Here is a 51384-nt window from a genome sequence, read left to right as displayed (position 1 = left end):
AGGTTCGAAGCCCTTACGTCTTCACTCATATAAGAAGGTTCGAGCCCTTACTCCTTCACTCATATAAGAAGGTTCGAAGCCCTTACGTCTTCACTCATATAAGAAGGTTCGAAGCCCTTACGTCTTCACTCATATAAGAAGGTTCGAAGCCCTTACGTCTTCACTCATATAAAAGGTTCGAGCCCTTACGTCTTCACTCATATAAGAAGGTTCGAAGCCCTTACGTCTTCACTCATATAAGAAGGTTCGAAGCCCTTACGTCTTCACTCATATAAGAAGGTTCGAAGCCCTTACGTCTTCACTCATATAAGAAGGTTCGAAGCCCTTACGTCTTCACTCATATAAGAAGGTTCGAAGCCCTTACGTCTTCACTCATATAAGAAGGTTCGAAGCCCTTACGTCTTCACTCATATAAAAGGTTCGAAGCCCTTACGTCTTCACTCATATAAGAAGGTTCGAAGCCCTTACGTCTTCACTCATATAAGAAGGTTCGAAGCCCTTACGTCTTCACTCATATAAGAAGGTTCGAAGCCCTTACGTCTTCACTCATATAAAAGGTTCGAAGCCCTTACGTCTTCACTCATATAAGAAGGTTCGAAGCCCTTACGTCTTCACTCATATAAGAAGGTTCGAAGCCCTTACGTCTTCACTCATATAAGAAGGTTCGAAGCCCTTACGTCTTCACTCATATAAGAAGGTTCGAAGCCCTTACGTCTTCACTCATATAAGAAGGTTCGAAGCCCTTACGTCTTCACTCATATAAGAAGGTTCGAAGCCCTTACGTCTTCACTCATATAAGAAGGTTCGAAGCCCTTACGTCTTCACTCATATAAGAAGGTTCGAAGCCCTTACGTCTTCACTCATATAAGAAGGTTCGAAGCCCTTACGTCTTCACTCATATAAGAAGGTTCGAAGCCCTTACGTCTTCACTCATATAAGAAGGTTCGAAGCCCTTACGTCTTCACTCATATAAGAAGGTTCGAAGCCCTTACGTCTTCACTCATATAAGAAGGTTCGAAGCCCTTACGTCTTCACTCATATAGAAGGTTCGAAGCCCTTACGTCTTCACTCATATAAGAAGGTTCGAAGCCCTTACGTCTTCACTCATATAAGAAGGTTCGAAGCCCTTACGTCTTCACTCATATAAGAAGGTTCGAAGCCCTTACGTCTTCACTCATATAAGAAGGTTCGAAGCCCTTACGTCTTCACTCATATAAGAAGGTTCGAAGCCCTTACGTCTTCACTCATATAAGAAGTTCGAAGCCCTTACGTCTTCACTCATATAAGAAGGTTCGAAGCCCTTACGTCTTCACTCATATAAGAAGGTTCGAAGCCCTTACGTCTTCACTCATATAAGAAGGTTCGAAGCCCTTACGTCTTCACTCATATAAAAGGTTCGAAGCCCTTACGTCTTCACTCATATAAGAGGTTCGAAGCCCTTACGTCTTCACTCATATAAGAAGGTTCGAAGCCCTTACGTCTTCACTCATATAAGAAGGTTCGAAGCCCTTACGTCTTCACTCATATAAGAAGGTTCGAAGCCCTTACGTCTTCACTCATATAAGAAGGTTCGAAGCCCTTACGTCTTCACTCATATAAGAAGGTTCGAAGCCCTTACGTCTTCACTCATATAAGAAGGTTCGAAGCCCTTACGTCTTCACTCATATAAGAAGGTTCGAAGCCCTTACGTCTTCACTCATATAAGAAGGTTCGAAGCCCTTACGTCTTCACTCATATAAGAAGGTTCGAGCCCTTACGTCTTCACTCATATAAGAAGGTTCGAAGCCCTTACGTCTTCACTCATATAAGAAGGTTCGAAGCCCTTACGTCTTCACTCATATAAGAAGGTTCGAAGCCCTTACGTCTTCACTCATATAAGAAGGTTCGAAGCCCTTACGTCTTCACTCATATAAGAAGGTTCGAAGCCCTTACGTCTTCACTCATATAAGAAGGTTCGAAGCCCTTACGTCTTCACTCATATAAGAAGGTTCGAAGCCCTTACGTCTTCACTCATATAAGAAGGTTCGAAGCCCTTACGTCTTCACTCATATAAGAGGTTCGAAGCCCTTACGTCTTCACTCATATAAGAAGGTTCGAAGCCCTTACGTCTTCACTCATATAAGAAGGTTCGAAGCCCTTACGTCTTCACTCATATAAGAAGGTTCGAAGCCCTTACGTCTTCACTCATATAAGAAGGTTCGAAGCCCTTACGTCTTCACTCATATAAGAAGGTTCGAAGCCCTTACGTCTTCACTCATATAAGAAGGTTCGAAGCCCTTACGTCTTCACTCATATAAGAAGGTTCGAAGCCCTTACGTCTTCACTCATATAAGAAGGTTCGAAGCCCTTACGTCTTCACTCATATAAGAAGGTTCGAAGCCCTTACGTCTTCACTCATATAAGAAGGTTCGAAGCCCTTACGTCTTCACTCATATAAGAAGGTTCGAAGCCCTTACGTCTTCACTCATATAAGAAGGTTCGAAGCCCTTACGTCTTCACTCATATAAGAAGGTTCGAAGCCCTTACGTCTTCACTCATATAAGAAGGTTCGAAGCCCTTACGTCTTCACTCATATAAGAAGGTTCGAAGCCCTTACGTCTTCACTCATATAAGAAGGTTCGAAGCCCTTACGTCTTCACTCATATAAGAAGGTTCGAAGCCCTTACGTCTTCACTCATATAGAAGGTTCGAAGCCCTTACGTCTTCACTCATATAAGAAGGTTCGAAGCCCTTACGTCTTCACTCATATAAGAAGGTTCGAAGCCCTTACGTCTTCACTCATATAAGAAGGTTCGAAGCCCTTACGTCTTCACTCATATAAGAAGGTTCGAAGCCCTTACGTCTTCACTCATATAAGAAGGTTCGAAGCCCTTACGTCTTCACTCATAAAGGTTCGAAGCCCTTACGTCTTCACTCATATAAGGTTCGAAGCCCTTACGTCTTCACTCATATAAGAAGGTTCGAAGCCCTTACGTCTTCACTCATATAAGAAGGTTCGAAGCCCTTACGTCTTCACTCATATAAGAAGGTTCGAAGCCCTTACGTCTTCACTCATATAAGAAGGTTCGAAGCCCTTACGTCTTCACTCATATAAGAAGGTTCGAAGCCCTTACGTCTTCACTCATATAAGAAGGTTCGAAGCCCTTACGTCTTCACTCATATAAGAAGGTTCGAAGCCCTTACGTCTTCACTCATATAAGAAGGTTCGAAGCCCTTACGTCTTCACTCATATAAGAAGGTTCGAAGCCCTTACGTCTTCACTCATATAAGAAGGTTCGAAGCCCTTACGTCTTCACTCATATAAGAAGGTTCGAAGCCCTTACGTCTTCACTCATATAAGAAGGTTCGAGCCCTTACGTCTTCACTCATATAAGAAGGTTCGAAGCCCTTACGTCGTCACTCATATAAGAAGGTTCGAAGGCCCTTACGTCTTCACTCATATAAGAAGGTGCGAAGCCCTTACGTCTTCACTCATATAAGAAGGTTCGAAGCCCTTACGTCTTCACTCATATAAGAAGGTTCGAAGCCCTTACGTCTTCACTCATATAAGAAGGTTCGAAGCCCTTACGTCTTCACTCATATAAGAAGGTTCGAAGCCCTACGTCTTCACTCATATAAGAAGGTTCGAAGCCCTTACGTCTTCACTCATATAAGAAGGTTCGAAGCCCTTACGTCTTCACTCATATAAGAAGGTCGAAGCCCTTACGTCTTCACTCATATAAGAAGGTTCGAAGCCCTTACGTCTTCACTCATATAAGAAGGTCGAAGCCCTTACGTCTTCACTCATATAAGAAGGTTCGAAGCCCTTACGTCTTCACTCATATAAGAAGGTTCGAAGCCCTTACGTCTTCACTCATATAAGAAGGTTCGAAGCCCTTACGTCTTCACTCATATAAGAAGGTTCGAAGCCCTTACGTCTTCACTCATATAAGAAGGTTCGAAGCCCTTACGTCTTCACTCATATAAGAAGGTTCGAAGCCCTTACGTCTTCACTCATATAAGAAGGTTCGAAGCCCTTACGTCTTCACTCATATAAGAAGGTTCGAAGCCCTTACGTCTTCACTCATATAAGAAGGTTCGAAGCCCTTACGTCTTCACTCATATAAGAAGGTTCGAAGCCCTTACGTCTTCACTCATATAAGAAGGTTCGAAGCCCTTACGTCTTCACTCATATAAGAAGGTTCGAAGCCCTTCGTCTTCACTCATATAAGAAGTTCGAAGCCCTTACGTCTTCACTCATATAAGAAGGTTCGAAGCCCTTACGTCTTCACTCATATAAGAAGGTTCGAAGCCCTTACGTCTTCACTCATATAAGAAGGTTCGAAGCCCTTACGTCTTCACTCTATAAGAAGGTTCGAAGCCCTTACGTCTTCACTCATATAAGAAGGTTCGAAGCCCTTACGTCTTCACTCATATAAGAAGGTTCGAAGCCCTTACGTCTTCACTCATATAAGAAGGTTCGAAGCCCTTACGTCTTCACTCATATAAGAAGGTTCGAAGCCCTTACGTCTTCACTCATATAAAGGTAACATAAACAAATCGCACAAAAGAAGCATTTATAGTAGGGCTATCCAGTGCTTGCTGTTATAGATTAAACATTTCGGCCTAAAAATATATACACTCAAGACAACGGATGGAATGAAAACGACCTACGCGCACTGTCCATCTTGCAAACTTACCGTGCCTCTCGGTAATGTTGACCGTCCACCATGCAGTGCGCTCATGCCAGGCAGCAGTCATTTGGAATCACGCTCAGCACTGTGCTAATATCGCTAAGCGACAAAAAACGTCGACAAAATCGATTTCAAGTCAGCTTTTATGTTTCTCAGATCCAAATATTTTTAAAAAAACAATAATTTGATTTAGGCTACACGAACAAAGATAAAATAATGACGTAACAATAGGTCTGTACGTCATTTTGTGTGATGCCTTTGAGTGTAGTGATTGCTGCCGCCACCGAACTCGCCGATTCGCCACTTCTTTACAAAATTTACATCTGGCTGGCACATTTTTTTTCTTCTCGTAAAGGCACTTGACATCTTTGGTAATTGTCAAAGATAGTCAGATCTCACTCAACATAATGAATGTACAAAAACCTGTGAAAATTTGAAGTCAATTGTCGTCGAAGTTGCAAGAGATTAAGGCCTATGGAAGAAAAACACTCTTTGCGCACAAGTTGTGTACTTTCCTGGGCCCAATTTCATAAAGCTGCTTAAGCACAGAATTTTGCTTAAGCGAAAAAGTCCCTTGCTTAGTAAAAATCAGATTACCGGCCGAAGACTCCACTCAATTGTTATGCTAAGTAAACAACGCTAAATACAAGTCACAATCAATCGTATATGGCATGAAAATTTTGCCCGTAACATGTGTAAAATAAGCGAGCTATTTCATGCTTAAGCAAATTTTTGCTTTCCATTGCTCGTTACCAAGTAAGTTGTTATGATATAGTATTTAGTATAATGATTTTGAGTAATTACCAATTTATAGTGTCCAGTGCCTTTAAAATTAATTGAGTTCGGACATAACCACCGAATTATTTGCGAGACGATAAGTTGATGATGGATATCAGGCTGCCCGCATGCAGTTGTTTTTCCAAGTATATTCGGTCTGGTCTGGGCTAATTTCGAGAGCTGCTAAGCACATCAATTTGCTTAGCATGAAAATTTTGCCTGTTTAAACAACACAGGATAATCACCAAATTTCCACGTGATTTTCAAGATAAGTAAACAACAACTAAATTGGTATTACTAGGCAATATGCAACACACGGGAAATTTGGTTGGTAAACCTGTTTTTATCAGGAAGACATTTCACGCTAAGCAAGTTGTGCTTAAGCAGCCCTATGAAATTGGGCCATGTGGTCCCATTTTGTCTCCTCGTTACTTTTTTGTTGGTTATAATGAGGAGTAGATGCAAGTCTCCTTTTGTTTTTGGGCTGGTCGTTTTAACGTGTATTTTGATTGGTCTGCACCCACATCACACACGTACATGTGTACCCCCCTGCTTGTATGCATATCACACGTATATTTCACCAGATTCTCCACGTGAAATGAAAGATACGGGGATCGGGAGATGCTCAATGCATTTTCGCTTTCACAGTACGGAGAATGGCGACCGTATGTGCATAGTCCGGTGGTAAGCAGAGCATTGAATTTGTGCCAAGGCTGTCGTTTAAAAAGCGTGTACGCAACTACATTATTTCAATGGACACGTTGCCTAGGGTCGGTCGAGTTGGTCATGATGCGTTGACGTCCCTAGCAACAACCTTAGCAAAAGCTGTAGCCGTGGTCGGATACTAGCCTCACACCCAAAATGGCCGAACCAACAAAAAGTCTATTATAATAAAAAATATGACGTCATGGGTTACAACTTTTTAAAATTATTCCAAACTGTGTGTACGTAACTGTAAACTCCGTGGTACAAACGTTGCACGTTATCACACGCAGCTAACTTCACTCCCAAAATAAATGGCCGAATAAACCAAAGTATAGCATGGGTGATGACGTCATGGGTTTCAATTTTTATAAGCTGCCACAAGCTGTTTGTTCTACTGACTAGAAACTCCAATAGGGCAATAACAAATCAACAAATTACAACCCCGCCTATTTCTAATTTGTTTTTGAAAGTTCACTAATGCATGGAAACCGCAGTCCTAGTAAAGAAGCGTGTCCATTCATCCGGGCACGTTTTGCGCCAAAGTCACACGTACTTTATATTGTACTTTTCTCTGTGCTTTTAGGTTATCACTGGTGTTCGTATAGGCGTGCACAAACTCCGTCCTGATTCGTGCGTGAACAACAATATTGTCACACTTGATAGGAACGGTTTTGCAGAGGCTCAAAATAAATAGGTTTGGCGTGGTTTGTAAAAACAGAATTAAGTGTTCGGTAAAAATGAACATTGGGTTCAGTGCAGGGGAAAAAACACTCACTAATAGTATAACATAGAAATAGGTGTTAATATTATTCCATTATACGCAGCCCCATTAAAGGCACTGGACACCAGGTAGTTGTTGTCAAAGGTCTTCTCACTTATCTCAACATGCACAAAAATAACAAACCTGTGAAAATTTGAACTCATTGGTCGTCGAAGTGCGAGGTAACATGGAAGACAAAACTCCTTTTTGTCTTACGAAGTGTGTGCTTTCATGCTTGATTCGAGACCTCACATTGAATTTGAGTATTAGTGTCGAGTGCTTTTGAAGGGACAGGTAAAAACACTTCCAGTCAGCCTCGGGGTTATAAGATGGGTAAACTCCGATCAGCGCAAAAAACATAATTAAACTAAAGTTACACCGTCAACAGCCGATTTCACGAAATAAACATATACGATTAATCCTTACTCGAAATTGTTGTATCTTAGGATGGGTTCAATGCGTCGTATTTGGATACGGAACTGAACCCGTCCTGAGTTCTAAGATTAATCCTAAGTAAAGAAGGGTTTGGTGAAATCGACGGCTGGTTTGTCAAATAAAATACAGCATGGTATGGTCTCCTGCTGTAAACAAAACTGATGCGGGTCGACGATCATGTTTGTTTGTTTGTTTGTTTGTTTGCTTGCTTGCTTGCTTGATTGCTTGCTTGCTTGCTTGCTTGCTTGCTTGCTTGCTTGATTGCTTGCTTGCTTGCTTGCTTGCTTGCTTGCTTGCCTGCCTGCCTGCCTGCCTGCCTGTCTGTCTGTCTGTCTGTCTGTCTGTCTGTCTGTCTGTCTGTCTGTCTGTCTGTCTGTCTGTCTGTCTGTCTGTCTGTTTGTCTGTTTGTTTGTTTGTTTGTTTTTTGTCTGTTTTTGTTTGTTTGTTTAGGGACCATGGATAAATTAAGAACGCGGCCGCCCGCGGTCAGACTCGTTCTAGAACGAGTCCGTCCCAAAATTGTCACGCGCCCGTCCAAAGATGGATTAAGCGCTTCACTGATTTTTAAGGTCCCTCATCATCGAACTCTATTGTTGGTGCCTTTTGTTGTTCAGATTACATGGACAAGGCAGCTTGCAAGTAAGCCACGAAGGGGGTGAAGGATTAGTGTTTGCGGTCTAGCTCAGGTATACACCAGACAATGGGTTGGAGATGTCCATGTACAGCCAACCCTCAAGTTTGCCAAAGCCAATACAATAATATGCTACTGCCATAACAAGTTGAAGTGGTGACTATTATTCTTAAATTTGAAATCATCGCCAACTTATTTTGTATCTACATCTAATTGTTACATTAGGACCCGTGTTTACAGAGATGATTACACTTACAAGATTCGTTCATAAAGGTACCGCGAAATCATGCTGACCGGCTCGCAATCACACAAAACACAACGCAAAATTACATCGTAGTACACAAACACCTATATCCAGCGACACACTCACACACAGTGTTTTCAATAGTCAGGCCTAGTAGTCTTGTTACTTTGCGTGCAACAAACTATAATGCATGAAACATTGACGCTAGAGGGCTTTCCTAAACAATGTGATAGCGGGAGAGCCGCCCTCCGTTGGAAAAATTGCGCAACAGCTTACGAAATTAGTTTCAACCGCCTTGAGATTAAGACTTTCGGGAGAATCTGGTGTCCGAAAATTGCAATACTAACCAGCGTTGGTGCCCGAGCTAAACTCATACAACATTGGCGCCGTCGCTGGTACCTTGTGCAACGTGGTGAATTTTCAGCAGTTCCTTGGGAAATATTAAGCGTGTTTAAGAAAAACTTCATAACGTGTTGGCTTCATTGTTCAAACATGAAACATTTTGGACACCTTGGATGTACAAAAAAGAGTATAGTTTTACTGTTTAATGTAAGATGTTTTTCCTATTGACTTGTTTTACTTTGGGGGATTATTTGCATGGCGGGTCGTGCAAAGACGTAGTATTTTTAATTTTTTAATCTGCGGTTGTGTTTTTGACTTATTGTGTGAAAAGGGCTACAACCTTGGGTTTATCTACCCAGATAAGCCGATATAACTTCACAGTGGTTTTCGGCCTACACCCATTGTTCCTTTGTTATACAGTGGGTCTTCCTCGAGACCCGGTGGTTGAGGAGAACGCGTTCCACTCCGTAGTTTTTCTTTTGTTCGTTTTGTCACGCGAATGAACGCGTCGCGACGCGGTCGTTCCCGTGACATAATTTATCCATGGGTCCCTTAAGTGTTTTTGTTTGTTTTTTGTTTGTTTGTTTAAGTGTTTGTTTAAGTGTTTGTTTGTTTGTTTGTTATTTCTTGTTTCTGCTTGGTTTTTTTTTCGACAGCTGCACGTTCTGGTTGTGATGATGGAGTGGTTTATCTGTCTTCTTCTATTGGTGACTGCGGCCAGAGGACAGGTATACAATATTTATTAATAAATTATAACACTACCATGTATAATGCCTTTGTGACAGGAGATTCTGCCCCCCCCCCTCCCAAGGTGAACTGTGTACAAACTACTTCTGACAGCGCCCTCTTTTGAACCATTCCGCTTACAGCCCACGTTAATTTTCTTTGAGGGTGACGGAATCCCCGGACAGCAAATTTCCTGATCTGCTCTGTAACCCGACATCCCTGTTCCGACAAACCTATTCCGACAACCCCATAGTTCCCCAGAAACCTCATTGTTTACTAGGGTCAGGGTTAAGATTAGGGTCTATAGGATTTTGGGAAAAAAAATACACATTAGTTGTGTCTAAGCGTAAAGGGTATCTGAGCATGGGGTGTAATTACCATACAATTTTTGATGGCCTTCACCTTGTTGCAACTGAAATTAGACGTTTAAAGAGGAAGCCGACGCCTAAACGACCAATGAAAAAGCTTTTACCCCGCGCGACCAAAACAAGCGTCTGCGTAAGTTTCGTGATCGGAGATGAGCACAAATTCTTAATTTTTTACAAGTAACCTGACCTGAGGTCAAGTTCAAATATCGTGTTTCTTCTTCGTTATTATGTTGACTTATTTTTACTTTTATATATGTTGTTAATTAGTATTACATTTTTACAACATATATGTAATTTTTATGGTCATAAACTATATTAAACTAAAGTAATGGACGAAACAAAATCTCCCCAACGCAAAAACTCATAAGATTGGAAACCACAATGGTCCCGGAAGTTCAAATCTGCGTGAGACCTGCACAGTCTATTGAAGATTAATTTTGAAAACCGTGACCTCAAGTGACCTCTACTTCCGGGTCAACCGGCAGTGGAACAATATCTCAAGAACTACACAACCGATTTTCAAACTTTTTTTTCAGTTATAGACTCCTTAGACATAAGTATTTATTTTGAAAACCCGTGACCCCATGTTGACCTTTACTACCGGCCTAACCGGAAGTGGGACCATATCTCAAGTACTATACAACCCATTTTCAATCTTTTTTCAGTTTTGGACTCCTTAGGAATTACAAATAAACTTTGAAAATCATGACCTCGTGTTGACCTTTACTTGGGGGTCAACCGGAAGAGGGACCATATCTCATGAAAAACACGGCCGAGTTTGTTAACTGTATGTAGTAATATTTGAGATTGGAGATTAATTTGAAAAACCGTGAACTCAAGTTGACCTCTTTTTCCGGGTCAACCAGAAGTGGAACCATATCTCAAGACACTATTCAGCATTTTCGTCTTTTTCAGTTATAGACTCCTTGGTCAATTTAGCTCATAATCCAATCAAAAGAACACGGAACAGCTTGCTTTGTGTTTGTTCACAAACACTACATGTCTAGTTCTTATTAATTTTGTTTGCCATCTTTTCCATTAGGGACATTTGATTGCAGCTTTGAAGATGGGTTCATGTGGATGGATACAATCCACTGATGATGACGTGGACTGGGTTCGCACCCAAGGTGACGTAGCCGAAGGACCATATTTGACTATAACGTCGGCGGTAAGTATTCAATAAAACAAACATAATTTTGTTTCGTTGCCATTTCCAATGAATGACCCTATCATAGGCCTACACCTTAAAGCCATTGGACCCTTTCGGTAACAGTAATGTCCAAGGCCGATACTTCGTGTAACACAACTTATATAAAATAACAAACCTGTGAACATTAAGGCTCAATCGGTCATCGGAGTCGGGAGAAAATAACGGACAAACCCATCCTTGTTTTCGCAAAGTTTCGCCGTGTCATGACATGGTGTTTAAAATAAATCCGTTATTCTCGATATCGAGAATTGATATTATGTTAATGTTTTCTAAAAAGTAAAGCATTTCATGGAATAATATTTCAAGAGAAGTCCTTTCGACCATTACCTTATGTAAACCCTGTAAGTTATTTTTGTAAATCTGTGAACTTTTAATTTTTGGTCTGTTCCGAAAGTGTCCAATGGCTTAAAGGGGCAGGTATACCTTCTTTTTTTTTCAACAACTTTAGTGGACAAAACACAATATTATTTTTATATTGTTGTATACATGGCCAAACATGGCTAGTATTAGGTTTTATTCTTAAAGACAGTGGACACTATTGGTCAATGTCAAAGACAAGTCTTCTCACTTGGTGTATCTCAACATATGCATAAAATAACAAACCTGTGAAAATTTGAGCTTAATCGGTTGTAGAAGTTGCGAGATAATAATGAAGAAAAAAACACCATTGCCACACGAAGTTGTGTGCTTTCTGATGCTTGATTTCGATACCTCAAGTTCTAAACCAAAATCGAAATCAAATTCGTGGCAAATTACTTCACTTCAGAGGGAGCTGTTTCTCACAATGTTATATACTATCAACCATCCTCGTACTGGTAATAAAGAAAAGGTTTTGTAGTGATAATTATTTGAGTAATTACCAATAGTGTCCACTGCCTTTAAATCTGTTGTTTCTTGTGCAATGTATCTGGTGCCCTTTCTAGTTGTTTATTAATTTGAGATGTTTTTTAAACTTGTGCTGGCCTTTTTGGAGAGTGAAATTCATGTATCTTTTATCTTTCATATGACTTCTATACTGTGGAGAGTAGATCTCCGTTACTCGCTAAACTACACTGGCTTCCCAGGAAGAACCGCATCAAAATTCAAAACTTTTCTATATAAATGTTTTAAAGTCACCTGGAAATATAAAATAAATAAAAACATTAGAGTATAATTATGTTCCTTAGCAGAAAAATCTTTTTTTTTTTCTTTTCTTTTTTTACGATCTTTATGTAAATAAATAAATAAAGTTGTGGTGGGGGTGACTCCGCCTACCCCTTTTGTGACATCAATCGAGGCAGACTTTGCCTCGATCGAACACCGAACACACGTACGTGCAAGTACATTCAATTCCTAGTCGTGAGTTTGTACGTTTCGAAAAAGTTGTTTTCTTGCATTTTTCCGGCAATGTCGACCAGGTGTATTGCTGCTGGATGAAGCAAATCAACTAAAGATGGGGTCAGTTTGCAAATCTTCTCTACAGCGCTGTGCAGCAAACACTTCGAGCCGTCGTGCTTCGAGAATCCGGAATACACTACACATTTTAACATGAAGAAAGAAAAGAAAAGTTCTTTTCTAAAACATGACGCCATCCCAACAATTTTCCACCTATTGGGGAAGTCGAAGAAGGTACCTGAAAGACGTAACGAAAATCAGGTATTGTTTCAACTTTGAGGGCATGTTTTAGCTTGCGCCAAGCGTCACCATCTTGTGTTGGCACTGCATGCGATTCATCACGCCTCGATTGACGTCGCGAACAGCGCCCTCTCGGGTCGGGCTTATTTTCAAATGTGTAAATAACATGGAAACATATTTTGGTTAACCTTAATAGTTAATTGTTCATTCATATTCCACTCATCCAAACACATTATTTTAGTGACATAAGCTTTATTTTGACAAAATACCACTTTCAGGTGACTTTATGTTAATGTTTGAATAGCATTGCTCCACCTTATCTGTCTAATAATTATGTTTCGTCTTCGCCAAACCCACCGTCAAGGACTCCGTCTTTCTGCGAATAAAACTCATGAGTCCAGACTAACTTGTGGCAAATACGCCTTCTCAGACTCTGCAAATCTTCCTGTGTTATTACACAAGAAAAACGTAAAACTTATATCTCTTCCCTAAAAGGCAGTGGACACTATTGGTAATTGTCAAAGACTAGCAACATTATGCATAAAATAACAAACCTGTGAAAATTTGAGCTCAATCGGTCATCGAACTTGCGAGATAATAATGAAAGAAAAATGTATGAATTATTTTGTTTACATGAATCTAACAGTACTGTAAAATATAAATCAAAGTGTTCTAGACATAAACAGTGTAAGCTATGCCTGATTAACATGGATACAAATTTGGTTCAGAAAAGTACCTTTATCTATTTTCTAGGATATCTAGACTTTATAACTATTATAATAATCAAATACTTAAAGGCACTGTAAACGTTTGGTAATTGTCAAAGACCAGTGTTTTCACTTGGTGATCCCATCATAACCATAAATAACAAGCCTGTGAAAATTTGGGCACAATTGGTCATTGAAGTTGCGAGAAATTATGAAAGAAAAAACACCCTTGTTCAGTTGTTGGACGAATTTATCTGCTTTCAGAAAGGAATAAAAGACTTCTAGCTAGCAGTCTTTTATTATTTCAGTGAGAGATTACCTCTTTCTCAAAACTATGTTACTTCAGAGGGAGTCGTTTCCCAAAATGTTTTATACTATCAACAGCTTTCCAATGCTCGTTAACAAGTATGTTTTTAAGTTTTAATATTTGTTGATATTTGTAAATACCAAACGTGTACCTTCCCTTTCAAGCCTACAAATCCAAGATAGAAAAAACCTCATGACGCTTACAGAGCCAAAAAAATCAAAACAACTAAAGCAACATAACAATATGTGTACATTAATAGCAACCAAGATGCACTCAGTGACATAACAGAATTTGCATTGTCAGTCATAATTATTATTACAATAAACACACACACACTGCAAGATAATGTCACCATGAGCCACATATTTCAAAAAGCATGATTGTAAACTACATCTGTGTTTCATCATATACTTGAAGGTTTGGTTTGGCTTCTGGGTCACAGTCCATGAGTTTTCAATTCAATCAACATTGATGTCATATTGGTGAAAAACAGAGAATAATAAACAAGGTTAAAGGCATTGGACACTATTGGTAATTGCTCAAAATAATTGTTAGCATAAAAACTTACTTGTAGCGATCAATGGAGAGCTGTTGATAGTATAAACATTTTGAGAAACGGCTCGCTCTGAAGTACTGCGTTTCCGAGAAGTTATTTCTTCTAATTTATTTCTTCAAAAATCTTTGAATTTGATTTTGAGACCTCAGAATTTGATTTTGAGGTCTCGAATTCAAGCATCTGAAAGAACACAACTTCGTGTGACAAGGGTGTTTTTTCTTACATTATTATCTCGCAACTTCGACGACCAATTGAGTTAAAATTTTCACAGGTTTGTTATTGTGTGCATATATTGAAACACACCAAGTGAGAAGACTGGTCTTTGACAATAACCAAAGGTGTCCAGTGTCTTTAGGTGCAATTATAAAAGAAAAATAGTTGTGAAAAGAAAGAGAAAATAATTTTATGTAATGGATATGGAGCAAACCAGTGTGGGAGCATTTAGCGAAGCCAGACAGGCTTCTCTTGAAATGCCTGACAAATACAAAACTTAAGAAATTACAGCCAAAATAAAAGCGACAAACAAACAAAATATTAACAAATAAAAGGACAGATGGTATAAAGACGTTTCCATCCGAGTAGAGTCTTTCCCTAAGGCTAGACTAAACTAAATAAAACTAAAATGAAGGCGGTATAAAAACAAGAATGAGCAAGGAGTTTTGGGCTGAGCGGTTAAGAGCAACCGAATTCAAACTCTGTAGTTCTGATCAGCAGAGTGTGGGTTCGAATCAAAGTCATGACACTTGTGTCCTTAAGCAAGACACTTAGCCATTGCTTTGTCCTTACGATGGGACGTTAAGCCATTGGTCCCATGTGTTGTGTAAACCAGGTAAAAGAACCCAGTGCACTTATCAAAAAGAGAAGGGGTTCACCCTGGTGTTCCTGGCTGTGGCTGCTTGTAAACCCTGATACGTTTTTTTATTTTTTTTTTATGCTAGTCGCCTGACACACAAGGCCTGAAGGCCACTTCAAGGTGTGGGCTACAATTATTTTTTCCAGAGGCCATTGCCACCTACTCCTAGGGCTGAAACAGGGTTACCCCTTTCACAGTCCATACAAATGTAGGCTTGGGTATCATCAATTCGAAGCCTGGCCGGTAGAGCAGAAAGCACTACCTCCCCAACGTTGCTAAATAATTGGGTCTCAGAAATCATCACTTCAATAAACTATCTTTCTGAAAGTTTGTTAATACTCAGCGCCTTGAGTACCTTGTTAAAATATACATGAGCTATATAAGAATTTGATATTATTATTATTATTATTATTTGGTTTCTTGTTCAGAAATTAAACATTCTAATGATAAAAAGGCCCTGCGCCGCCCGTACCTCTCTTTGGAGTTTACGTCGTTCCTGTTTGAGCTCCTCTTCGACCTTCTCTGCTGTTTCAGACGACGTTTTGCATCGTTTGAGTTGACTTTCTAACCTCATTACCTACAAGATAATAAGTAATAAATATTATTTTAATTAGTTTATAATACTGCGTAAATCCCTATATATTTTTGTTTAAAGGCAGTGGACACTATTGGTAATTACTCAAAATAATTATTAACATAAAACCCTTCTTGGTGGCGAGTTATGTAAAAAGGTTGATGGTATAAAACATTGTGAGCAACGGCTCCCTCTGAAGTGCCATAGTTTTCAAGAAAGAAGTAATTTTCCACGAATTTGATTTTGAGACCTAAGATTTAGAACTTGAGGTCTCAAAATCAATTATCTAAACGCACACAACTTTGTGTGACAGGGGTGTTTTTTTCTTTCATTTTTATCTCGCAAGTTTGATGACTGATTGCGCTCAAACTTATAAAGGTTTGTTATTTTTTGCATAATGTTCAGATACACCAACTGTGAAGGCTAGTCTTTGGCAATTACCAATAGTGTCCAGAGTCTTTAAATCTTTAACAACAAAATATTAATAACAAAAACCAAGATAATAAACTTGAAAAGATGAGTTTTGAACAGAGACTTGAAGTTACCCACACTTGTCGCTCTCTTAAAGGCAGTGGACACTATTGGTAATTACTCAAAAATAATTATTAGCATAAAACCCTCTTTGGTAACGAGTAGTAGGGAGCTGTTGATAGTATAAAACACTGTGAGAAACGGCTCCCTGTGAAGTAACGTAGTTTTCGAGAACGAAGTAGTTTTCCATGAATTTGATAAAGTATAGTGTCCAGTGTCTTTAAGCGTCACTGAGTGACGGAAATTAGTGCTATTTAAGAAGCCACTTTTATTATTAAAGGCAGTTGACACTATTGGTAATTGTCAAAGACTAGTCTTCACAATTGGTGTATCTCAACATATGCATAAAATAACTAACCTGTGAAAATTTGAGCTCAAACGGTCATCAAAGTTGCAAGATATTAATGAAAGAAGAAAACACCCTTGTCACACAAAGTTATGTGCGTTTAGATGGTTGATTTCGAGACCTCAAGTTCTAAATCTGAGGTCTCGAAATCAAATTCGTGGAAAATTATGGCACTTCAGAGGGAGCCGTTTCTCACAATGTTTTATACCATCAACCTCTTCCTATTACTTGTTACCAAGTAAGGTTTTATGCTAATAAATATTTTGAGTAATTACCAATAGTGTCCACTACCTTTAAAGAAAAACGTTCTACATTAAGTACTGTGTGTCCCTCCATTTTGATTTGTACATGTACTCACATGCCCTTCTAGTGTTTGCAATTCTTGTTCAGCTTTCTGGTACTTGAATCTGTATTCGTTGACTTGCCGACTGGCTTCTCCTGCAGAGACCACAAAAATAGTATGATTACCAACATAAATGTATACAGGGTAGCCCCATCAGTGTCAAAACACTGTTCTCCCTGGGGCCCTGTAGAAAAAGCTATACAAAGAACAAGGAGATACATTAAAAGACAATGTAGATGTACAAAATAGGCCTACAAAAATCAACAAAATAAATTGTTGTGTTCTCCTACACTAATCACAAGTTTTGCTCTTCTTATTATTGTATTTTTATATGTAACCTGAACACAATTCAGCTGTTTGGCTGCAATATGTGATTTTTAATAAACCAATAATAATGATAATACTAAAGGTAGTTATTTATCAGTATAAGCATTCATCTACATAGTAAGCTTGGGCGATATCACAATATTATCGAATATCGCAATATTAATTTGGAAACAATTTCGACATCGGTTCAATTTGGTTTTAATCGAAATAGCGATATATCGCGATATATCGATATATCGCGATATATCGATATATCGCGATATATCGATATATCGCGATATCGATTTAGTATCACAATATCGCGATGTATTTCCTAGCTGAAACATCTTGCACCCAATAGGTTTGGAGTAAAACCAGAAGAATAGTTCATTATAACACCTCTTTTATGCTATGATTGTCTCTTCTACAACTTTCACTGGGAGTTTGAAGACTGATGATGTCAAATTTAGTTAATCGCGATTATATCGAATATCGCGATATATTATCGGCGATATATCGTGAATAAAATAATTTGATATCGCCCAAGCTTACTACATGTACATAGACATTAATAATGTGTTACATCTACATAGACTGAAACATATCACAAAATAGGACCACAAATAATTTACGCAGATGATACTTCAAACAAAAAAATAAATACCAAAATATTAGTTCTCGTCTCTCATGTCAAAATATTACAACCACAATGAAATCAATAGAAAGAAAAATGCACACAGTGATAGTATTCAACACAATGAAATCAATAGAAAGAAACAATTACACAAAGGAAAATATTTACATCCACAAAACAAAGATACAAAGATAAATACACAATTAAGGTAATCAGTTCAATTCAGATCAATTCAAATAAATTCAATTCAATTCAAATCAACTCAGTTCAATATAATATAATCATCACATTAAACATTAAAAACATGAAAATTGTTTGACAGTGTGTATGTACCTTACGATACAAAAACACAAAAGATAAATGTATAAAATACAAAGACAGAGATATTTCAACCATCCAAAAGATAATAGGGAGATCAACACAACATTAAAAATGACCAAAGCCTGAAAGTCATGAATGTAAAGGAACAATAAAAGGTACAAAGGAGGCCTACAGCAATGGGAGACTTTCTGGGACGATAGAGGGCAGCAGACTAACCGGGTAAATCCATTGTTCTCAGAATTATGCGCATGTTCAGAACTACGTAAACAATGGAAATTTACCCGGTATGTCTGCCGCCACCTAGCGTTGGAAAGTCTCCTATTGTCAGGCATGCCAGCAAACCAGGAACAGAAAGGAAACAAAAAAACAGGGGGTTTATCTTTTGAATTCAGAGTTTAATTCACAACCACAATAGGAGACTTTCCAACGCTAGGTGGCAGCAGACATACCGGGTAAATGGGAGACTTTCTGGGACGATAGAGGGCAGCAGACTTACCGGGTAAATCCATTGTTCTCAGAATAATGCGCTTGTTCAGAACTACGTAAACAATGGAAATTTACCTGGTATGTCTGCTGCCACCTAGCGTTGGAAAGTCTCCTATTTCCTTTGTTTACGTAGTTCTGAACATGCGCATAATTCTGAGAACAATGGATTTACCCGGTAAGTCTGCTGCCCTCTATCGTCCCAGAAAGTCTCCCATTAAACCAATACAAAGAAATCTTTACAGAATGAGAGACTTGAAGGCTTACTTTGGATGTCTAGCATCTCTATATCAGGACCATTGAAGGAGGTGCTCTGATGCGGTCGTCGCTTCTCAGCTGTGGCTACTTTCTCTTTCTCCTCTTCTAAATCAATTTCTAATCTTCTTATCTATAATAATAAATAATAATAATAAAGACTTGTAATGCGCACATATCCACACTGCTGGGTGTTCAAGGTGCAGTAAAACCAAAAAGAAAACAAAAGAAAAACAGACACAACAAAATTAGTCCTTAAAAACCTGTGACATACATGTACATGACATAAAATAAGTTTTTTAAAGGGAAGGTACATGTTTGGTAATTACTCAAAACAAATATTAACTTAAAAACTGACTTGGTAACGAGCACTGGGGAGCTGTTGATAGTATATAAGATTGTGAGATACGACTCCATCTGAAGTAATGTGTTTTTGTAGAAAGAGGTAATTTCTCACTAAAATAATAAAAGACTTCTACTAGCTCGAAGCCTTTTATTCCTACCTGAAAACACACAAATTCGTCCAACAAGGGTGTTTTTTCATTCATCATTTTCTCGCAACCTTGATGACCGATTGAGCCCAAATTTTCACAGGCTTGTTATTTTATGCTTATGATGGGATACACCAAGTGAGAAGACTAGTCTTTGACAATTCCCAAACGCGTACCTTCCCTTTAAAGGGTTTTGATACCTTTTGCAGACCAAGCTTTTGGCCATGTCAAGACTTCCTACCCATTCTGAATAAAGATGTACATGTTCATGTATGTAATAAAAATTTCCTGTACAAGTTTCAGCTTCATTGGTTTTTGAGGGAAAAAGAAGTGAAATTGACAAAAATGTTCTCAGGAGAGTTGCGTAAATGCGGTGTTGTCTCACTGAGATTAATATTCTGAAGGGAACCTTTCCACCGTTATTATCTTTGGACTGTGAAAGTTTCATGTAAATTGGTGGAAGTTTGTGTTTTGTGGCGTACATAAAAGTACCTAAATCCTTTAAAGGATTTGGGTATTTTTTGTAACACAAAACACAATGTCCACAGATTTGCATTAAACTTACACCGTTTGAAATTAATGATAGTAGAAAACATACCTTTAATAAAATAATAGTTGATGAGGTGCTATAGTTTTTGAGAAATGAGTAAACAATTTCATGAAAATACGTTTTTACATGCTAAAATAATTTTTGTCTCATGATCACCGAGACGAAAATTATTTTCATGACATTGTTTTACTCATTTCCCCAAAACTACAGCACCTCAGCAAGTAATATTTTCAGGGAAGCTTTCTACTATCATTATGTTCAAACCGTGTAAGTTTAATGTAAATCTGTGGACATTGTGTTTTTTTTCCTACAAAAAGTACATAGACCCTTTCAATGAACTTACTCTTTCTAGGAGTTCCTTTCTTTCCTCTACGAATTTCTTTAGCCGAACATCAAGAGGTCCATCCCCAACAACCTCTAGGAGTTCTGCTGCCTCTGGTGATACGACGACTATCGTCCCGACTTTGGGAAGTTTGGGTCTGTGTGACGTGTCACTCTCGGTGATGTCATCGTCTGAGAGACGTTCCTCGTTGCCAACCAGGAGAAGACCGTTTTCCTGAAAATTAATAACGATAACAATAACGATAACGATAACGATAACAATAATAATAATAATAATAATAATAATAATAATAATAATAATAATAATAATAATAACAATAATAATAATAATAATAATAATAATAATAATAATAATAATAACAATAATAATAATAACAATAATAATAATAATAACTGTAAGCGCATTTAACAGTAAGGTCTCAAATGGGCTTTTCATTAGTGACCTGGTTATTTGGCCACTAACATTCCTTTTAACCTTTCTCAGCTCCCTGGGGAGTATACAGCCCTGAGCTCCCGCTGTACTCTGAAGGCTTTTTCATACATTATATCAACCCCTACCCTCGCTGGTTCCCATTTATACCCCTGGGTGAAGAGAAGCAATAATAGTAAAGCATCTTACTCATGAACACAACTGGGATTCTAACCCACACTCTAATGACTAAACCACCAAAACTTGAATTTGTTAACCACCAAAACTCAAATTCGATGCTCTAAATCAATCGCCCATGGGTCCTAAAATTAGATTGAAACATCAAGCAAACTGTTTCGGTCAGCAAGTTCTCAAAACAGCAAAGGGGAAACCCTAGAACTGCACTGATTAGTTTCCAAACTCGATAAACACTTCCAAGAACCTTGGAGATATTTTACATGTATTTCATTTTCATATGTGTCCTATTGTCAAACCTGATTGATCCCGGAAAGTGTGTTGACATCTGTCAAGTACAGGATAGTTCATAGTTCAGATTGAATGCGGATGAAAAGGTTTCATGGTTAAATAATTAAATATAATTAAATTGAGTGGAATTGTGTAAAAATGTGTACAATTTACGCATAATGCAATCAAAACACCGCTTATCTGCAACTAGTGCACCCCCGCGTATGCACAGCTACACGAAACGGAGCATGAGATCGACAAGAACTGAAACTTTAGGATTAATTGTTAATGAATATTGGATTATTTTTACGGGAAAATAAAAATGGGACTAAAGAGTGGTGGCTCGGGCTTTAGCCTTTATGGCACGACCACGACCCTGTCGGTTTTAAACGATTGTTCCAGACCTCGTACCACTCTTTCATTCCCATCATCAAATTTTCCGCTTAATCGTTTAGGAAAATAAAAGCAAATGCCTGATGCTATTATTACTTACAGCTATAAGTGTGTCTCGTTGTGATACCATTTCTTTCAAGGTTGCTACTTCTTTATTTAGTAAGAGGTTCTCTCTCTTTTTGCTTTCAAGTTCCTGCATGAAAAATAGGAAAAGACAAACAATGTAGGTAAAGGCAGTGCACACTATTGGTGATTACTCAAAATAATTGTTAGCATAAAAACTTACTTGGTAACAAGCAATGGAGAGAAGTTGTATAAATCATTGTGAAAAATAGCTCCCTCTCAAGTAACGTAACTTTCGAGAAAGAAGTAATTTTCCATGAATTTGATTTCGAGACCTCTAAATTAGATTTTGAATTCAAGCATCTGAAAGCACAAAACTTTTTGTGACAATGGTGTTTTTTTCCACTGTTATCTCCATTATTATCTCACAACTTTGAATTCAAATTTTCAAAGGTTTGTTATTTTGTGCATTTGCTGAGATACATGTACACCAAGTGAGAAGACTGGTCTGTGATAATAGCCAAAGGTGTCCAGTGTCTTTGAAATATTAAACAGCCAGAACCCTCTACATTGTATGTTCCCAGTGGGTAACACAATGCATTCTATTCACCTACCCCATGCTTGTCCCTTGCTTCCCCCATACCACAATAATTATTCCTCCTCTCATTTATCCTGAAGGTACCTTACACCAACACACAGCTCCTTATGCCCAGTGAACCCCAACGCCTTCTATTTACCTACCCTGTGTTTATCCCTTACTTCCCGCTGTACCTCCATCATACTTTTCTTCCTACTCTCTTTCATCCTTTAGGAACCCTACCCCTAAGTAGCTCTTGCGCCCAGCGGGTACCACAAACGCCTTCCACTCACCTACCCTGTGTTTGTCTCATTGCTTCCCAGTGTACCTCCATCATACTTTTCTTCCTACTCTCTTTCATCCTTTAGGAACCCTACCCCTAAGTAGCTCTTGCGCCCAGTGGGTACCACAGACGCCTTCCATTCACCTACCCTGTGTTTGTCTCATTGCTTCCCGGTGTACCTCCATCATACTTTTCTTCCTACTCTCTTTCATCCTTTAGGAACCCTACCCCTAAGTAGCTCTTACGCCCAGTGGGTACCACAAACGCCTTCTATTTACCTACCCTGTGTTTATCCCTTACTTCCCGGTGTACCTCCATCATACTTTTCTTCCTACTCTCTTTTATCCTTTAGGAACCCTACCCCTAAGTAGCTCTTGCGCCCAGTGGGTACCACAAACGCCTTCCATTCACCTACCCTGTGTTTGTCTCATTGCTTCCCGGTGTACCTCCATCATACTTTTCTTCCTACTCTCTTTCATCCTTTAGGAACCCTACCCCTAAGTAGCTCTTACGCCCAGTGGGTACCACAAACGCCTTCCATTCACCTACCCTGTGTTTGTCTCATTGCTTCCCGGTGTACCTCCATCATACTTTTCTTCCTACTCTCTTTCATCCTTTAGGAACCCTACCCCTAAGTAGCTCTTGCGCCCAGTGGGTACCACAGACGCCTTCCATTCACCTACCCTGTGTTTGTCTCATTGCTTCCCGGTGTACCTCCATCATACTTTTCTTCCTACTCTCTTTCATCCTTTAGGAACCCTACCCCTAAGTAGCTCTTGCGCCCAGCGGGTACCACAAACGCCTTCCACTCACCTACCCTGTGTTTGTCTCATTGCTTCCCAGTGTACCTCCATCATACTTTTCTTCCTACTCTCTTTCATCCTTTAGGAACCCTACCCCTAAGTAGCTCTTGCGCCCAGTGGGTACCACAGACGCCTTCCATTCACCTACCCTGTGTTTGTCTCATTGCTTCCCGGTGTACCTCCATCATACTTTTCTTCCTACTCTCTTTCATCCTTTAGGAACCCTACCCCTAAGTAGCTCTTACGCCCAGTGGGTACCACAAACGCCTTCTATTTACCTACCCTGTGTTTATCCCTTACTTCCCGGTGTACCTCCATCATACTTTTCTTCCTACTCTCTTTTATCCTTTAGGAACCCTACCCCTAAGTAGCTCTTGCGCCCAGTGGGTACCACAAACGCCTTCCATTCACCTACCCTGTGTTTGTCTCATTGCTTCCCGGTGTACCTCCATCATACTTTTCTTCCTACTCTCTTTCATCCTTTAGGAACCCTACCCCTAAGTAGCTCTTACGCCCAGTGGGTACCACAAACGCCTTCCATTCACCTACCCTGTGTTTGTCTCATTGCTTCCCGGTGTACCTCCATCATACTTTTCTTCCTACTCTCTTTCATCCTTTAGGAACCCTACCCCTAAGTAGCTCTTGCGCCCAGTGGGTACCACAGACGCCTTCCATTCACCTACCCTGTGTTTGTCTCATTGCTTCCCGGTGTACCTCCATCATACTTTTCTTCCTACTCTCTTTCATCCTTTAGGAACCCTACCCCTAAGTAGCTCTTGCGCCCAGTGGGTACCACAAAGGCCTTCCATTCACCTACCCTGTGTTTGTCTCTTGCTTCCCGCTGTACCTCCATCATAATTTCTTCCATATCTTCTTGTAGATCCTTCAGCATGTCCACCTGGAATATTAAGGTGGCTTTCTCGTTGTCAAGCTGTGCATTGTTCATCATAGCCTTCTTGTATTTTTCTTCAAGCTCCGCTAGCGCCTCCTAAGAAAATGATGATATGATGCACATATTCAAGAAATTAGTAATGGCTCATGAATATTCGTACACTTCATGAATAATGCAAATTACGTTTATGTTAACCATTCATACTGCAATGCAATTAAGCGTCATCCTCCATAAAATTTGTTGTATGTTTTTGATTTGAGTACAGCCTGTTAACTTTGCATAAACAAAATCGTTAAATGCCGTAAAATGCAAAATTACCTTTGATTTTACCATACATCACATGTCAAGCAAACTAAGCTTGTGTCTTTTAAGTATAAGGCTACAGAGTAACTACACAATCAAAGCTTCAAATGAAGGCAGTGGACACTATTGGTAATTACTCAAAATAATTATTAGCATAAAACCTTACTTGGTATCGAGTAATGGGGAGAGGTTGATGGTATAAAACACTGTGAGAAATGGCTTTTTCAACGAATTTGATTTCAAGATCTCAGATTTAGAATTTGAGGTCTTGAATTCAAGCGTCTAAACGCACACAACTTCGTGTGACTGGCTGTTTTTTCTTTCATTATTATCTCGCAAATTCGACGACTGATTGAGCTGAAATTTTCACAGGTTTATTAGCAATAGTGTCCAGTGTCTTTAAATTTAAGGGGCTATAACGTCATGATCAAAGCTGGCATGAGTTGCACTGTGAACTCAAACAGTTACTTCCCAAGCGCAGCCTCCTCCTGTGTCAATCTATGCATGCTATGTAGAGGGCACACAAGTGCAGTAACTGGGTGAAGCCTGGTTCATACTTCCTGAAAATGCGAAGTTTAGAAATCACAGCCCTGTTTTAACTGCAATTGTTTCGCAAGAGTTGAACACATTTCAACTGTTAAGAATTATGTGTTTCGAATTTGTGACGTCAAAATTTGCATTTGCAGAAAGTATGAACCGGGTTTAAGAGTTCATAACTCCATGTACAACCACCTTCCTACTTTAACCAAGATATAACACAGCCCCTTTAAAAAATAACTTGTACCCATTTACATGTATGTACTCTTCTTAAAAAAATATAATTAAAAAAATAAAAGCAAAACTGAAAAGCTCGCTTTGGAGTCCCTTGTTTTCTAATAAAGTTGACTGCGGCCGCACTGGTCAAGCTTGATAACATGAACCATGTCAGCAGATTACATTGCTGCCATGTGAAGGAATGTGAAGGGTGGTTGGTTCGAATCCAACCTGTGGATTTTGCATCCCAGCAGGGCTAGAACGTACTGAGTATACAGTGCTTTATTCCTTAAAGACAGTGGACACTATTGGTAATTGTCAAAGACCAGTCTTTTCACTTGGTGTATCTCAACATACGTGTACAGTGTATGTAAAAAATAACAAACCTGTGAAAATTTGTGCTTAATTTGTCGTCGAAGTTGCGAGATAACTATGAAAGAAAAAATACCCTTGTCACACGAAGTTGTGTGTGCTTAGATGGTTGATTTCCAGACGTCAATTTCTAAACCCGAGGTTTCGAAATCAAACTCGTGAAAAAATAACTTCTTTCTCGAAAACTATGTCAATTTAGAGGGAGCTGTTTCTCACAATGTTTTATTCTATCAACAGCTCTCTTTTGCCCGTCAGCAAGTAAGGTTTTATGCTAATAATTATTTTGAGTAATTACCAATAGTGTCCACTGCCTTTAATGCAAGGAAAAAAACACCTCAAAAGGAATGTTGGCAACATAACTATATAATTCTAAAAAAGCATGGCCTTTCTTTGACGAATCCCATCTGTAGACGACAACAAAATTTGACAACATTCTTTTAAAAGGGTCGCAAGGATACTGCAATAAAATCAGGGAACATTCACAGGTTTATGTTATGACTACCAATTTATTAATTGATAAATTAAACAGAGTTTCTTAGCTTCTTGTTTGTCAAGTGTCAAAATATTTGGGTTCAAACCTTTTCTGAAACAGCAGTTCACCACACTCAGGGGAAAAAAAGGGTAGAGTATTTGGCAATAGTCTGATATGCTTGCAAGGGGGCGAGGGTATCAATGGTTCACACACACACAAACGCATCACAGCATAAAACATTTGCATTAACTATAATCAGATTTACCATTTGCTTCTCCGGATTTTAAAAACAAATTTACAAGCTATCAAGAAGCAAGAACATGCAACCATTTATTGCATTACTCCCCTTTCAGTCTTGAAGGGTAGGGCAACTCTTGTTTTAAAACTAAAAGAGTTGATTCATATCTTTATTTTGATGAGTTGTAACCTTGATCAAGGCTGTTGACGTACTGTTCCCCGGCCCGGTTTTTGCGGCACATGCATGCAGTGCATACATGAATGTACATTACCATTGTATAGCGAGAACAGTATAGCGTAGTCATGAGTAAGCTTGGGCGATATCGATTTATTTTATTCACGATATATCGCCGACAATATATCGCGATATTCGATATAATCGCGATTAATTAAATTTGACATCATCAGTCTTCAAACTCCAAGTGAAAGTTGTAGAAGAGACAGTCATAGCATAAGAGAGGTGTTCTAATGACTTATTTGTCTGGTTTTACTCCAAACCTATGGGGTGCAAGATGTCTCAGCTAGCAAATGCATTCACGATATTTAATCAATATCGCGATATATCGATTAAAACCAAATCCATCCGATATCAAAATCGTTCCCAAATTAATATCGCGATATTCGATAATATCGCGATATCGCCCAAGCGTAGTCATGAGAACAGTTGTGTCTCAACCTCCTACATGTGGCTCTTACTACTTAGAAAGCACTCACATACAAAGTAATATATAACGTACAGATGGTACACACGTACGGATGGTGCACATACACGTACTATATGCACGCGTTGTGTGCTATTATGTGGCTGGGGTGCACTGGCAGAATTCAACGTGGGGAGAGTAGCATGGAGTGTAGGATTTATGCCGGTCGCGGCCGGCTGTAGCGCCTTGATTAAGGCTAGATGAGTTGTTACATTTAATTTACTTTCATACACGTACATTAGATCTCATGGCAATTTTTACTATCCCATGATACTTTTTACATCCATGAACTACATACTGTACATGTACATGTAAGACTTTTGTATTTGAAGAAACTGAATCGGCATACGTAAAACCTCAACATAGTCCAAGAACTTAATAGACGGATAAAGAATATTCATTTTGAATTTACCTATACACCGATGTGTGTAAGCACTGTATACTCAGTACTTTCCTTAGGACTAGAGTAAGCCTTCAGTTGTACAAGTATGTAGTTGGTAAGACTCTAGAATTGCAAGGTTGTGGGTTCGAATCCCACCCGAGTAATATGCCAGTGATTTGTTTTCCAGAGAGCTCGGGTAAGTACTATGTATTAACATGTGTAGTATACATGTACAGTGCTAACAAACGCCGGTGTATACAGGGAAAACCAAAAATTAATATGGTCCCAGAACTTCAAATAGACTTGCACAGTCTATCGTCACATCATTACCTGTGGAGTTTCTATCCGCACCTTTAGTTCAAACCAATGATAAGCCACTCAAACAAGTGCAGGTTCCAAACTCAAGAAAAATACCATGAAACCAAACTGCATACTTCAGACTAGAAAATCTATTATATACTATGGACTAGTCCCATTTCATCTAGAATGTTTAAAAGAGTAATGAATGTATTTCACCTTTAGTTCCAATGAATGATAAGCCACTCAAACAAGTGCAGGTACTAGACTCAAGAACATGAAACCAAACTACAATACATAATGTATGATCAAATGACTAATTAATTGCCCATTGACTGTAAACATGGTAAACTAGAAAATCTAATATACAATAATGGACTAGTCCCATTTCATCTAGAATGTTTGAAGAAGTAATGAAAAGATTTCTCCAAAACGATAGCACACATGTGATCAGAGAGGAAGAAGGGCCTTTAGACATGTCAGACAAATGTTGTATTTTTTTTTTTTTTTTTTTTTTTTTTTTGGGGGGGGGGGGGGGGGGCTTTTTGAGTCCAACAATTTTGTAAGGTACTTGTATGAATGTATTACACAGCTACCAACAGGATAATAGACCGACTTGAATGACCCCTTTGTTGCTATGAAAGTCGTCATCTTGTAGGTCAAACTGAATGCACATCTAAACGCGCTCATTAATGAAGGACGCAGCACGCAGCATTCCCAGTTTGATTTCCCGGTTTGATTTCCCGGTTTGATTTCTATGCATACAGTACGTACGCAGACCATCATGCACACGCTCACAGACGCCATGTTGCAGGGCAGGTTTTTGAATGGTGGCGTCATATTCAATACAGTCTAGTCTCTCAGTGCTCAGTCAAACACAAACAGTTTGATAGCACAGTGTAGAAAGTGTTTTCTCATTTTTGACTTTGGTTGTTGGTCTTGTGAAAGAATTTCTAGTCCAGTAAAAAAATTGAGCTACTACATTATAAGCTTAGCTTAGCAATCTTGTGGACTTTCCTCCAGAATTTGAACCAAGAATCTCCACTGTACAAGGGAATAATACAGAGTCAAGTGAATATGATACATCTACATGTAGGAACGTGAAAGTTTATACAATCTCTAACCTGACCACTGGAAGGTTCACCTTTGCTCAAAGAAAACGATGATGAAGAAAAGAACCCTCATGATTGAAAACAAAATCTAATACCATCTACGATGTACTAGTACTCGTTATGTTTTGGTGAAAACAGCTGAACTAATTTTTTGAGCCATGGACTGAAGATATACATCAGTTTATCAAGTTATATTTTTCTAACTCAATTTTTCAAAACCTATTTTTCAAGTTAGTTCATTGAAATCAAAAAGGGTTCACGAATCAGGTTTTATTCAAAGGTTAGGCCTACCTTTAGAAGAAAATAAATTAGTAAAATGCAAGAGAAATATTCTTATTTTGCTGTTCAGTCCTTCACTATTTCTTTTTTTTTAAGTTGAATTTTTTTGTAGTTAAAAGTTTAGGAAAAAGATGATTTCGAATAAAATCCTACGATTAACTGATTTCAGTCCATGTCTCAACCAATCATTACTACTAAACTCCCTCATTACTACTAAACTCTAACTACTGAAGGGAGAGGATGGGAGGAGCAAGAGATAAGGAGCGCACTGATTGGTTAACTAGCAGTTCTGTTAGTAAACTTTCAACCAATCAAAAGGAATCACAAATGAAATGAGCATCTTTGCTTAGTGCAACACTAAGTTTCACCGTTTGATTGGATAACATACCGTTTCTTGAGGACTGGGTTCATCACCCATAGATTCAGATGTATAACTCTGCGAGGACATTAAAATTAAGAAGTTTTTAAGGGTAGAATACACAAACTATCTACAGCATTGGGCACAAGCTTTAATCCTTCACAAGCCATGGAAAAAATCACACCTTTTTCATGCCTCACAAGAAATGTTTAAGAAGAAAAATACCTGCTAAAAAAAATAATAAAAAAATATATAGGTTTTCTCGGTCAATTTCGGCAAATGAGCAGCCAATTTAACCATCAAACTATTCTATTCCGCACAAAATTGAATGCAACTGAAAAGGGTCAATCAATTTTGTTTTATGATTAGTCAAGTGTAATGTTGCGACATTCTAGTTAACAAGTAATCTTTCAATTTAACAATTTATCAAACTAGCATTCAAATTCCCAGACGCTCCTTGAGGCATGTGTCACGAAAAAGAATGACGATACCCTAAATTGAACAGAGCGAATCAAAATAAAGGAATTCGACTGAAAACAAAACGAGATTGAATGGCTGAATTCTGAATTTAAAACATAGTAACAACAGGAGAGGCAAAACAGCTTTAATTCGTACACATGAAAATGAACTTGGCTGCTCATTTGCCGAAATTGACCGATAAATAAATATAATAAACCTACATCTTTGCACAGTCTGTTGAACAAAAAACTGTAGAATTTCATTGAATTCCAATCCACTGGACCGTGGCAAATGGACTTAAAGTGAAACAACATTCCAGCAAGCCAGGAAAAGTCTTTAAAAAAATGTACAATTTTGTTTAATATTCAAATCCTGTGGATTGTGGCAAACCCTGGTCACTGCATGTCACTTCTCAAATTCTCACAGGCCAAACTGTTTGCTTCATGCTCACCCTAAAGGCACAATAATTTGTTGCTAAATGTACCCCCTTTCAAACAAATCTACAAGTGTTCTTGTAGTTGGACGTTAAGAGCATAACAGAGTGTTTTCCAGGAAGTCCCCTAGTTCATGTAGTTACCATGTACATGTTGTACAATGTAGGTAGACACATGTACTCTGTATGGGTTAAAAATGTAAGAACCAGACAAGACATTTATTCCTCGGGAAAAAACAGTAGAAACGTGTACCTACATAACTAATACCCATGGTTTGGAAAAAAATAATAAAAATCAGGATAAAAGTAGCGAAAATTATCATGCCAGAATTATAAAACCCTTAAAGGCAGTGGACACTATTGGTAATTACCCAAAATAATTATTACCATAAAAACCTTTCTTGGTGACGATTAATGGGGAGAGGTTGATGGTAGAAAACATTGTGAGAAACGGCTTCTTCTGAAGTGCCTTAGTTTTCGAGAAAGAAGTAATTTTCCACGAATTTGATTTTGAGACCTCAGATTTAGAACTTGAGGTCTCAAAATCAACCATCTAAACGCACACAACTTTGTGTGACAATGGTGTTTTTGTCTTTCATTATTATCTCGCAACTTCGATGACTGATTGAGCTAAAATTTTCACAGGTTAGTTAGTTTATGCATATGTTGAGATACACCAAGTGTGAAGGCTAGTCTTTGACAATTACCAATAGTGTCCACTGCCTTTAAGCAGAATCATGCATTCAAATATTACCTGTAAATATAGCCATACAATGTCGTTGTCTCAGCAATCATTCAATTTAAAATTCTTTCTTTTCTTGGGCCATTTATCAATTGCAAAAATGCACATGCTAACGACTAGTGGTAGACCACAACCATTGTAGTTATGTCCGTCTGTGTTCAAGCAAACATGCCTTCACTATTATAGTTCATCCAGCATGCCGTTTCACGGAGCGTGGTTCAGCTTACCAGTAGAACAAAGGGTAAACTGCTTTGACCTATATACCATTTAACTAGCATTTAAAGGCAATGGAAACTATTGGTAATACTAAAAATAATTTTGAGAGTAAAAAATTACTTGGTTACAAGTAATGGAGAGCTGTTGAAAGTATAAAACATTGTGAGAAACGGCTCCCTCTGAAGTAACGTAGAAAGAAGTAACTTTACACGAATTTGACTTCGAGACCTCAGATTTAGAATTTGAGGTCTCGAAATCAACATCTGAAAGCACACAACTTTGTGTGACAAGGGTGTTTTTTCTATCATTATCTCGCAACTTCGATGACAAATTGAGCTCAAATCTTCACAGGTTTGTTATTTTATGCATATATGTTGAAAGACACCAAGTGAGAAGACTGGTCTTTGACAAATTACCAATAGTGTACAGTGTCTTTATAGCTTTGCACGGTGTAAGAAGTTAGGTTTATTGGGATTAAGCCCAGTTTATACATGTACATGTACTTCCTGGGAATGTGAATGTACTATACAAATTTTTGACGTCAAAGCCCTGTTTTTTGTAGGAGTTGAGCACCATCCACTGCGAATTTGTGACGTCAAAAGTCGTTTCGCATTCCCATTCGCAGGAAATATGAACGCGACTTAACACATCCTAAATCTCTCTTCGAATTTCTTAGTAAAACATTTCAAATGTAGGTTAGCTGATACATCACTCCAAACCACACGGCTGTCAGGTTTTGAAGGACTGAGTAACAATGCACACGCATTATACCACAAACCTGTTATACCACACTGAAGACTGCGCTACAGGTACAAACGTATGGCAGTTAATTTGAACCATTTCATACATTCAGATTGGGAGGGTCGACTGTATAACAAGCACCACATGCTATAGAAATTTATCATGTAGCAACTATCCCTGTCAGGTTCCTAGTGTGCAACAGTAATACTGAATACCGATTCTCAATTTACAAGAAAGGGAGCCACACTAATTTTGCCACAGCTGTAGGCTGTAAGTGTAATGTTCCACTAAAAGCAAAGTACAAGTGTGCATTATTGTTTTTTTTTTTTTAATAAATACATTACTTTCAGTCCCATTCACTATTAAAAATGCATCACCACCATACAACCAACAACTGGCCTGAAATAACACAGAGGTCATCTGGCATCTGGGACAAATTTCATGGCACTGCTTACCGCCGAATTACCGCTGCTTACAATCACCATTCTCCGCTTGAATGTGCAATCGCCAAACTTCTGCACTACATGTACATGTACATGTAGCTGCGTCAGCAAAGAATGCCTAGTAACGTGCACAAGCAAATCATGAAATACGCTTGACGTGAGCCAGGAATTTCTCTGCTTCCATAAGCGCAGATTCTTTGCTTAAGGTAAGCGGAGCCATGAAATTGGGTCCTGTTGTTGGTTTGGCTTGAATGCCCCTTCAATGTTTCCCATAAGACTTTCCGATGGAAGTCCCCAGATGCAAAGTATAAAATGTCCCTGTCCACTAAAATAGCCATAAACTACAGATAGCCACACCATGATAAATGCCTAGGTTGCAGGTTGCATTAAAATGCATCATAGTGCCTTCATTCTTTGTAATACAAACCATCTGAATGGTATCGGATGGTGGTAGTTCAGTTGGTGGCTGTTCAGTTGGTGGCCGTTCCTCTGGTGTTTCTTCCTCAACCTGTGGCTACACAAAGGTGTACAAAATTGCTGCAATCTCTCCACAGCTTTACCTTGTTTCTTGTTAAACCATTACCATGGACGTTATCAGCATTTACAAAGTTAAATATGCTTCACTTGTCTAAAACAAGTAAGTCCAGGTACATTTGCAGCAATCGTGACAATTTAAATCAAGTTCAGCCAGAGGTCACATGTTCAGGTCCTGTGCTAGTAAATTGTTATTTGTTTCAACCAAAAATTACTATTTAAATCTCGGATAAAAACAAAACAACAACACTAAGATTTGTACCCGATACCTGAATACACACTTCACATGACTTTTAGTTGGATTGAGAGCAAGCTTCAAGAAAATATAATATATTATAGCAATCAAGAAAGAAACCAAGATTGTGGAAAAGTTTAAAATAGGGAACTTGAAATGCAATTTATTTGTTCAGCTAATAACTTTCAAATCTGGGAGACTGTTCCCAAAGAAACTTACAACTGTACAATGTTTGAGAAATTTCATGAGAAGTGTGTAGAACCCCTCCCATGAGAAATTTCACCAGGGACCCTGGTGAGAAAGTCAGGTATGAACAAGGTTTGTCTCATTCTGTGGAAGTGCGTTTACCTTGATGCTAGCTGATTCAAATTCCGTGGAGTCTTCGCTACCCCTCCGTGATGAGCTCCCTCCACTAGAGTTGGGCACTACGGGTGGAGCTGTTCCCCCAATTTTCTGTAGAGGCAAAACATAATATCCAGTCAGTATCTCAAATTTAAACACTTATTTTATGCATTTATGGAATTTGAGCCATTACATGGTAAGGTATCAATACATATATTTGGTTTGCAATAACAAAATGTGTGTGTCTACTTGCCAGGTAGATTTTGTTCTTTAGAGTACTGTCTTGCTTTATATTCTACGACAACAATTTAAGCATGAAAACTAATTTAGTAATGAAACTTGCAGAAGGGTATAAAATAAAGATTATAAAATGTGAAATGAGACATTATAATTCCAACAACAACAAAATTGACAAATTAACAACATTGCTTGATTCGGAATGGTCACCAAATCATCATGCTTGCAGATGTGTGACTGAAAGATGAATATACACTGAACAGGATTTGTAAGGACAAAAAACATAATACAGTGTATACTTGGTTTGCGGTAACACCATGTGTGTATCTACTTGCCAGGTAGAGTTTGTTTTTAGAGAACTGTCTTGCTTTATTCTACTACCGTGGAGTAGATGTTCGTGGTTAAATTTCAGTCTGAAAGCTGTATGGAAAACCATGTTTTCTGTGGAATATTTGCCTCTGAAATGAAGTCATATTATTATTATGACTTCATTTCAGAGGGAAATATTCTCTAACTAGAGAAAACTGTTTTGGAAAACCTACAAAAATGATAAAATCAGCTGATTTCTGTTGTTCCAAATTTTTATAAGGACAATGTGTTACCATGCAGAAAATTGTTTTTCTCACAATTTTCTCTTGCCTCACACAACAGATTAGGCCCAAATTTTCACATGTACATGTATGTAATTTCATGTTCAATGCGTGGTGGATGAAATAAAACATAAACCATGACTGCAACATTTATTTTTAGCTATTGTACCACTCCTGTATAACTGTCACACAAATAACACTACGGCTTGGTTATATAGCTACATGTACAGTGTATGCTAAAGGGTTCATGCAACTACACTACGGACACTACTGTACTCTCAAACACAGCGCAACTTCCAATTACATCAGCTGGCGGAGTGGATCAACTAAATAAATTGTGAAGTTTGTTTTGTCGAGATGTAATCCAAAGGAAAGGTAAGCATTTGGCGAATCAGGGATTTTGTTTGACGCATTTTAAGGGGGCTTTCATGTTATTTTTAGAAACATACAGGAAATTAATGACCAGTTTCTAAGAAACGACAGTGGGTCAGGCCATAGTATGACAGACTGAACACTAACTGTCAACTGAGATTTCTTTAGCCAAATTTGTTGTTTAAAGGGTTTGGGTACTATTTATATGACACAAAACACAAACATCCACAGACACTTTTGACAGTAGTTTTAAAGATAATGTTACCAGAAAGCTTCCCTTCAAATATTACTTATTGATATAAGGTGGAGGGTTAAAGGAACACGCTGCCTTGGATCGGACGAGTTGGTCTATACAAAGCGTTTTAACCATTTGTTTATAAAGTGCATAATGGTTGGAAAGATGTTTTAAAAAGTAGAATACGATGATCCACACAAATTTGCCTCAAAATTGCGTGGTTTTCCTTTTACTATGCGAACTAACACGATCGGCCATTTATGGGAGTCAACCATAAACGGCCGACCGTTTTAGTCGACGAGGTAAAAAGGAAAACCATGCGATTTAGAGGCATGTTTGTGTGGATCATTGTATTCTACTTTTACAACATCTTTCTACCCATGCATTTCATAACAAACGGTTACAAACGCTTTTCAAAGACCAACTCGATCGATCCAAGGCACCGTGTGCCTTTAATAACGCACCAGTACATTGTAGCTTTGCAAACATTCATCTCTACACACTACTTATATTATTATAAGTAGGTACCCTTTCACTGCTAAATACAACATTACATCAAAGCTGACAGACACTTGGAAAATAAACAAAGGAAATGGGGCATGGGAACCACTAGACCATTCACAGTGTGCAAACAGACACACATCACATGACTTCACAAGTTCTAACTTCTTATCACATGAATACATACTCAAATGTTTTACATTCATAAATACCTCAGACAGTTTCGCAATTCCTATTGGTGGAGAGCGCGTCAGGTGGGTGTGTATAAACCTTTGTTTATGACCGATAAAAAGTGTTAATTCATAGGCGTGACACGCGACCTTGCATCTGTTTTTATTAGACAGTTTCTTCATTCCTATTGGTCGAGAGCAACGGCTGAAACAGTTGTGCCACATCACGCAATACGCACGACGCGCACAGCATTCCCTTAAGGACTTGTTTACCCGAGGGCGGCGGAGGGCTTTACCATTTCATAGCTGGAGGGGTGTTGTGTTGAAAGAAATCATTTAACGACTATAATTTTTGCATTTATTTGACTTTTTCACCAAAAAGTGATGATGTTTTTGACCGAAAAGGTATTTATGAATGGGAATCAAAGTGTGTTGAATCGGTTTTCAACTAGTGGTTTAAACCCGCCGAGGCCTGGTTCTTGATAATTTACCTCGACTTCGTCTCGGTAAAATTATCAAGAACCAGGCCTAGTTGGGATTAAACCACTAGTTGAAAACCACTTCACCACACATTGATTCCCTTATTTACTCCATGATGGAAATAAAAGAAAACAATAAACGATAACCGAGAAAACAAATTTTCACGGAGGCAACAAAGGCAATTGCCTCCGTCTCCATGCCCCCTGGCCATTGCCTTAGTGCCTTGTGACAGTAGAAATTAATGATTTCCCAGGGTCCCAAGGAGACATGCCTCGGTGTCCTTGCCCTTTTAAAAACGCACACACATCGATGGCATGTGATCAACCAACTTAATTTGGTTTTTTTTCTGCAGATCTTGGAAGGTGCAGGTGGGAGTAACGATTGAGATTGATCAAACTGGCTTTGTGGTTTCTTACAAAGGCCCGATTTCGTGGCGCTGCTTCAGCAGAAAATATTGATTGAAACATTTCTGCTTAGCAGAAATGAGCAGGATACCAGTCACAACTTGTACATGTCACATGGTAGTTTGGCTGGTTACCTTATTCTGGTAAGCGTAAATTTGTGCTCCTGTTATATTTTATCAGTGCTATTTAGTTGTTGGATATTGTAATAAATGTATGTAAAAAAATCAGCACTATTTATTTATTTTATTTTATTTTTTTTTTCATACACTTGTCACTTGGTGAAAGTAAATGGATGAATGAACAAATACTTCTTAATTTGGCAAAATAAATACATTGATGCATTCAAATTATACTGTACACCAGGCACACATTACTCTCAACACAACAAAGGAAATACATGTAGGAGGGACATGTACTACAATGATATGACTGATTACCATGCAAGTTTACCATGATTTGTCTGAGGCGATGCTACATCAAACATTCCAAGTAAAGTAAGCATTTGAGTGTAATAAGAATAACCGTTAACTTGGGGGGGTTCATTACTGATGACATCAAAGCACAATTTCATGGCTCTGCATGTACCATATAAGCAAAGAATCGATTGTGGAAGCAGGAATTCTGCGGTTACATGTACAACAAGCCTAACTCACAGGTTAGCAGGAAATTTTGGCTTGTGTGCGTGCTTACTCCACGTTACCAGGCATGCTACGCTTACACAGCTTGCACTTGTTGTGCAAGCGGAGAATGGGGACCAAGAGCGTAGAATTCAAACCGGTTAGTGCAACAATTCATGTCATGTCAGATGGTCATTTTTAAATTAATTGTGTTCCAGATCCTAGCCAACACCTTTAAACACACCTACATTTATACCTTTGTTCCAATTTAGGGGAAAAAATTAACACAACCTCGGCAAGTGCATTTGGTGTAAAATGAAACATGTAATAAGTAATATGTAATATGTATGTTGGCGTGTAATTCAACTAGCAAGTAGCATGACCTTCATTGACCTTTGACATTACAGGTCAACACATTAACTGACACACCCATCAGGGAATAGATCCCAAGTAAAACACTTACTGTTTTCTTTTCCTCTTTCTGTTGCTCGTACTCCTTGTCCATTTGCTCCTCCGCCTGAATGTTTAAAAGAGAAAGAAAGACATACAAAAAGGAACAGACTTTTAGTCATTGGTCTTTTCTGAGCTACATCAAATATAAAAAACAGAATTTCACCAACATAGTTTTTATATACCCTTTGGACTAAAGGAAGGCAAGATTGGTAAGAGTGCTTTATTATTGCAGTGTGGATGGTTTACTTAGCCTTTTCTAAACTCTGTTGAAGTTCTACCCCCAGGCTTTATTAGCACTCATTACAGCTCATACAGTAGCCACGTAAATGTAGTTGTATACAGTGTAGTCACAGAGATACAGTACTTGAGCGCAAAGCACATTACAACTATTAGGCATCTTAGGCAGTGTCTAAATTGGCGAATACAGCTACAGCTACAGATTCCATGTAGGCCTAAAAGAAGAAAAACGCCTTGCAAAGCAACCTTTTTTCACAGTGACTTTATTTCATAAATGCCCCCTTTTGAGTTTGTCATTTGAACATTGAACATTACAACATAAAAGCAGGCCTGTGAGTGGGTCATGAAAAAAAAAGAGGAAAATTGTTGTCCGGATTTTGGGCCAGAACCACGAATGTTAAAAGGCTTGAATTAAAAACTGCAGCGTAGACAAAAAAATCATAGAAACATAGGCCACAATTCTTACATAGTAACAATGTGTTGTGCATCCTCATTTTCAAGATATTTTTGTAGCATTAGTAATTCCACAAGCGCGATGAGTCCTCGTCGTCGACTGCCATATTTTTTATTTGTCACAAAAATATACATTACATAACGTACGGACGTCGTGTGGGAAAACCATGTGTGCCTAATCTTGTCTCAAGGTGTTGGCTTTTTAATACAGCTTTTAGTAAAGCGCCCTCTATTGGTGCAATGAAACAATGACATTAGAGTACATAATATACATGTAGACATCGCACTAAACCAAAAATTAACAACGGCTCCATAGAAAGACCAACGCGGAGCATTTTACTCACATGTCAAAATCAAATAGCAATTTAAAGAGCTTCCCGATCTATATCGAATGTTAACAAAAAAAAGATAAAAACGGAACGGGAAAAAATCGGAGCTTGCCATAAAAACACACAACGGGAAAAAAGCGGAGCCCAAGAAAAACGCCGAATGGGAAAATGAAAAAAAGCGGAAATCCGCTTTAAAGCGGAGATTTCACAGGCCTGATAAAAGGGAAGACAATCCATAAATTATTCATATTCCTGTTCACTGGCCTCAGAAAATGTACGTAAGGTATCAGGAACATGGATTCAAGATTTATTTTTGACAAGATTTATTTTTGACAACTGATACATGTGTATATCGGCAGGTCTTGCGCTAGATTTTTTGATAAGAAACACACCAAGCTAGTGGACTGTGCCTTTTACAAGCCCCTAGGAAGTTTTTAAAGTAAAAGTGAGTAAAAGGTTGAGTAAAAGTGAAAATTCATACCTCTCTCTGCATCCGTTCCAGCTCCTTCATTCTGATTGTACGAGCTTCGGCCCTCGCTTGACGCCTCTTGGCCAGACGAGCCTCAGCCTAGAGAGAATAGAAGACAGATGTGTCAATCACAGGATAAATACATGTATATGAATTAAAAAATGTCCATTGTCATGCACTTTTCCAGCTCAGCAAAACTACTGTAGACCTTGCAAGTCTTGCACGTAATAATATTGAACATTTTTAAGACCATGGTCCCATTTAATGCGTAAATGAAACAGACACTGTGCTTTGATAGACTACAATGTTCAAATATGGACAAGATTTGCAGAGTCTAATTCTCTGTCCATCAAAACAAACATTTTTTTATAGATCCGCACACTAAATACATGTACATTAGTAGTCCACTGCATGGTGTGCAAAACTGAACAGCACCTTTAAATGAAAATTACGAAAAAATTACAAAATAAAACACAAACCCTGGACAGTTAAACAAACTAAGTGCAGAGTACACAAGAAACTGACTTGCACTTTGTGACTAATTCAAGTGCTGTATGATAATAATGTAGTGCAAACCATCTGCCCACTACAAATATATTTATAATTAAAATGTTACACTTCCTCTTGGCAGTACAAATACGCCCACTATCATTTTCATAGGTTACTGAGAGAGCAAACTTAAAAGCCGCCCCCAAGGTCAAATTCAGTCTTGTGGTCAACTTATTTTTCAATGTACCGTACATTGTAGACTCCTTATGAAAATGGGGGGAAATTACAAGTCTTTAAAGGCAGTGGACACTATTGGTAATTGTCAAAGATTAGTCTTCACATTTGGTGTATCTACATGTATGTAAACATATGCATAAAATCTCAAGAGCTCAATCGGTATTAGTTAAATTTGACATTATCAGTCTTCAATCTGGAAGTGAAAGTTGTAGAAGAGAAAGTCATAGCATAGGAGAGGTGTTCAACACCAATGGGGCACAAGATGTCTCAGCTAGGAAAAACATCGTGATATTGCGATATTTAATCGAAATATCGATACAATGTATATCGCGATATATCGCGATATATCGATATTTCGATTAAAACCAAATCGATCCGATATCGAAATCGTTTCCAAATTAATATCGCGATATTCGATAATATCGTGATATCGCCCAAGCTTATACCACGTATTGTCCCGGTACTCTATTCAATGTACATACACTGTGCATGACTAAATGTGTAATAGGCCCTTTTGTTTCAATTTTTAAAAAAATCATCAAAATAAGAAATATAAAGTGAATGATCATAGCCAAACGCTGATATACACAATCACATTGATGTTGATTGTAACATATTTATTGTAAGTAATATATAGCCTACGGAATGGACTGCATAATCAGAGAAAATAAACACTCAGAAACCTACATTATAGCCAACAAATCCGTGTACACAGCACTGTCAGTGTATGTGTAACTTGATAAAGGCACATATACATTTTCATTAAGTGAATCATTTTTGAAAATGAGCTTATTTATATGCAGTGAGAACCGAATGTTAGTTGGCTCTGCACTTTTGCTTGGTTGATCTGGGTGTAAGGAACAATTTCACACCTTGTTAGCACTGATGCGATTTGCTTGATTTGCAGTCTATAAAATGCAAAGGGCAGTAGCTATTTTGAGCACTGACTACTGGCATATTATGATTTCATGAAAAACAGCTAACGATTCCCAGGACTGTATGCTTCGTTTTTAAAAGGGCAAGGGCACCAAGTAATTAGCACCAAGGTATTTTCTCCTTAGTAAAGGGCACCCTAAAAATGAGGAAATTGTAATTTTCTAACCAGAGCATTTCACACAGTAGGCCTACACATGTACACATGTACAGTGTGTATGAATGAACTGACTGCACTGCGTATTAAAATCTGACTTTTAGAAATTGGTCACAGATTAGGTTTTTCCCTACAAATGTAGCCTTTCGTCGAGGCCTTTGTGGCTAAGACAGCTGTGGACTTCAGCCGCAAAGCGACTGGAACCGGAGACCATACAAGGCCACAAGGGCTTTTCCGACTTCGTAAGATATTTCACATTATTTTTGTTTCTTTATTTGCTATATTTTTGCTACATGGGGGTCGTAGAAAAAACTTAAGTGAATTGAGACTGGATAACCTTTGAACCAGCACTTAATATCTACGTCATATATGAACAATTTATGTTTTAAAATATATGAAATCTTACGGCCAAAATGTAGATTGCTTGACATAGCCTTCTTTTGGGAATTGAACTTAAAGGGAAGGTACACATTTGGTAATTACTAAAAAAATATTAACTTAAAACTGACTTGGTAACGAGCATTGGAGAGCTGTTGATAGTATAAACCATTGTGAGAATAGGCTCACTCTGAAGTAGCATAGGTTTTGAGAAAGAGGTAATTTCTCAATAAAATAATAAAAGACTTCTAGACAGACGTCTTTTATTCCTATCTGAAAGCACACAAATTCGTCCAGTGAGGGTGTTTTTCTCGCATCATTTTCTCGCAACTTCGATGACCAATTTAGTTAAAATTTTCACAGGCTTGTTATTTTATGCCCATGATGGGATACACCAAGTAAAAAGACTGGTCTTTGACAATTTACCAAATGTGTACCTTCCCTTTATTCCCATACAATTAAAGTGCATTATTTTCAATTTCCTTCAGATTGTTATGCATTTTGCTTAGTAAGCCCGCCCCCCCCCCCCTTACTGCGGTTTGTTGTTTTGTGACTGTTGGACTGGGTTGCAGCGCTCTTTTTTAATCCTTGTGAAAGTGTGTCAGGTGTGTGGACATCTGCTCTTTTTACAGACTCACAGCAATAATGTACAGGCCTGATTCACGGAGGCAATGAAGGTGACTACCTTGATGCCCCCTGGTCATTGCCTTGGTGCCCTTGAAATGCTCCAGAACAAACTTACAACTTCCTCATAGGGTGCCCTTTACCAAGGCGAAAACGCCTTGGTGCCCTTGCCCTTTCCAAAACAAAGCATACACGCCTGAATGTAGGCTCATGCATATTGGAATTCCAATTAGAATCAAAATAAAAGTTTTTCAAAACTAGGTATTTCTCAGATTGAAATGTTTTTGAATCCCACTCTCTAAACCTAAAACCTAAACTCTTTGAAATAAACAGCTGTTCTTACACATACCAAAGTTTGTACATGTGGTCATTAATTTGTAGTGTACAATTTAGGCTAAATCAAAAGTTTACCATCCCTTTAAATCAACACAGATCTTTTACTGATTTGGTCTTTTCTTTGGTTAAAGTTCGCCTACCGTGGCTTTTCTCTAGAATGACAAAATTAAATCCAATTGGAATGCACGGTAATCTGACCTCGCTAACAGGCTGACGGAGGTCGCGAAAGACTTCTGCGCAGCAACAGTAACTTAATAAGGCCACTTAAAAGTTCAATGGGAACAGCTCCTTGCTGTAAACCTACTGCGCAAACTTTGGGAAAAGTAAGTCCTGGGCCCAATTTCATAGAGCTGCTAAGCACAAAAATTGCTTAGCATGAAACTTCTTCCTTGATAAAAACAGGATTACCAACCAAATTTCCATTGGTTACATAGAATTGCTTGTTACTGGTATTCAGCTGTTGTTTGCTCATCCTGAAAATCATGTGGAAATTTGGTTGGTAATCCTGTTTTTATCGAGGCAGAAATTTCATACTAAGCAAATTTGTGTGCTAAGCAGCTCTATGAAATTGGGCCCAGGTGGAAACACACGGTAAAAAAAAGCCCAACTGGAACAGTAGCATATTTTGGATTGGCCCACTAATGTACAAGCTATCAAGTTGCTACCCAAGAAGCAAAGGTTAAATTGATGAATCCTTCATCGAGCTTGATGAGTATTTGTATGCCAGGCTAGTGATGTACTGTACATAACATTAATCCAGGCTTAGGTCTGTTTAGCAAACATCAGAACAAATGATAATGGGATTATAGTATTCACAAAAAGTAACTGTGCCAGTGACACCATTGTGGACAGTTCACCAGAGCCAGTGTCTTAGCACATGTACAATAGGTCATACAGACACAGTACTACAGTATCTTTGAGCAGTTTTAACTACGGTTGTAACTTTGTGTGTCTGAAAACTTTAACAAATCAAGTTCAAACCAAATTAGTTCAATCAGTCTGCGAGTGCGATTAACATCATTAAACCACTTCGAGCTTATAAATCTTTTTATTCAGAATAAAAACAACCACATCCGATTTGAAATCCTCACAGACGACTGTTGACCCCAATTCCATAAATTGTGAAAGCGTGCGTGTTTTTTATGTAGGCTTGTAGCAGATGTGTGTTTTGTCACTGTGCTGTGTTACCTCTTAAAACCAAAGATAAACTGTATGGAGGATAACTTTGAGCTTTCTGAACACCAATGTTACTTTTTATTCCAACAATCGTCCCCCATCCCCCCCCCCCAAAAAAAAAAAAAAAAAACCTGTTACCCATGTTACCACAAAAAAGCTTTTATGTTAAAATAAGTGAACAATTGAGATTAAACCAATCTGGCACATTTAGTGATATTGACGAAAATCAATATTGAAAGAGTATCCAGTGTTGAACAATATTGATAAATCATATCAACAGACAAACCTACATGTATCTGCTTACCTCCTGTGTGATTTCTGAGAGTGCCTGATCCTCTGCTTTGTAAGCTCTGTTGGTTTGCCGCTTTCGCCCACTAACCCCAGGGCTGGCGCCTGGACTGAGGACAGTCTGGCCGCTGCCTCCATTGGTTGTTGCAGTACTCATTGTGGTTCCGAATAAATTAGCACCAGTCTGTAAAACGTTCGGCAACTGAAGTGTTTTGAGAGCCTTTTTTTAAAGGTTTGCCTTGAATATGAGAATTGTCCTGGATTGAAAATTGGACCTGGCGCTCTGGAAACTTGCTGCAAAAGATGACAGCTGTTGAATAGGATGACTTGTTCTGAATCATCCTATCGACGATGGTTCCATATCTGTATTGAGAAAAAGAGAAACGATGTAATGATAGATTTCTAACACATGAGGGCGCTTTCAACAAAAAACTTCCTGAAAAATTTAATACAAGAAAACAACATACATGTAACGTACAGTCGGTAAAAAAGATAAAACGCAACCGTGATTGTGAAAACTTGTATATCTTGCCACCACTTTTTCACTTATTTTTACAAAAAGGAATATCTTGCAATAGAGCAGAGAGGAACGAACCTCAGAATAGTAGGGGGCCTTGAAATCCTTAAAATTTTGACATCTAATTCTAATAAATAAACCTAATAATTCTAATAAAAGTACCACCAAGGAAGTCAACCATTTAAAAAAAGGAGAACAGCGCCCCTGTTACGCTACTGCCAGATACTGGATCAAGCTATATTGGAGAGATCTGGTTTCCAGAAAGAAATGTGCTATATACACTGTTAGCTTCCTAGACTTACTCATGACACTATTGACCCATTTCACCTGACGTCATCATCATAACAATCTTGAATGCGCCATACTGGTGGGCAATTTCACTGTGCGTTTTCATATATAACTCTATGCATAGAGTATGCTGTGCGTTATGCAGTGAAGTTCGCATTTTAGGCGACGCAGCGTTAATACACGTAAACCTAACTGCCCACCAACATGGTGAGCGTTAGTGCTGGGCGAATAGTGAAATTTTGTTATTCGGATACCGCTAGCCAACTATCCGAAATTAATCGGATATTCGAATAGTTTTTTTCACCGCTAGAGGCTCTATTTAAAAAAATAAAATAAAAAATAATAATAACAATAATTTATATAAACGGATTGATATTAGTTTTAGACAGTGTCACTCGGTTCATTCATAAAAATGACCAGATCTAATTTAAAGATGGCGATTTGCTTTTTCTTTTGGTCGTGTTTGACTCTACGTGAAGGAAAACTTTTGTAATCTTTGAACAAATTACGTCAGAAACGTCATTGTTTTAACTCTTCACGGAGGTGAGCATAGTTAAATACTTAATGTATGCTGTTTTATGCTGTCTTGATAAAAGTTTCATAAGGATTCAGACAAAACATTCCTATCAGTTGTCGCCCGACGTCCGCGGATGTTCGGATATTAAAGAATATCTAGTTACTTGGTTGTAATTACAGAACTATCCGGTTTATAAAATAGCTATTCGCACCCTATGCGGATATCCGGTTAGAAAAAAAAAGGCATTCGCGGTTACGGATAGGAAAACCTATTCGCCATTAACCGGATATTCGAATAGTTCGCCCAGGCCTAGTGAGCGTGGCATCAGCCGCCGCGTGTGACGCACGTGCAAGGGGTCAATAGTCACTTGTTTACAGTTTAGTTATAATGTGCTAGACCGTGAAGTCCGGAGACGTACACGTAAACAATATCAATGATGATTTTGTGGATAGTTTTTAGAGAAGTAGGGCTACAATACCAATGAATGAATGATGTTTCAAAGAGTCCCTACTCAATGTTGGCAATTTATTTTAGCCTAGCCGCTAGGCCAGGCCAGGTTTGTTTTTGTTGATGAATGAATGACAGATTTTTAGTTGGTAGACTCGCCGAGTCTGAAATTAACTAATTTATTTAAAACTGAAAATTCACAATCCAACTCCAATCCAAATTAACCAACTCCAATCCAAATTAAACAACTCCAACAACAAACAACGGAACCAACAACAAGAACAATTACAATTGAGTTGAGTTGGAATAAATATTACTAAAAGTACCATGTTAATGTTTATGAGTTGTTGTTTGATGTATAAAAGAAACTACAAACCAACCCAAAATCATAAATTTATTATGATCATTACATCAATTATTAATGTATTATCATAAAAATACGACAAACGAAAATCACACAAAATTTATGCGACTTTCAGACTGGTCTGGTTTCCGACTCAACTACTGCGCTATTGAAATGCACGACAACTGGGAAGGTTTGGACTCGGAACCAGGTTAAAATTACATCCAACTGCGAAATGAAGCACTTCACTTTACGAAACCGAAAATAACACACAATTAATAAATTCCAAACCTTTTAGTGTGATATATTGAGTCAATATAGCTGTGTTCGAACCAAATATAGACACTTGGTGAAATTATCGTCTTTTTTTCTGAAGATATTGCAGCATTCCGAAGTCTTGAGTTTTCACAACGCATAAAATTCTTCCTGTTTTGCTATTATCAGTACAGTAACCCCGCGGGTAACCGGAAAACCCCTTGCTCAACACTGGTCTGTCTTTGGGATACCGAGTACCCATGAAAGAAAGTGGGTCAAAAACATATCCCGGATGTTGTGTTTTGTTCACAGAAAACGAGTAGTTGATGTCAACCCTTCTGGGGGGGGGGGGGGGGGTTGATCTAGAAGAAGAGGGCGCCCTACTGGTTTTTAGTGCAGCATTAAATTATTTCCCCAGATGGTCTCAACGTTTAAGTACAAGAAGTTACTTCAGCATTAGTTCTGTTTACAATACAAAGTAAACGAAAATTGCTTTATTTTACCTTAACTTTAAATTGTATTTGCATAACCAATACTTTTGTGTGTGTGCTTGTTTTAACATATTAAAATACTATAGCCCATTCAACCTCCATGATTAGCCTACATGCACAATATTTATCTGAATTTCCCCCGTAAAAAACCGACGTGGCCATTCCGTAGTGCAGAAAAACAAAATATTGCCCTCCGCCAAGTCACCTTGGCTTGAGTGGGTCTACCACCAGTGAAGTTGCTCAAGTTACGTCATATTGTAGTCTGTGTACTGTGACCTACTGCGGCGATCCCCCATTCTCGCACAATACCGCGAGATGACCGGCCATGATTGTACCTACACCATGACGTGAGCTGGTTTCAATTGGGGGTACGTAACGCTACTTACACCATGGAGTCCTTGTGTAGAGCTGTGATCCGTGTACTTCTATATTCCCTGGTTGAACATCGCCAAGACTCATTGTGTGATGTAGAGCAGAAGCCGGATGCCAACCACTGTTTCTGACGTTCAATCACACTATGAAGGTAGAATTACCTGTGAATGATCACACCTTTCATGAAGAACAACTTTTAGAGACAGTGTGGATAACGGGTATAAGTCGAGTCTCTCAGTCGGCAAAAACAACACATTTTGCTCGCAAAACTATCATTCCTCCTTGGAGTGGTGGAAGCATAGAGTAAGGACCAACATACAGGAGCATCGATCAAGTCACGTTGGAGGCAGGTCTGGAGCGAACACAGTTTCAGTTCTTTGAGCAGATCATGTATGCGTCATACTAAACTTCTTCATTATTCGTGATATAATCATACGATCATTTGTGTCAATCAACATTTTGAGAAGCAGATCCGTCCAGATGACGCAAGATCCTGGAACCTTCTTGTAAACCTTTGTTACAGTGTAACTGTTGTCGTGGTACAGAATAGAAGGAACTTCAGGAAATTCTGTTGCGTCCATCGAATTTCTTTGATGCATCTTTAAGTTTTGCAATATTGATTATGTAGACCAAACCAACAAATTCAAACCGGTCTTCAGTGCAGAAGGTGATGCAATACTAAGCCTTTTAATTTTGGTTTTTACCCATACACCGATGTGTGTTTGCACTGTATACTCAGTACTTCCCCGAGTCCTGTGAAAAAATATCACAGGCATGTTACTCGGGTGGTATTCGAACCCACTACCCTTGCAATTCTAGAGCAGTGTCTTACCAACTAGACTACCGAGGTTGCCCGGCAGCTAGAGGCAGTTCGAATCCTATACTAAGTCGTGTAAATAACAACCGTAGGCTACATATTTATACTTTGGAAATATTTTATTGGATTGTTTTACTACACTTGAGGACAACCAAACGACTAGGATGCTTGGGCACGTGCAGGTTGTGGTGATGATGTTGGTGTGTGGACGTTTCTGGTTTCATTTGAATAGTAAGTTATTGCAGTCACATGCGTTTTTTTTGTAGCATTATATGCTCACAAACTTTACCATAATTATTATGGAAACGTTGCATCCGCTCAATTCGACTTGCGTGCATAGAAAAATGAGCGTTTTTTCATGAAAAAGTGAAGTTTTCTAAAAGTTGTGTTTCTTTCCCAGTATGGGGGTGCCCGGTTTTCAATCGGGTAACCTTTCATAAGGTATATAATTTTATACTGGAGCATTTCAAGGGCACGAAGGCATTATGAAATGGTATAGGGGACATGGAGGCAATCACCTTCGTTGGCTCCGTGAAGCATCAGGGCCTGATTTACAGACGTAAAAAACTGAATCTGAATCAGAATTTTAGTCGGCAAAGCCTCCTTATGGATGGAAACATTACACCAACTTGTTGTAGAGAAGACAATATTAAGAAATTCCATAATGTATTATTAAGTTTGCGGTACATGCCAGTTTTTACTCGCACCATGTTTAAATTGCACCTGATTTGGCTTACGGTCTCATGGGCCCAGTTTCATAGAGCTGCTGAGCACAATAATATTTCGTCCTTGATAAAAACAGGATTACCAACACAATTTCCATTTGATGGACATTGCCTGTTACTGGTATTCAGCTGTTATTGGCTAATCCTGAAAACCACATGGAAATTCGGTTGGAAAACCTGTTTTTATGAAGGCAAAAATGTCATACTTAGCAAATTGTTGTGCTTAGCAGCTCTATGACATTGGGCCATGGTTTCACGCGTGCGCCCAGCCGCAGTGCGGTAATCTTCAATTCATAGCAGCACTTGAAAGGAAGAAGGAAGAACAACATCATGTGTGTATCTACTGGCCAGTAAGATTATGTTCTTTTAGAGAATACACATAATTTATGGTGTGACCGTAAACAAAAATAATATTGCTACCTCACTATGCAATGCCTCAAATCCCATAATAAGAAATTCCAGTTTTAGACATAGCAAACCTCCGCAGGGAGGTAGGTCTATATACGGGGACAGAAAATCAAATTCACATGCAAGACTCCGGCCCGGGCTCGAACCGGGGTCCACAGAGGTGAAAGGCCGGGGACAGAAACCACTGAGCCAACCTGACTGCACTGGTCCTACCTACATGGTTACATCATGGAGGAAGAAATGCCATACTCGTGGCAGTATGGTACACGTAAACACGGGGGCATGAGATTGGATCCACGGGTAAAAACTGAAGCAGATACATAGTCAAAAATCAACTTATAAAACATTTTTTTTCTTCGACCCGGAATCTATTCTTTTAGTGCCGGTGGGTATAATATTCATCTCAAATACTGACACTGCTTTTCACTTTGCAGTTGTTTCGGGTGTAAATATAATCGCGGCAGGAGAGACGCAAATCTGCTCATATGAAGTAAACGACACCACCATGACGTTGGGAACGAACCCTAACTGCTTTATCGAAGGATTAAAGTTTGTAGTTGCACTGGCAACTGATGTAAAAGAACAGTGGTTATATTTCACCGACGCTTTTTCCGGGCCAGTCTAGCACCAGGATCGCAGCCATGTGAGAACTGTACTGTATGGTTTGGGAAGTGTTGAAGGTAAGAACAAGTGTTTATAGTTCAATTCAGTGAAGATATACCACAATGTTGGTATCAGACTTAATAGATGTACATGGTATTTCGAAGATTCTGTGGGCCTCCCAAGAACGCAACGAACAAATTACATTGTTGTCACCGGAGCAAGTCATCAATAAAAGAAATAGTGGAAATAAAAAATGATGTAAAAAAAATTCACAGCAATGTTACTTGGGTTTGATTCGAGCCCACGACCTTTAAGAGCATTGCCTTGTGGAAATGATTGCACTTAAAGGCACTGGACACTATTGGTAATTGTCAAAGACCAGTCTTCTCATTTGGTGTCTTCTCAACACAATGCATAAAGTAGCAAACCTGTGAGAATTTGAGCTCAATTGGTTGTCGAAGTTGCGAGAGACTAATGGAAGAAAAACGCCCTTTGTGCACAAGTTGTGTGCTTGCAGATTCGAAATCAAATTCAAAGATTTTAGTGAGAAATTACTTCTTTCTCGAAAACTACGTTACTTCAGAGGGAGCCGTTTCTCAGAATGTTTTACACAGCTCTCTATTGCTCGTTAACAAATAAGTTTTTATACTAATAATTTTTTTGAGTGATTACCAATAGTGCCCATTGCCTTTAAAAAACATCACTATTTTGTCCAGAAAAAATGTTACTTGAGGGACTTCTCATCAGCACACGAGGTGCTTCAAGTATCCAATATTTAGCACGTTGCCAACACTTATCGTATTTCCACCATGCAAAGTTTCAGATCCTACTTATGATTATGATTTTACACAAGCACGCCTAGACCACTGAACTCGGGAAAGTACCGAGTACTGAGTATAATTATACTCAAATCGGTGTAAGGGTAGACTTGTGGACAAGTCGTTAAATCGGCCCCACGCGCTGAGATACATGTACATGTATAGTGCTCTCGCGAGATCACTATCTCAGCGCGTGGGCCGATTTAACGACTTGTCCACGAGTCTAGTGTAAGGGTAAAACCAAAAATAACATTCTTTATCCCTGATGCAAATTCAACATCTATTAAAGGCACCGGACACTATAATTAGCAATTAATTACTCAAATCAATTACTCAAATCAACTGTTAGCATAACAACTTACTTGGTAACAAGTAATGGAGAGCTGTTGATTTAGGGCACCTAGCGGGAGCCGTTTCTCTCACTGTTTTATATATAAAACATTGTGAGAAACGGCTCTCGCTGAAGTAACGTTGTTTTTGAGAAACTTAGTAATTCTCACTGAAATATTTGAATTGAATTCGAGACCTCAGACAGCTGAGGTCTCGAAATCACGCATCTGAAAGCAAACTTGTGCGACAAGGTTGTTTTTTTCTTCCATTATTTTCTCGCAACTACGACGACCAATTGAGTTCAAATTTTCACAGGTTTGTTACTATATTATGCATATTATGTTGAGATACACCAAGTGAGAAGACTGGTCTTTGACAATAATTACCAAAGGTGTCCAGTGCCTTTAAACACACTATTTTTCTGTTTTTGTCTCAAGGTATTGCGGTTGACTGGCTGGCCCTGAATCTCTTCTGGACCGACTTCAACTTGAATCACATTTTGTGTATCTCGTTATGACGGCACCGATCGCAGGATTCTCATTGATGATGACGTGCTTAACCCCAGAGGGATAGCTGTACATCCATTTGAAGGGTAAGGGCAATACTAAGATGGTGCGCGGTCATACTCGGATTTATAACATACACATTGAAATTATGGATCTCATTGTTCTGGATTTCTTTTCTTTTTTGAAAGATGGATATTTTGGACAGACCTCCTTGGTGTTTCAGACGCAGACGGACGCATTGAGCGTGCCAATATGGATGGTACTGAACGAGTAGCCATAGTAGGTAGCAGACTAACCTCACCCAATGCACTGGTAATCGACTTCACAGCAAACAGGTGAGCACTTTGTAGCAGCTACTGAAGAAACAGTGGGTGCGTTCGTTTAGCTTCCCTGGGTCGACCC

General features: G+C 38.7%; 1 protein-coding gene across 1 annotated transcript; it reads right to left on the bottom strand.

The window, feature by feature from the left end:
- Positions 1-15332: 15332 nt before the first annotated feature.
- Positions 15333-46149, bottom strand: LOC117300264 (leucine-rich repeat flightless-interacting protein 2-like). Its single transcript, XM_033783997.1, has 13 exons — positions 45949-46149; positions 43562-43908; positions 38940-39026; positions 37450-37503; positions 36820-36840; positions 33387-33491; positions 29266-29313; positions 23895-24065; positions 21452-21544; positions 20086-20298; positions 18714-18834; positions 16718-16797; positions 15333-15485 (listed from the first exon to the last, which is right to left on the bottom strand). The coding sequence occupies exons 2-13, from the start codon at positions 43700-43702 to the stop codon at positions 15333-15335; spliced, it is 1287 nt and encodes a 428-aa protein (XP_033639888.1). The 5' UTR covers positions 43703-43908; positions 45949-46149.
- Between the last annotated feature and the right edge of the window lie 5235 nt (positions 46150-51384).

The sequence above is a fragment of the Asterias rubens genome, chromosome 15, assembly GCF_902459465.1.
Source record: "Asterias rubens chromosome 15, eAstRub1.3, whole genome shotgun sequence".
Taxonomy (NCBI): Eukaryota; Metazoa; Echinodermata; class Asteroidea; order Forcipulatida; family Asteriidae; genus Asterias; species Asterias rubens.
Note: the sequence above shows the minus strand (reverse complement) of the source record. Positions and strands in the feature narration are given on the sequence as shown.

What these genes read in the sequence shown, in the direction of transcription:
- LOC117300264 (XM_033783997.1), bottom strand. Translation starts at nt 43,702, where the DNA reads ATGAGTACTGCAACAACCAATGGAGGCAGCGGCCAGACTGTCCTCAGT. An exon ending in TTGAATCAGCTAGCATCAAG is followed by an intron (nt 29,314 to 33,386) that starts GTAAACGCACTT and finishes ATGTCCTCGCAG; the next exon opens with AGTTATACATCTGAATCTAT. An exon ending in GAAAGGAACTCCTAGAAAGA is followed by an intron (nt 18,835 to 20,085) that starts GTAAGTTCATTG and finishes TTATTATTATAG; the next exon opens with ATAAGAAGATTAGAAATTGA.